The sequence below is a fragment of the Schistocerca gregaria genome, chromosome 10 (assembly GCF_023897955.1).
Source record: "Schistocerca gregaria isolate iqSchGreg1 chromosome 10, iqSchGreg1.2, whole genome shotgun sequence".
In the NCBI taxonomy this organism is placed as follows: Eukaryota; Metazoa; Arthropoda; class Insecta; order Orthoptera; family Acrididae; genus Schistocerca; species Schistocerca gregaria.
Genome location: NC_064929.1, coordinates 28,886,339 through 28,958,427, shown reverse-complemented (window position 1 = coordinate 28,958,427; position 72,089 = coordinate 28,886,339). Strand labels below are relative to the sequence as shown.

The window sequence follows — 72,089 nt, the reverse complement described above, 5'->3', positions numbered from 1 at the left end:
TGCAAAACACTGGGCCACAACAAGTTTCCGCGTCTCCATTGCACTGCGCATACTACAAAACGCTCCCCAAACTTGGCACTCACCCACGCAGCCGACTTTTCCGACTTTCCACGACGCTCACGCAACGCTCACGCTAGTGACAGCATTATTTATAGTTCGACGTCGCGCAAAAGCGAATGAGCACATTTCGCCTACGGCTTAGGCCGCCCTCCTAGAGTGGCTGCTCGGTGTCTGCAGGCAGCGAGGGTCTGCTAGCTTCCTGTGTTCGCACCTATGTCACCTGTGCTTGCTTGTCAGAGACAGACTATCGCAAAACATACAACTCACTCCATGAATTGATTGCTACGGCATCTGTTATCAGCAGTCAACAACTAGCAACACCAGTAGCAGCCGACTGCACGCAAAGAATAGGAATGTGCAGTGGGATTTACGTGAACTCGGCGCAAGGGAGATCTTTCCGACATAGGCTTGAGAATCTTACGGGAACACTTGTACTGTTTCTAAATAAAGTGTAGGCGTGGGAGGAGGGTGCTTCCCGCGTACTAATAACAGCACGCTTGCCAATTGTGGATGCTAATCATTCGCTTGTATCTTCCTAGACACATCTGCAGGCTGAGAATTATTCCACTTGCATGGCAAGGTGCGCATGTAGGTGTGTTAAAAATTCTGGAGGCACTGGGTATTGATCCCAGTACCTCACGCTTACTAAGCGAGCGCTCTACCATCTGAGCTACGCCCGCCCCCCCGAAGACTAATGGTGCTACTTACAGCCATATAGAAGACACAGACCCTTGCACTCCCATTATTCAGCAGACAAATACTACTCTCTATGTATCCGTTAGGGTGTCTTTCAGGTTTCGTGCATTCTGTATCGAATCGTAGTTGGCCACACTGAAAGTGGCACGTATAACGTCGAAAATAGAGTTCGGACACCGCTCTGAGTAAGACGAAGGTGTTGTCCACCCTCTAGACTTCAATGAGGTTAAGCCGTGATACCTAAGACAGATCTGCACTCGATGACACCTCGATTACAGCCGGTCCCCACACTTACATCTTGCTCTCCTTACGTCAGTATACATCATATCAGTTTGTGACGCTGGCTTTGCAACATCTTGCGTGCCTTTAGGTTCGCCGCGACCAACACTTACCATGCACTGACCACAAAAAATTGAGGCGCCGCGGCTTGAACCCTGCACCTTTCTCATGCGAAGCGAACGCTCTACCATCTCAGCTACGCCCCAGGCACGACCAAACTGCGCTATTCCCCATTCTTTGCGACTCTGATGCGCACGGACACGATGGTTGGTTGGTTTGTAGCGGTGAAGGGAGCAGAGTACAAAGGCGCGGACACGTTCATATACACAAAAGTTCCAAGTAGTTTCGATGCTCTGGTATTACAAATGCAAATTCCGTCTGTTTTTAACGTCTTAAATTGAAAGAGCCGTCATAAATTGCTCCGTTTTCACTCCTTGTCGACAATCATACAGCACCTGAGGTAACAAACACATCTCGAGCCCCATTGTGCACTAAATTATTCATGCCAACTCAGTGCCTCGCTCTTTACTACTGTGTACTAATCTTGTCGTCCAACTGCAAAACACTGGGCCACAACAAGTTTCCGCGTCTCCATTGCACTGCGCATACTACAAAACGCTCCCCAAACTTGGCACTCACCCACGCAGCCGACTTTTCCGACTTTCCACGACGCTCACGCTAGTGACAGCATTATTTATAGTTCGACGTCGCGCAAAAGCGAATGAGCACATTTCGCCTACGGCTTAGGCCGCCCTCCTAGAGTGGCTGCTCGGTGTCTGCAGGCAGCGAGGGTCTGCTAGCTTCCTGTGTTCGCACCTATGTCACCTGTGCTTGCTTGTCAGAGACAGACTATCGCAAAACATACAACTCACTCCATGAATTGATTGCTACGGCATCTGTTATCAGCAGTCAACAACTAGCAACACCAGTAGCAGCCGACTGCACGCAAAGAATAGGAATGTGCAGTGGGATTTACGTGAACTCGGCGCAAGGGAGATCTTTCCGACATAGGCTTGAGAATCTTACGGGAACACTTGTACTGTTTCTAAATAAAGTGTAGGCGTGGGAGGAGGGTGCTTCCCGCGTACTAATAACAGCACGCTTGCCAATTGTGGATGCTAATCATTCGCTTGTATCTTCCTAGACACATCTGCAGGCTGAGAATTATTCCACTTGCATGGCAAGGTGCGCATGTAGGTGTGTTAAAAATTCTGGAGGCACTGGGTATTGATCCCAGTACCTCACGCTTACTAAGCGAGCGCTCTACCATCTGAGCTACGCCCGCCCCCCCGAAGACTAATGGTGCTACTTACAGCCATATAGAAGACACAGACCCTTGCACTCCCATTATTCAGCAGACAAATACTACTCTCTATGTATCCGTTAGGGTGTCTTTCAGGTTTCGTGCATTCTGTATCGAATCGTAGTTGGCCACACTGAAAGTGGCACGTATAACGTCGAAAATAGAGTTCGGACACCGCTCTGAGTAAGACGAAGGTGTTGTCCACCCTCTAGACTTCAATGAGGTTAAGCCGTGATACCTAAGACAGATCTGCACTCGATGACACCTCGATTACAGCCGGTCCCCACACTTACATCTTGCTCTCCTTACGTCAGTATACATCATATCAGTTTGTGACGCTGGCTTTGCAACATCTTGCGTGCCTTTAGGTTCGCCGCGACCAACACTTACCATGCACTGACCACAAAAAATTGAGGCGCCGCGGCTTGAACCCTGCACCTTTCTCATGCGAAGCGAACGCTCTACCATCTCAGCTACGCCCCAGGCACGACCAAACTGCGCTATTCCCCATTCTTTGCGACTCTGATGCGCACGGACACGATGGTTGGTTGGTTTGTAGCGGTGAAGGGAGCAGAGTACAAAGGCGCGGACACGTTCATATACACAAAAGTTCCAAGTAGTTTCGATGCTCTGGTATTACAAATGCAAATTCCGTCTGTTTTTAACGTCTTAAATTGAAAGAGCCGTCACAAATTGCTCCGTTTTCACTCCTTGTCGACAATCATACAGCACCTGAGGTAACAAACACATCTCGAGCCCCATTGTGCACTCCATTATTCATGCCAACTCAGTGCCTCGCTCTTTACTACTGTGTACTAATCTTGTCGTCCAACTGCAAAACACTGGGCCACAACAAGTTTCCGCGTCTCCATTGCACTGCGCATACTACAAAACGCTCCCCAAACTTGGCACTCACCCACGCAGCCGACTTTTCCGACTTTCCACGACGCTCACGCTAGTGACAGCATTATTTATAGTTCGACGTCGCGCAAAAGCGAATGAGCACATTTCGCCTACGGCTTAGGCCGCCCTCCTAGTGTGGCTGCTCGGTGTCTGCAGGCAGCGAGGGTCTGCTAGCTTCCTGTGTTCGCACCTATGTCACCTGTGCTTGCTTGTCACAGACAGACTATCGCAAAACATACAACTCACTCCATGAATTGATTGCTACGGCATCTGTTATCAGCAGTCAACAACTAGCAACACCAGTAGCAGCCGACTGCACGCAAAGAATAGGAATGTGCAGTGGGATTTACGTGAACTCGGCGCAAGGGAGATCTTTCCGACATAGGCTTGAGAATCTTACGGGAACACTTGTACTGTTTCTAAATAAAGTGTAGGCGTGGGAGGAAGGTGCTTCCCGCGTACTAATAACAGCACGCTTGCCAATTGTGGATGCTAATCATTCGCTTGTATCTTCCTAGACACATCTGCAGGCTGAGAATTATTCCACTTGCATGGCAAGGTGCGCATGTAGGTGTGTTAAAAATTCTGGAGGCACTGGGTATTGATCCCAGTACCTCACGCTTACTAAGCGAGCGCTCTACCATCTGAGCTACGCCCGCCCCCCCGAAGACTAATGGGGCTACTTACAGCCATATAGAAGACACAGACCCTTGCACTCCCATTATTCAGCAGACAAACACTACTCTCTATGTATCCGTTAGGGTGTCTTTCAGGTTTCGTGCATTCTGTATCGAATCGTAGTTGGCCACACTGAAAGTGGCACGTATAACGTCGAAAATAGAGTTCGGACACCGCTCTGAGTAAGACGAAGGTGTTGTCCACCCTCTAGACTTCAATGAGGTTAAGCCGTGATACCTAAGACAGATCTGCACTCGATGACACCTCGATTACAGCCGGTCCCCACACTTACATCTTGCTCTCCTTACGTCAGTATACATCATATCAGTTTGTGACGCTGGCTTTGCAACATCTTGCGTGCCTTTAGGTTCGCCGCGACCAACACTTACAATGCACTGCCCACAAAAAATTGAGGCGCCGCGGCTTGAACCCTGCACCTTTCTCATGCGAAGCGAACGCTCTACCATCTCAGCTACGCCCCAGGCACGACCAAACTGCGCTATTCCCCATTCTTTGCGACTCTGATGCGCACGGACACGATGGTTGGTTGGTTTGTAGCGGTGAAGGGAGCAGAGTACAAAGGCGCGGACACGTTCATATACACAAAAGTTCCAAGTAGTTTCGATGCTCTGGTATTACAAATGCAAATTCCGTCTGTTTTTAACGTCTTAAATTGAAAGAGCCGTCACAAATTGCTCCGTTTTCACTCCTTGTCGACAATCATACAGCACCTGAGGTAACAAACACATCTCGAGCCCCATTGTGCACTCCATTATTCATGCCAACTCAGTGCCTCGCTCTTTACTACTGTGTACTAATCTTGTCGTCCAACTGCAAAACACTGGGCCACAACAAGTTTCCGCGTCTCCATTGCACTGCGCATACTACAAAACGCTCCCCAAACTTGGCACTCACCCACGCAGCCGACTTTTCCGACTTTCCACGACGCTCACGCAACGCTCACGCTAGTGACAGCATTATTTATAGTTCGACGTCGCGCAAAAGCGAATGAGCACATTTCGCCTACGGCTTAGGCCGCCCTCCTAGTGTGGCTGCTCGGTGTCTGCAGGCAGCGAGGGTCTGCTAGCTTCCTGTGTTCGCACCTATGTCACCTGTGCTTGCTTGTCAGAGACAGACTATCGCAAAACATACAACTCACTCCATGAATTGATTGCTACGGCATCTGTTATCAGCAGTCAACAACTAGCAACACCAGTAGCAGCCGACTGCACGCAAAGAATAGGAATGTGCAGTGGGATTTACGTGAACTCGGCGCAAGGGAGATCTTTCCGACATAGGCTTGAGAATCTTACGGGAACACTTGTACTGTTTCTAAATAAAGTGTAGGCGTGGGAGGAGGGTGCTTCCCGCGTACTAATAACAGCACGCTTGCCAATTGTGGATGCTAATCATTCGCTTGTATCTTCCTACACACATCTGCAGGCTGAGAATTATTCCACTTGCATGGCAAGGTGCGCATGTAGGTGTGTTAAAAATTCTGGAGGCACTGGGTATTGATCCCAGTACCTCACGCTTACTAAGCGAGCGCTCTACCATCTGAGCTACGCCCGCCCCCCCCGAAGACTAATGGGGCTACTTACAGCCATATAGAAGACACAGACCCTTGCACTCCCATTATTCAGCAGACAAACACTACTCTCTATGTATCCGTTAGGGTGTCTTTCAGGTTTCGTGCATTCTGTATCGAATCGTAGTTGGCCACACTGAAAGTGGCACGTATAACGTCGAAAATAGAGTTCGGACACCGCTCTGAGTAAGACGAAGGTGTTGTCCACCCTCTAGACTTCAATGAGGTTAAGCCGTGATACCTAAGACAGATCTGCACTCGATGACACCTCGATTACAGCCGGTCCCCACACTTACATCTTGCTCTCCTTACGTCAGTATACATCATATCAGTTTGTGACGCTGGCTTTGCAACATCTTGCGTGCCTTTAGGTTCGCCGCGACCAACACTTACAATGCACTGCCCACAAAAAATTGAGGCGCCGCGGCTTGAACCCTGCACCTTTCTCATGCGAAGCGAACGCTCTACCATCTCAGCTACGCCCCAGGCACGACCAAACTGCGCTATTCCCCATTCTTTGCGACTCTGATGCGCACGGACACGATGGTTGGTTGGTTTGTAGCGGTGAAGGGAGCAGAGTACAAAGGCGCGGACACGTTCATATACACAAAAGTTCCAAGTAGTTTCGATGCTCTGGTATTACAAATGCAAATTCCGTCTGTTTTTAACGTCTTAAATTGAAAGAGCCGTCACAAATTGCTCCGTTTTCACTCCTTGTCGACAATCATACAGCACCTGAGGTAACAAACACATCTCGAGCCCCATTGTGCACTCCATTATTCATGCCAACTCAGTGCCTCGCTCTTTACTACTGTGTACTAATCTTGTCGTCCAACTGCAAAACACTGGGCCACAACAAGTTTCCGCGTCTCCATTGCACTGCGCATACTACAAAACGCTCCCCAAACTTGGCACTCACCCACGCAACCGACTTTTCCGACTTTCCACGACGCTCACGCAACGCTCACGCTAGTAACAGCATTATTTATAGTTCGACGTCGCGCAAAAGCGAATGAGCATATTTCGCCTACGGCTTAGGCCGCCCTCCTAGAGTGGCTGCTCGGTGGCTGCAGGCAGCGAGGGTCTGCTAGCTTCCTGTGTTCGCACCTATGTCACCTGTGCTTGCTTGTCAGAGACAGACTATCGCAAAACATATAACTCACTCCATGAATTGATTGCTACGGCATCTGTTATCAGCAGTCACAACTAGCAACACCAGTAGCAGCCGACTGCACGCAAAGAATAGGAATGTGCAGTGGGATTTACGTGAACTCGGCGCAAGGCAGATCTTTCCGACATAGGCTTGAGAATCTTACGGGAACACTTGTACTGTTTCTAAATAAAGTGTAGGCGTGGGAGGAGGGTGCTTCCCGCGCACTAATAACAGCACGCTTGCCAATTGTGGATGCTAATCATTCGCTTGTATCTTCCTAGACACATCTGCAGGCTGAGAATTATTCCACTTGCATGGCAAGGTGCGCATGTAGGTGTGTTAAAAATTCTGGAGGCACTGGGTATTGATCCCAGTACCTCACGCTTACTAAGCGAGCGCTCTACCATCTGAGCTACGCCCGCCCCCCCGAAGACTAATGGTGCTACATACAGCCATATAGAAGACACAGACCCTTGCACTCCCATTATTCAGCAGACAAACACTACTCTCTATGTATCCGTTAGGGTGTCTTTCAGGTTTCGTGCATTCTGTATCGAATCGTAGTTGGCCACACTGAAAGTGGCACGTATAACGTCGAAAATAGAGTTCGGACACCGCTCTGAGTAAGACGAAGGTGTTGTCCACCCTCTAGACTTCAATGAGGTTAAGCCGTGATACCTAAGACAGATCTGCACTCGATGACACCTCGATTACAGCCGGTCCCCACACTTACATCTTGCTCTCCTTACGTCAGTATACATCATATCAGTTTGTGACGCTGGCTTTGCAACATCTTGCGTGCCTTTAGGTTCGCCGCGACCAACACTTACAATGCACTGCCCACAAAAAATTGAGGCGCCGCGGCTTGAACCCTGCACCTTTCACATGCGAAGCGAACGCTCTACCATCTCAGCTACGACCCAGGCACAACCAAACTGCGCTATTCCCCATTCTTTGCGACTCTGATGCGCACGGACACGATGGTTGGTTGGTTTGTAGCGGTGAAGGGAGCAGAGTACAAAGGCGCGGACACGTTCATATACACAAAAGTTCCAAGTAGTTTCGATGCTCTGGTATTACAAATGCAAATTCCGTCTGTTTTTAACGTCTTAAATTGAAAGAGCCGTCACAAATTGCTCCGTTTTCACTCCTTGTCGACAATCATACAGCACCTGAGGTAACAAACACATCTCGAGCCCCATTGTGCACTCCATTATTCATGCCAACTCAGTGCCTCGCTCTTTACTACTGTGTACTAATCTTGTCATCCAACTGCAAAACACTGGGCCACAACAAGTTTCCGCGTCTCCATTGCACTGCGCATACTACAAAACGCTCCCCAAACTTGGCACTCACCCACGCAGCCAACTTTTCCGACTTTCCACGACGCTCACGCAACGCTCACGCTAGTGACAGCATTATTTATAGTTCGACCTCGCGCCAAAGCGAATGAGCACATTTCGCCTACGGCTTAGGCAGCCCTCCTAGAGTGGCTGCTCGGTGTCTGCAGGCAGCGAGGGTCTGCTAGCTTCCTGTGTTCGCACCTATGTCACCTGTGCTTGCTTGTCAGAGACAGACTATCGCAAAACATACAACTCACTCCATGAATTGATTGCTACGGCATCTGTTATCAGCAGTCACAACTAGCAACACCAGTAGCAGCCGACTGCACGCAAAGAATAGGAATGTGCAGTGGGATTTACGTGAACTCGGCGCAAGGCAGATCTTTCCGACATAGGCTTGAGAATCTTACGGGAACACTTGTACTGTTTCTAAATAAAGTGTAGGCGTGGGAGGAGGGTGCTTCCCGCGTACTAATAACAGCACGCTTGCCAATTGTGGATGCTAATCATTCGCTTGTATCTTCCTAGACACATCTGCAGGCTGAGAATTATTCCACTTGCATGGCAAGGTGCGCATGTAGGTGTGTTAAAAATTCTGGAGGCACTGGGTATTGATCCCAGTATCTCACGCTTACTAAGCGAGCGCTCTACCATCTGAGCTACGCCCGCCCCCCCGAACACTAATGGTGCTACATACAGCCATATAGAAGACACAGACCCTTGCACTCCCATTATTCAGCAGACAAACACTACTCTCTATGTATCCGTTAGGGTGTCTTTCAGGTTTCGTGCATTCTGTATCGAATCGTAGTTGGCCACACTGAAAGTGGCACGTATAACGTCGAAAATAGAGTTCGGACACCGCTCTGAGTAAGACGAAGGTGTTGTCCACCCTCTAGACTTCAATGAGGTTAAGCCGTGATACCTAAGACAGATCTGCACTCGATGACACCTCGATTACAGCCGGTCCCCACACTTACATCTTGCTCTCCTTACGTCAGTATACATCATATCAGTTTGTGACGCTGGCTTTGCAACATCTTGCGTGCCTTTAGGTTCGCCGCGACCAACACTTACAATGCACTGCCCACAAAAAATTGACGCGCCGCGGCTTGAACCCTGCACCTTTCTCATGCGAAGCGAACGCTCTACCATCTCAGCTACGCCCCAGGCACGACCAAACCGCGCTATTCCCCATTCTTTGCGACTCTGATGCGCACGGACACGATGGTTGGTTGGTTTGTAGCGGTGAAGGGAGCAGAGTACAAAGGCGCGGACACGTTCATATACACAAAAGTTCCAAGTAGTTTCAATGCTCTGGTATTACAAATGCAAATTCCGTCTGTTTTTAACGTCTTACATTGAAAGAGCCGTCACAAATTGCTCCGTTTTCACTCCTTGTCGACAATCATACAGCACCTGAGGTAACAAACACATCTCGAGCCCCATTGTGCACTCCATTATTCATGCCAACTCAGTGCCTCGCTCTTTACTACTGTGTACTAATCTTGTCGTCCAACTGCAAAACACTGGGCCACAACAAGTTTCCGCGTCTCCATTGCACTGCGCATACTACAAAACGCTCCCCAAACTTGGCACTCACCCACGCAGCCGACTTTTCCGACTTTCCACGACGCTCACGCAACGCTCACGCTAGTGACAGCATTATTTATAGTTCGACGTCGCGCCAAAGCGAATGAGCACATTTCGCCTACGGCTTAGGCAGCCCTCCTAGAGTGGCTGCTCGGTGTCTGCAGGCAGCGAGGGTCTGCTAGCTTCCTGTGTTCGCACCTATGTCACCTGTGCTTGCTTGTCAGAGACAGACTATCGCAAAACATACAACTCACTCCATGAATTGATTGCTACGGCATCTGTTATCAGCAGTCACAACTAGCAACACCAGTAGCAGCCGACTGCACGCAAAGAATAGGAATGTGCAGTGGGATTTACGTGAACTCGGCGCAAGGCAGATCTTTCCGACATAAGCTTGAGAATCTTACGGGAACACTTGTACTGTTTCTAAATAAAGTGTAGGCGTGGGAGGAGGGTGCTTCCCGCGTACTAATAACAGCACGCTTGCCAATTGTGGATGCTAATCATTCGCTTGTATCTTCCTAGACACATCTGCAGGCTGAGAATTATTCCACTTGCATGGCAAGGTGCGCATGTAGGTGTGTTAAAAATTCTGGAGGCACTGGGTATTGATCCCAGTACCTCACGCTTACTAAGCGAGCGCTCTACCATCTGAGCTACGCCCGCCCCCCCGAACACTAATGGTGCTACATACAGCCATATAGAAGACACAGACCCTTGCACTCCCATTATTCAGCAGACAAACACTACTCTCTATGTATCCGTTAGGGTGTCTTTCAGGTTTCGTGCATTCTGTATCGAATCGTAGTTGGCCACACTGAAAGTGGCACGTATAACGTCGAAAATAGAGTTCGGACACCGCTCTGAGTAAGACGAAGGTGTTGTCCACCCTCTAGACTTCAATGAGGTTAAGCCGTGATACCTAAGACAGATCTGCACTCGATGACACCTCGATTACAGCCGGTCCCCACACTTACATCTTGCTCTCCTTACGTCAGTATACATCATATCAGTTTGTGACGCTGGCTTTGCAACATCTTGCGTGCCTTTAGGTTCGCCGCGACCAACACTTACAATGCACTGCCCACAAAAAATTGAGGCGCCGCGGCTTGAACCCTGCACCTTTCTCATGCGAAGCGAACGCTCTACCATCTCAGCTACGCCCCAGGCACGACCAAACCGCGCTATTCCCCATTCTTTGCGACTCTGATGCGCACGGACACGATGGTTGGTTGGTTTGTAGCGGTGAAGGGAGCAGAGTACAAAGGCGCGGACACGTTCATATACACAAAAGTTCCAAGTAGTTTCGATGCTCTGGTATTACAAATGCAAATTCCGTCTGTTTTTAACGTCTTAAATTGAAAGAGCCGTCACAAATTGCTCCGTTTTCACTCCTTGTCGACAATCATACAGCACCTGAGGTAACAAACACATCTCGAGCCCCATTGTGCACTCCATTATTCATGCCAACTCAGTGCCTCGCTCTTTACTACTGTGTACTAATCTTGTCGTCCAACTGCAAAACACTGGGCCACAACAAGTTTCCGCGTCTCCATTGCACTGCGCATACTACAAAACGCTCCCCAAACTTGGCACTCACCCACGCAGCCAACTTTTCCGACTTTCCACGACGCTCACGCAACGCTCACGCTAGTGACAGCATTATTTATAGTTCGACGTCGCGCCAAAGCGAATGAGCACATTTCGCCTACGGCTTAGGCAGCCCTCCTAGTGTGGCTGCTCGGTGTCTGCAGGCAGCGAGGGTCTGCTAGCTTCCTGTGTTCGCACCTATGTCACCTGTGCTTGCTTGTCAGAGACAGACTATCGCAAAACATACAACTCACTCCATGAATTGATTGCTACGGCATCTGTTATCAGCAGTCACAACTAGCAACACCAGTAGCAGCCGACTGCACGCAAAGAATAGGAATGTGCAGTGGGATTTACGTGAACTCGGCGCAAGGCAGATCTTTCCGACATAAGCTTGAGAATCTTACGGGAACACTTGTACTGTTTCTAAATAAAGTGGTGGCGTGGGAGGAGGGTGCTTCCCGCGCACTAATAACAGCACGCTTGCCAATTGTGGATGCTAATCGTTCGCTTGTATCTTCCTAGACACATCTGCAGGCTGAGAATTATTCCACTTGCATGGCAAGGTGCGCATGTAGGTGTGTTAAAAATTCTGGAGGCACTGGGTATTGATCCCAGTACCTCACGCTTACTAAGCGAGCGCTCTACCATCTGAGCTACGCCCGCCCCCCCGAAGACTCATGGTGCTACATACAGCCATATAGAAGACACAGACCCTTGCACTCCCATTATTCAGCAGACAAACACTACTCTCTATGTATCCGTTAGGGTGTCTTTCAGGTTTCGTGCATTCTGTATCGAATCGTAGTTGGCCACACTGAAAGTGGCACGTATAACGTCGAAAATAGAGTTCGGACACCGCTCTGAGTAAGACGAAGGTGTTGTCCACCCTCTAGACTTCAATGAGGTTAAGCCGTGATACCTAAGACAGATCTGCACTCGATGACACCTCGATTACAGCCGGTCCCCACACTTACATCTTGCTCTCCTTACGTCAGTATACATCATATCAGTTTGTGACGCTGGCTTTGCAACATCTTGCGTGCCTTTAGGTTCGCCGCGACCAACACTTACAATGCACTGCCCACAAAAAATTGAGGCGCCGCGGCTTGAACCCTGCACCTTTCTCATGCGAAGCGAACGCTCTACCATCTCAGCTACGCCCCAGGCACGACCAAACCGCGCTATTCCCCATTCTTTGCGACTCTGATGCGCACGGACACGATGGTTGGTTGGTTTGTAGCGGTGAAGGGAGCAGAGTACAAAGGCGCGGACACGTTCATATACACAAAAGTTCCAAGTAGTTTCGATGCTCTGGTATTACAAATGCAAATTCCGTCTGTTTTTAACGTCTTAAATTGAAAGAGCCGTCACAAATTGCTCCGTTTTCACTCCTTGTCGACAATCATACAGCACCTGAGGTAACAAACACATCTCGAGCCCCATTGTGCACTCCATTATTCATGCCAACTCAGTGCCTCGCTCTTTACTACTGTGTACTAATCTTGTCGTCCAACTGCAAAACACTGGGCCACAACAAGTTTCCGCGTCTCCATTGCACTGCGCATACTACAAAACGCTCCCCAAACTTGGCACTCACCCACGCAGCCAACTTTTCCGACTTTCCACGACGCTCACGCAACGCTCACGCTAGTGACAGCATTATTTATAGTTCGACGTCGCGCCAAAGCGAATGAGCACATTTCGCCTACGGCTTAGGCAGCCCTCCTAGTGTGGCTGCTCGGTGTCTGCAGGCAGCGAGGGTCTGCTAGCTTCCTGTGTTCGCACCTATGTCACCTGTGCTTGCTTGTCAGAGACAGACTATCGCAAAACATACAACTCACTCCATGAATTGATTGCTACGGCATCTGTTATCAGCAGTCACAACTAGCAACACCAGTAGCAGCCGACTGCACGCAAAGAATAGGAATGTGCAGTGGGATTTACGTGAACTCGGCGCAAGGCAGATCTTTCCGACATAAGCTTGAGAATCTTACGGGAACACTTGTACTGTTTCTAAATAAAGTGGTGGCGTGGGAGGAGGGTGCTTCCCGCGCACTAATAACAGCACGCTTGCCAATTGTGGATGCTAATCGTTCGCTTGTATCTTCCTAGACACATCTGCAGGCTGAGAATTATTCCACTTGCATGGCAAGGTGCGCATGTAGGTGTGTTAAAAATTCTGGAGGCACTGGGTATTGATCCCAGTACCTCACGCTTACTAAGCGAGCGCTCTACCATCTGAGCTACGCCCGCCCCCCCGAAGACTCATGGTGCTACATACAGCCATATAGAAGACACAGACCCTTGCACTCCCATTATTCAGCAGACAAACACTACTCTCTATGTATCCGTTAGGGTGTCTTTCAGGTTTCGTGCATTCTGTATCGAATCGTAGTTGGCCACACTGAAAGTGGCACGTATAACGTCGAAAATAGAGTTCGGACACCGCTCTGAGTAAGACGAAGGTGTTGTCCACCCTCTAGACTTCAATGAGGTTAAGCCGTGATACCTAAGACAGATCTGCACTCGATGACACCTCGATTACAGCCGGTCCCCACACTTACATCTTGCTCTCCTTACGTCAGTATACATCATATCAGTTTGTGACGCTGGCTTTGCAACATCTTGCGTGCCTTTAGGTTCGCCGCGACCAACACTTACAATGCACTGCCCACAAAAAATTGAGGCGCCGCGGCTTGAACCCTGCACCTTTCTCATGCGAAGCGAACGCTCTACCATCTCAGCTACGCCCCAGGCACGACCAAACCGCGCTATTCCCCATTCTTTGCGACTCTGATGCGCACGGACACGATGGTTGGTTGGTTTGTAGCGGTGAAGGGAGCAGAGTACAAAGGCGCGGACACGTTCATATACACAAAAGTTCCAAGTAGTTTCGATGCTCTGGTATTACAAATGCAAATTCCGTCTGTTTTTAACGTCTTAAATTGAAAGAGCCGTCACAAATTGCTCCGTTTTCACTCCTTGTCGACAATCATACAGCACCTGAGGTAACAAACACATCTCGAGCCCCATTGTGCACTCCATTATTCATGCCAACTCAGTGCCTCGCTCTTTACTACTGTGTACTAATCTTGTCGTCCAACTGCAAAACACTGGGCCACAACAAGTTTCCGCGTCTCCATTGCACTGCGCATACTACAAAACGCTCCCCAAACTTGGCACTCACCCACGCAGCCAACTTTTCCGACTTTCCACGACGCTCACGCAACGCTCACGCTAGTGACAGCATTATTTATAGTTCGACGTCGCGCCAAAGCGAATGAGCACATTTCGCCTACGGCTTAGGCAGCCCTCCTAGTGTGGCTGCTCGGTGTCTGCAGGCAGCGAGGGTCTGCTAGCTTCCTGTGTTCGCACCTATGTCACCTGTGCTTGCTTGTCAGAGACAGACTATCGCAAAACATACAACTCACTCCATGAATTGATTGCTACGGCATCTGTTATCAGCAGTCACAACTAGCAACACCAGTAGCAGCCGACTGCACGCAAAGAATAGGAATGTGCAGTGGGATTTACGTGAACTCGGCGCAAGGCAGATCTTTCCGACATAAGCTTGAGAATCTTACGGGAACACTTGTACTGTTTCTAAATAAAGTGGTGGCGTGGGAGGAGGGTGCTTCCCGCGCACTAATAACAGCACGCTTGCCAATTGTGGATGCTAATCGTTCGCTTGTATCTTCCTAGACACATCTGCAGGCTGAGAATTATTCCACTTGCATGGCAAGGTGCGCATGTAGGTGTGTTAAAAATTCTGGAGGCACTGGGTATTGATCCCAGTACCTCACGCTTACTAAGCGAGCGCTCTACCATCTGAGCTACGCCCGCCCCCCCGAAGACTCATGGTGCTACATACAGCCATATAGAAGACACAGACCCTTGCACTCCCATTATTCAGCAGACAAACACTACTCTCTATGTATCCGTTAGGGTGTCTTTCAGGTTTCGTGCATTCTGTATCGAATCGTAGTTGGCCACACTGAAAGTGGCACGTATAACGTCGAAAATAGAGTTCGGACACCGCTCTGAGTAAGACGAAGGTGTTGTCCACCCTCTAGACTTCAATGAGGTTAAGCCGTGATACCTAAGACAGATCTGCACTCGATGACACCTCGATTACAGCCGGTCCCCACACTTACATCTTGCTCTCCTTACGTCAGTATACATCATATCAGTTTGTGACGCTGGCTTTGCAACATCTTGCGTGCCTTTAGGTTCGCCGCGACCAACACTTACAATGCACTGCCCACAAAAAATTGAGGCGCCGCGGCTTGAACCCTGCACCTTTCTCATGCGAAGCGAACGCTCTACCATCTGAGCTACGCCCCAGGCATGACCAAACTGCGCTATTCCCCATTCTTTGCGACTCTGATGCGCACGGACACGATGGTTGGTTGGTTTGTAGCGGTGAAGGGAGCAGAGTACAAAGGCGCGGACACGTTCATATACACAAAAGTTCCAAGTAGTTTCGATGCTCTGGTATTACAAATGCAAATTCCGTCTGATTTTAACGTCTTAAATTGAAAGAGCCGTCACAAATTGCTCCGATTTCACTCCTTGTCGACAATCATACAGCACCTGAGGTAACAAACACATCTCGAGCCCCATTGTGCACTCCATTATTCATGCCAACTCAGTGCCTCGCTCTTTACTACTGTGTACTAATCTTGTCGTCCAACTGCAAAACACTGGGCCACAACAAGTTTCCGCGTCTCCATTGCACTGCGCATACTACAAAACGCTCCCCAAACTTGGCACTCACCCACGCAGCCAACTTTTCCGACTTTCCACGACGCTCACGCAACGCTCACGCTAGTGACAGCATTATTTATAGTTCGACGTCGCGCCAAAGCGAATGAGCACATTTCGCCTACGGCTTAGGCAGCCCTCCTAGTGTGGCTGCTCGGTGTCTGCAGGCAGCGAGGGTCTGCTAGCTTCCTGTGTTCGCACCTATGTCACCTGTGCTTGCTTGTCAGAGACAGACTATCGCAAAACATACAACTCACTCCATGAATTGATTGCTACGGCATCTGTTATCAGCAGTCACAACTAGCAACACCAGTAGCAGCCGACTGCACGCAAAGAATAGGAATGTGCAGTGGGATTTACGTGAACTCGGCGCAAGGCAGATCTTTCCGACATAAGCTTGAGAATCTTACGGGAACACTTGTACTGTTTCTAAATAAAGTGGTGGCGTGGGAGGAGGGTGCTTCCCGCGCACTAATAACAGCACGCTTGCCAATTGTGGATGCTAATCGTTCGCTTGTATCTTCCTAGACACATCTGCAGGCTGAGAATTATTCCACTTGCATGGCAAGGTGCGCATGTAGGTGTGTTAAAAATTCTGGAGGCACTGGGTATTGATCCCAGTACCTCACGCTTACTAAGCGAGCCCTCTACCATCTGAGCTACGCCCGCCCCCCCGAAGACTAATGGTGCTACATACAGCCATATAGAAGACACAGACCCTTGCACTCCCATTATTCAGCAGACAAACACTACTCTCTATGTATCCGTTAGGGTGTCTTTCAGGTTTCGTGCATTCTGTATCGAATCGTAGTTGGCCACACTGAAAGTGGCACGTATAACGTCGAAAATAGAGTTCGGACACCGCTCTGAGTAAGACGAAGGTGTTGTCCACCCTCTAGACTTCAATGAGGTTAAGCCGTGATACCTAAGACAGATCTGCACTCGATGACACCTCGATTACAGCCGGTCCCCACACTTACATCTTGCTCTCCTTACGTCAGTATACATCATATCAGTTTGTGACGCTGGCTTTGCAACATCTTGCGTGCCTTTAGGTTCGCCGCGACCAACACTTACAATGCACTGCCCACAAAAAATTGAGTCGCCGCGGCTTGAACCCTGCACCTTTCTCATGCGAAGCGAACGCTCTACCATCTCAGTTACGCCCCAGGCACGACCAAACTGCGCTATTCCCCATTCTTTGCGACTCTGATGCGCACGGACACGATGGTTGGTTGGTTTGTAGCGGTGAAGGGAGCAGAGTACAAAGGCGCGGACACGTTCATATACACAAAAGTTCCAAGTAGTTTCGATGCTCTGGTATTACAAATGCAAATTCCGTCTGTTTGTAACGTCTTAAATTGAAAGAGCCGTCACAAATTGCTCCGTTTTCACTCCTTGTCGACAATCATACAGCACCTGAGGTAACAAACACATCTCGAGCCCCATTGTGCACTCCATTATTCATGCCAACTCAGTGCCTCGCTCTTTACTACTGTGTACTAATCTTGTCGTCCAACTGCAAAACACTGGGCCACAACAAGTTTCCGCGTCTCCATTGCACTGCGCATACTACAAAACGCTCCCCAAACTTGGCACTCACCCACGCAGCCAACTTTTCCGACTTTCCACGACGCTCACGCTAGTGACAGCATTATTTATAGTTCGACGTCGCGCCAAAGCGAATGAGCACATTTCGCCTACGGCTTAGGCAGCCCTCCTAGAGTGGCTGCTCGGTGTCTGCAGGCAGCGAGGGTCTGCTAGCTTCCTGTGTTCGCACCTATGTCACCTGTGCTTGCTTGTCAGAGACAGACTATCGCAAAACATACAACTCACTCCATGAATTGATTGCTACGGCATCTGTTATCAGCAGTCACAACTAGCAACACCAGTAGCAGCCGACTGCACGCAAATAATAGGAATGTGCAGTGGGATTTACGTGAACTCGGCGCAAGGCAGATCTTTCCGACATAGGCTTGAGAATCTTACGGGAACACTTGTACTGTTTCTAAATAAAGTGTAGGCGTGGGAGGAGGGTGCTTCCCGCGTACTAATAACAGCACGCATGCCAATTGTGGATGCTAATCATTCGCTTGTATCTTCCTAGACACATCTGCAGGCTGAGAATTATTCCACTTGCATGGCAAGGTGCGCATGTAGGTGTGTTAAAAATTCTGGAGGCACTGGGTATTGATCCCAGTACCTCACGCATACTAAGCGAGCGCTCTACCATCTGAGCTACGCCCGCCCCCCCCCCCCCCGAAGACTCATGGTGCTACATACAGCCATATAGAAGACACAGACCCTTGCACTCCCATTATTCAGCAGACAAACACTACTCTCTATGTATCCGTTAGGGTGTCTTTCAGGTTTCGTGCATTCTGTATCGAATCGTAGTTGGCCACACTGAAAGTGGCACGTATAACGTCGAAAATAGAGTTCGGACACCGCTCTGAGTAAGACGAAGGTGTTGTCCACCCTCTAGACTTCAATGAGGTTAAGCCGTGATACCTAAGACAGATCTGCACTCGATGACACCTCGATTACAGCCGGTCCCCACACTTACATCTTGCTCTCCTTACGTCAGTATACATCATATCAGTTTGTGACGCTGGCTTTGCAACATCTTGCGTGCCTTTAGGTTCGCCGCGACCAACACTTACAATGCACTGCCCACAAAAAATTGAGGCGCCGCGGCTTGAACCCTGCACCTTTCTCATGCGAAGCGAACGCTCTACCATCTGAGCTACGCCCCAGGCACGACCAAACTGCGCTATTCCCCATTCTTTGCGACTCTGATGCGCACGGACACGATGGTTGGTTGGTTTGTAGCGGTGAAGGGAGCAGAGTACAAAGGCGCGGACACGTTCATATACACAAAAGTTCCAAGTAGTTTCGATGCTCTGGTATTACAAATGCAAATTCCGTCTGTTTTTAACGTCTTAAATTGAAAGAGCCGTCACAAATTGCTCCGTTTTCACTCCTTGTCGACAATCATACAGCACCTGAGGTAACAAACACATCTCGAGCCCCATTGTGCACTCCATTATTCATGCCAACTCAGTGCCTCGCTCTTTACTACTGTGTACTAATCTTGTCGTCCAACTGCAAAACACTGGGCCACAACAAGTTTCCGCGTCTCCATTGCACTGCGCATACTACAAAACGCTCCCCAAACTTGGCACTCACCCACGCAGCCGACTTTTCCGACTTTCCACGACGCTCACGCTAGTGACAGCATTATTTATAGTTCGACGTCGCGCCAAAGCGAATGAGCACATTTCGCCTACGGCTTAGGCCGCCCTCCTAGAGTGGCTGCTCGGTGTCTGCAGGCAGCGAGGGTCTGCTAGCTTCCTGTGTTCGCACCTATGTCACCTGTGCTTGCTTGTCAGAGACAGACTATCGCAAAACATACAACTCACTCCATGAATTGATTGCTACGGCATCTGTTATCAGCAGTCACAACTAGCAACACCAGTAGCAGCCGACTGCACGCAAAGAATAGGAATGTGCAGTGGGATTTACGTGAACTCGGCGCAAGGCAGATCTTTCCGACATAGGCTTGAGAATCTTACGGGAACACTTGTACTGTTTCTAAATAAAGTGTAGGCGTGGGAGGAGGGTGCTTCCCGCGCACTAATAACAGCACGCTTGCCAATTGTGGATGCTAATCATTCGCTTGTATCTTCCTAGACACATCTGCAGGCTGAGAATTATTCCACTTGCATGGCAAGGTGCGCATGTAGGTGTGTTAAAAATTCTGGAGGCACTGGGTATTGATCCCAGTACCTCACGCTTACTAAGCGAGCGCTCTACCATCTGAGCTGCGCCCGCCCCCCCGAAGACTCATGGTGCTACATACAGCCATATAGAAGACACAGACCCTTGCACTCCCATTATTCAGCAGACAAACACTACTCTCTATGTATCCGTTAGGGTGTCTTTCAGGTTTCGTGCATTCTGTATCGAATCGTAGTTGGCCACACTGAAAGTGGCACGTATAACGTCGAAAATAGAGTTCGGACACCGCTCTGAGTAAGACGAAGGTGTTGTCCACCCTCTAGACTTCAATGAGGTTAAGCCGTGATACCAAAGACAGATCTGCACTCGATGACACCTCGATTACAGCCGGTCCCCACACTTACATCTTGCTCTCCTTACGTCAGTATACATCATATCAGTTTGTGACGCTGGCTTTGCAACATCTTGCGTGCCTTTAGGTTCGCCGCGACCAACACTTACAATGCACTGCCCACAAAAAATTGAGGCGCCGCGGCTTGAACCCTGCACCTTTCTCATGCGAAGCGAACGCTCTACCATCTCAGCTACGCCCCAGGCACGACCAAACCGCGCTATTCCCCATTCTTTGCGATTCTGATGCGCACGGACACGATGGTTGGTTGGTTTGTAGCGGTGAAGGGAGCAGAGTACAAAGGCGCGGACACGTTCATATACACAAAAGTTCCAAGTAGTTTCGATGCTCTGGTATTACAAATGCAAATTCCGTCTGTTTTTAACGTCTTAAATTGAAAGAGCCGTCACAAATTGCTCCGTTTTCACTCCTTGTCGACAATCATACAGCACCTGAGGTAACAAACACATCTCGAGCCCCATTGTGCACTCCATTATTCATGCCAACTCAGTGCCTCGCTCTTTACTACTGTGTACTAATCTTGTCGTCCAACTGCAAAACACTGGGCCACAACAAGTTTCCGCGTCTCCATTGCACTGCGCATACTACAAAACGCTCCCCAAACTTGGCACTCACCCACGCAGCCGACTTTTCCGACTTTCCACGACGCTCACGCTAGTGACAGCATTATTTATAGTTCGACGTCGCGCCAAAGCGAATGAGCACATTTCGCCTACGGCTTAGGCCGCCCTCCTAGAGTGGCTGCTCGGTGTCTGCAGGCAGCGAGGGTCTGCTAGCTTCCTGTGTTCGCACCTATGTCACCTGTGCTTGCTTGTCAGAGACAGACTATCGCAAAACATACAACTCACTCCATGAATTGATTGCTACGGCATCTGTTATCAGCAGTCACAACTAGCAACACCAGTAGCAGCCGACTGCACGCAAAGAATAGGAATGTGCAGTGGGATTTACGTGAACTCGGCGCAAGGCAGATCTTTCCGACATAAGCTTGAGAATCTTACGGGAACACTTGTACTGTTTCTAAATAAAGTGTAGGCGTGGGAGGAGGGTGCTTCCCGCGCACTAATAACAGCACGCTTGCAAATTGTGGATGCTAATCGTTCGCTTGTATCTTCCTAGACACATCTGCAGGCTGAGAATTATTCCACTTGCATGGCAAGGTGCGCATGTAGGTGTGTTAAAAATTCTGGAGGCACTGGGTATTGATACAATACCTCACGCTTACTAAGCGAGCCCTCTACCATCTGAGCTACGCCCGCCCCCCCGAAGACTAATGGTGCTACATACAGCCATATAGAAGACACAGACCCTTGCACTCCCATTATTCAGCAGACAAACACTACTCTCTATGTATCCGTTAGGGTGTCTTTCAGGTTTCGTGCATTCTGTATCGAATCGTAGTTGGCCACACTGAAAGTGGCACGTATAACGTCGAAAATAGAGTTCGGACACCGCTCTGAGTAAGACGAACGTGTTGTCCACCCTCTAGACTTCAATGAGGTTAAGCCGTGATACCTAAGACAGATCTGCACTCGATGACACCTCGATTACAGCCGGTCCCCACACTTACATCTTGCTCTCCTTACGTCAGTATACATCATATCAGTTTGTGACGCTGGCTTTGCAACATCTTGCGTGCCTTTAGGTTCGCCGCGACCAACACTTACAATGCACTGCCCACAAAAAATTGAGGCGCCGCGGCTTGAACCCTGCACCTTTCTCATGCGAAGCGAACGCTCTACCATCTCAGCTACGCCCCAGGCACGACCAAACCGCGCTATTCCCCATTCTTTGCGACTCTGATGCGCACGGACACGATGGTTGGTTGGTTTGTAGCGGTGAAGGGAGCAGAGTACAAAGGCGCGGACACGTTCATATACACAAAAGTTCCAAGTAGTTTCGATGCTCTGGTATTACAAATGCAAATTCCGTCTGTTTTTAACGTCTTAAATTGAAAGAGCCGTCAGAAATTGCTCCGTTTTCACTCCTTGTCGACAATCATACAGCACCTGAGGTAACAAACACATCTCGAGCCCCATTGTGCACTCCATTATTCATGCCAACTCAGTGCCTCGCTCTTTACTACTGTGTACTAATCTTGTCGTCCAACTGCAAAACACTGGGCCACAACAAGTTTCCGCGTCTCCATTGCACTGCGCATACTACAAAACGCTCCCCAAACTTGGCACTCACCCACGCAGCCAACTTTTCCGACTTTCCACGACGCTCACGCAACGCTCACGCTAGTGACAGCATTATTTATAGTTCGACGTCGCGCCAAAGCGAATGAGCACATTTCGCCTACGGATTAGGCAGCCCTCCTAGTGTGGCTGCTCGGTGTCTGCAGGCAGCGAGGGTCTGCTAGCTTCCTGTGTTCGCACCTATGTCACCTGTGCTTGCTTGTCAGAGACAGACTATCGCAAAACATACGACTCACTCCATGAATTGATTGCTAAGGCATCTGTTATCAGCAGTCACAACTAGCAACACCAGTAGCAGCCGACTGCACGCAAAGAATAGGAATGTGCAGTGGGATTTACGTGAACTCGGCGCAAGGCAGATCTTTCCGACATAAGCTTGAGAATCTTACGGGAACACTTGTACTGTTTCTAAATAAAGTGGTGGCGTGGGAGGAGGGTGCTTCCCGCGCACTAATAACAGCACGCTTGCAAATTGTGGATGCTAATCGTTCGCTTGTATCTTCCTAGACACATCTGCAGGCTGAGAATTATTCCACTTGCATGGCAAGGTGCGCATGTAGGTGTGTTAAAAATTCTGGAGGCACTGGGTATTGATACAATACCTCACGCTTACTAAGCGAGCCCTCTACCATCTGAGCTACGCCCGCCCCCCCGAAGACTAATGGTGCTACATACAGCCATATAGAAGACACAGACCCTTGCACTCCCATTATTCAGCAGACAAACACTACTCTCTATGTATCCGTTAGGGTGTCTTTCAGGTTTCGTGCATTCTGTATCGAATCGTAGTTGGCCACACTGAAAGTGGCACGTATAACGTCGAAAATAGAGTTCGGACACCGCTCTGGGTAAGACGAAGGTGTTGTCCACCCTCTAGACTTCAATGAGGTTAAGCCGTGATACCTAAGACAGATCTGCACTCGATGACACCTCGATTACAGCCGGTCCCCACACTTACATCTTGCTCTCCTTACGTCAGTATACATCATATCAGTTTGTGACGCTGGCTTTGCAACATCTTGCGTGCCTTTAGGTTCGCCGCGACCAACACTTACAATGCACTGCCCACAAAAAATTGAGGCGCCGCGGCTTGAACCCTGCACCTTTCTCATGCGAAGCGAACGCTCTACCATCTCAGCTACGCCCCAGGCACGACCAAACCGCGCTATTCCCCACTCTTTGCGACTCTGATGCGCACGGACACGATGGTTGGTTGGTTTGTAGCGGTGAAGGGAGCAGAGTACAAAGGCGCGGACACGTTCATATACACAAAAGTTCCAAGTAGTTTCGATGCTCTGGTATTACAAATGCAAATTCCGTCTGTTTTTAACGTCTTAAATTGAAAGAGCCGTCACAAATTGCTCCGTTTTCACTCCTTGTCGACAATCATACAGCACCTGAGGTAACAAACACATCTCGAGCCCCATTGTGCACTCCATTATTCATGCCAACTCAGTGCCTCGCTCTTTACTACTGTGTACTAATCTTGTCGTCCAACTGCAAAACACTGGGCCACAACAAGTTTCCGCGTCTCCATTGCACTGCGCATACTACAAAACGCTCCCCAAACTTGGCACTCACCCACGCAGCCAACTTTTCCGACTTTCCACGACGCTCACGCTAGTGACAGCATTATTTATAGTTCGACGTCGCGCCAAAGCGAATGAGCACATTTCGCCTACGGATTAGGCAGCCCTCCTAGTGTGGCTGCTCGGTGTCTGCAGGCAGCGAGGGTCTGCTAGCTTCCTGTGTTCGCACCTATGTCACCTGTGCTTGCTTGTCAGAGACAGACTATCGCAAAACATACAACTCACTCCATGAATTGATTGCTACGGCATCTGTTATCAGCAGTCACAACTAGCAACACCAGTAGCAGCCGACTGCACGCAAAGAATAGGAATGTGCAGTGGGATTTACGTGAACTCGGCGCAAGGCAGATCTTTCCGACATAAGCTTGAGAATCTTACGGGAACACTTGTACTGTTTCTAAATAAAGTGGTGGCGTGGGAGGAGGGTGCTTCCCGCGCACTAATAACAGCACGCTTGCCAATTGTGGATGCTAATCGTTCGCTTGTATCTTCCTAGACACATCTGCAGGCTGAGAATTATTCCACTTGCATGGCAAGGTGCGCATGTAGGTGTGTTAAAAATTCTGGAGGCACTGGGTATTGATCCCAGTACCTCACACTTACTAAGCGAGCCCTCTAACATCTGAGCTACGCCCGCCCCCCCGAAGACTAATGGTGCTACATACAGCCATATAGAAGACACAGACCCTTGCACTCCCATTATTCAGCAGACAAACACTACTCTCTATGTATCCGTTAGGGTGTCTTTCAGGTTTCGTACATTCTGTATCGAATCGTAGTTGGCCACACTGAAAGTGGCACGTATAACGTCGAAAATAGAGTTCGGACACCGCTCTGAGTAAGACGAAGGTGTTGTCCACCCTCTAGACTTCAATGAGGTTAAGCCGTGATACCTAAGACAGATCTGCACTCGATGACACCTCGATTACAGCCGGTCCCCACACTTACATCTTGCTCTCCTTACGTCAGTATACATCATATCAGTTTGTGACGCTGGCTTTGCAACATCTTGCGTGCCTTTAGGTTCGCCGCGACCCACACTTACAATGCACTGCCCACAAAAAATTGAGGCGCCGCGGCTTGAACCCTGCACCTTTCTCATGCGAAGCGAACGCTCTACCATCTCAGTTACGCCCCAGGCACGACCAAACTGCGCTATTCCCCATTCTTTGCGACTCTGATGCGCACGGACACGATGGTTGGTTGGTTTGTAGCGGTGAAGGGAGCAGAGTACAAAGGCGCGGACACGTTCATATACACAAAAGTTCAAAGTAGTTTCGATGCTCTGGTATTACAAATGCAAATTCCGTCTGTTTTTAACGTCTTAAATTGAAAGAGCCGTCACAAATTGCTCCGTTTTCACTCCTTGTCGACAATCATACAGCACCTGAGGTAACAAACACATCTCGAGCCCCATTGTGCACTCCATTATTCATGCCAACTCAGTGCCTCGCTCTTTACTACTGTGTACTAATCTTGTCGTCCAACTGCAAAACACTGGGCCACAACAAGTTTCCGCGTCTCCATTGCACTGCGCATACTACAAAACGCTCCCCAAACTTGGCACTCACCCACGCAGCCGACTTTTCCGACTTTCCACGACGCTCACGCTAGTGACAGCATTATTTATAGTTCGACGTCGCGCAAAAGCGAATGAGCACATTTCGCCTACGGCTTAGGCCGCCCTCCTAGAGTGGCTGCTCGGTGTCTGCAGGCAGCGAGGGTCTGCTAGCTTCCTGTGTTCGCACCTATGTCACCTGTGCTTGCTTGTCAGAGACAGACTATCGCAAAACATACAACTCACTCCATGAATTGATTGCTACGGCATCTGTTATCAGCAGTCACAACTAGCAACACCAGTAGCAGCCGACTGCACGCAAAGAATAGGAATGTGCAGTGGGATTTACGTGAACTCGGCGCAAGGCAGATCTTTCCGACATAGGCTTGAGAATCTTACGGGAACACTTGTACTGTTTCTAAATAAAGTGTAGGCGTGGGAGGAGGGTGCTTCCCGCGCACTAATAACAGCACGCTTGCCAATTGTGGATGCTAATCATTCGCTTGTATCTTCCTAGACACATCTGCAGGCTGAGAATTATTCCACTTGCATGGCAAGGTGCGCATGTAGGTGTGTTAAAAATTCTGGAGGCACTGGGTATTGATCCCAGTACCTCACGCTTACTAAGCGAGCGCTCTACCATCTGAGCTACGCCCGCCACCCCGAAGACTCATGGTGCTACATACAGCCATATAGAAGACACAGACCCTTGCACTCCCATTATTCAGCAGACAAACACTACTCTCTATGTATCCGTTAGGGTGTCTTTCAGGTTTCGTGCATTCTGTATCGAATCGTAGTTGGCCACACTGAAAGTGGCACGTATAACGTCGAAAATAGAGTTCGGACACCGCTCTGAGTAAGACGAAGGTGTTGTCCACCCTCTAGACTTCAATGAGGTTAAGCCGTGATACCTAAGACAGATCTGCACTCGATGACACCTCGATTACAGCCGGTCTCCACACTTACATCTTGCTCTCCTTACGTCAGTATACATCATATCAGTTTGTGACGCTGGCTTTGCAACATCTTGCGTGCCTTTAGGTTCGCCGCGACCAACACTTACAATGCACTGCCCACAAAAAATTGAGGCGCCGCGGCTTGAACCCTGCACCTTTCTCATGCGAAGCGAACGCTCTACCATCTCAGCTACGCCCCAGGCACGACCAAACTGCGCTATTCCCCATTCTTTGCGACTCTGATGCGCACGGACACGATGGTTGGTTGGTTTGTAGCGGTGAAGGGAGCAGAGTACAAAGGCGCGGACACGTTCATATACACAAAAGTTCCAAGTAGTTTCGATGCTCTGGTATTACAAATGCAAATTCCGTCTGTTTTTAACGTCTTAAATTGAAAGAGCCGTCACAAATTGCTCCGTTTTCACTCCTTGTCGACAATCATACAGCACCTGAGGTAACAAACACATCTCGAGCCCCATTGTGCACTCCATTATTCATGCCAACTCAGTGCCTCGCTCTTTACTACTGTGTACTAATCTTGTCGTCCAACTGCAAAACACTGGGCCACAACAAGTTTCCGCATCTCCATTGCACTGCGCATACTACAAAACGCTCCCCAAACTTGGCACTCACCCACGCAGCCGACTTTTCCGACTTTCCACGACGCTCACGCTAGTGACAGCATTATTTATAGTTCGACGTCGCGCAAAACCGAATGAGCACATTTCGCCTACGGCTTAGGCCGCCCTCCTAGAGTGGCTGCTCGGTGTCTGCAGGCAGCGAGGGTCTGCTAGCTTCCTGTGTTCGCACCTATGTCACCTGTGCTTGCTTGTCAGAGACAGACTATCGCAAAACATACAACTCACTCCATGAATTGATTGCTACGGCATCTGTTATCAGCAGTCACAACTAGCAACACCAGTAGCAGCCGACTGCACGCAAAGAATAGGAATGTGCAGTGGGATTTACGTGAACTCGGCGCAAGGCAGATCTTTCCGACATAGGCTTGAGAATCTTACGGGAACACTTGTACTGTTTCTAAATAATGTGTAGGCGTGGGAGGAGGGTGCTTCCCGCGCACTAATAACAGCACGCTTGCCAATTGTGGATGCTAATCATTCGCTTGTATCTTCCTAGACACATCTGCAGGCTGAGAATTATTGCACTTGCATGGCAAGGTGCGCATGTAGGTGTGTTAAAAATTCTGGAGGCACTGGGTATTGATCCCAGTACCTCACGCTTACTAAGCGAGCGCTGTACCATCTGAGGTACGCCCGCCCCCCCGAAGACTAATGGTGCTACATACAGCCATATAGAAGACACAGACCCTTGCACTCCCATTATTCAGCAGACAAACACTACTCTCTATGTATCCGTTAGGGTGTCTTTCAGGTTTCGAGCATTCTGTATCGAATCGTAGTTGGCCACACTGAAAGTGGCACGTATAACGTCGAAAATAGAGTTCGGACACCGCTCTGAGTAAGACGAAGGTGTTGTCCACCCTCTAGACTTCAATGAGGTTAAGCCGTGATACCTAAGACAGATCTGCACTCGATGACACCTCGATTACAGCCGGTCCCCACACTTACATCTTGCTCTCCTTACGTCAGTATACATCATATCAGTTTGTGACGCTGGCTTTGCAACATCTTGCGTGCCTTTAGGTTCGCCGCGACCAACACTTACAATGCACTGCCCACAAAAAATTGAGGCGCCGCGGCTTGAACCCTGCACCTTTCTCATGCGAAGCGAACGCTCTACCATCTCAGCTACGCCCCAGGCACGACCAAACTGCGCTATTCCCCATTCTTTGCGACTCTGATGCGCACGGACACGATGGTTGGTTGGTTTGTAGCGGTGAAGGGAGCAGAGTACAAAGGCGCGGACACGTTCATATACACAAAAGTTCCAAGTAGTTTCGATGCTCTGGTATTACAAATGCAAATTCCGTCTGTTTTTAACGTCTTAAATTGAAAGAGCCGTCACAAATTGCTCCGTTTTCACTCCTTGTCGACAATCATACAGCACCTGAGGTAACAAACACATCTCGAGCCCCATTGTGCACTCCATTATTCATGCCAACTCAGTGCCTCGCTCTTTACTACTGTGTACTAATCTTGTCGTCCAACTGCAAAACACTGGGCCACAACAAGTTTCCGCATCTCCATTGCACTGCGCATACTACAAAACGCTCCCCAAACTTGGCACTCACCCACGCAGCCGACTTTTCCGACTTTCCACGACGCTCACGCTAGTGACAGCATTATTTATAGTTCGACGTCGCGCAAAACCGAATGAGCACATTTCGCCTACGGCTTAGGCCGCCCTCCTAGAGTGGCTGCTCGGTGTCTGCAGGCAGCGAGGGTCTGCTAGCTTCCTGTGTTCGCACCTATGTCACCTGTGCTTGCTTGTCAGAGACAGACTATCGCAAAACATACAACTCACTCCATGAATTGATTGCTACGGCATCTGTTATCAGCAGTCACAACTAGCAACACCAGTAGCAGCCGACTGCACGCAAAGAATAGGAATGTGCAGTGGGATTTACGTGAACTCGGCGCAAGGCAGATCTTTCCGACATAGGCTTGAGAATCTTACGGGAACACTTGTACTGTTTCTAAATAAAGTGTAGGCGTGGGAGGAGGGTGCTTCCCGCGCACTAATAACAGCACGCTTGCCAATTGTGGATGCTAATCATTCGCTTGTATCTTCCTAGACACATCTGCAGGCTGAGAATTATTCCACTTGCATGGCAAGGTGCGCATGTAGGTGTGTTAAAAATTCTGGAGGCACTGGGTATTGATCCCAGTACCTCACGCTTACTAAGCGAGCGCTCTACCATCTGAGCTACGCCCGCCACCCCGAAGACTAATGGTGCTACATACAGCCATATAGAAGACACAGACCCTTGCACTCCCATTATTCAGCAGACAAACACTACTCTCTATGTATCCGTTAGGGTGTCTTTCAGGTTTCGTGCATTCTGTATCGAATCGTAGTTGGCCACACTGAAAGTGGCACGTATAACGTCGAAAATAGAGTTCGGACACCGCTCTGAGTAAGACGAAGGTGTTGTCCACCCTCTAGACTTCAATGAGGTTAAGCCGTGATACCTAAGACAGATCTGCACTCGATGACACCTCGATTACAGCCGGTCCCCACACTTACATCTTGCTCTCCTTACGTCAGTATACATCATATCAGTTTGTGACGCTGGCTTTGCAACATCTTGCGTGCCTTTAGGTTCGCCGCGACCAACACTTACAATGCACTGCCCACAAAAAATTGAGGCGCCGCGGCTTGAACCCTGCACCTCTCTCGTGCGAAGCGAACGCTCTACCATCTGAGCTACGCCCCAGGCACGACCAAACTGCGCTATTCCCCATTCTTTGCGACTCTGATGCGCACGGACACGATGGTTGGTTGGTTTGTAGCGGTGAAGGGAGCAGAGTACAAAGGCGCGGACACGTTCATATACACAAAAGTTCCAAGTAGTTTCGATGCTCTGGTATTACAAATGCAAATTCCGTCTGTTTTTAACGTCTTAAATTGAAAGAGCCGTCACAAATTGCTCCGTTTTCACTCCTTGTCGACAATCATACAGCACCTGAGGTAACAAACACATCTCGAGCCCCATTGTGCACTCCATTATTCATGCCAACTCAGTGCCTCGCTCTTTACTACTGTGTACTAATCTTGTCGTCCAACTGCAAAACACTGGGCCACAACAAGTTTCCGCGTCTCCATTGCACTGCGCATACTACAAAACGCTCCCCAAACTTGGCACTCACCCACGCAGCCGACTTTTCCGACTTTCCACGACGCTCACGCAACGCTCACGCTAGTGACAGCATTATTTATAGTTCGACGTCGCGCAAAAGCGAATAAGCACATTTCGCCTACGGCTTAGGCCGCCCTCCTAGAGTGGCTGCTCGGTGTCTGCAGGCAGCGAGGGTCTGCTAGCTTCCTGTGTTCGCACCTATGTCACCTGTGCTTGCTTGTCAGAGACAGACTATCGCAAAACATACAACTCACTCCATGAATTGATTGCTACGGCATCTGTTATCAGCAGTCACAACTAGCAACACCAGTAGCAGCCGACTGCACGCAAAGAATAGGAATGTGCAGTGGGATTTACGTGAACTCGGCGCAAGGCAGATCTTTCCGACATAGGCTTGAGAATCTTACGGGAACACTTGTACTGTTTCTAAATAAAGTGTAAGCGTGGGAGGAGGGTGCTTCCCGCGCTCTAATAACAGCACGCTTGCCAATTGTGGATGCTAATCATTCGCTTGTATCTTCCTAGACACATCTGCAGGCTGAGAATTATTCCACTTGCATGGCAAGGTTCGCATGTAGGTGTGTTAAAAATTCTGGAGGCACTGGGTATTGATCCCAGTACCTCACGCTTACTAAGCGAGCGCTCTACCATCTGAGCTACGCCCGCCCCCCCGAAGACTCATGGTGCTACATACAGCCATATAGAAGACACAGACCCTTGCACTCCCATTATTCAGCAGACAAACACTACTCTCTATGTATCCGTTAGGGTGTCTTTCAGGTTTCGTGCATTCTGTATCGAATCGTAGTTGGCCACACTGAAAGTGGCACGTATAACGTCGAAAATAGAGTTCGGACACCGCTCTGAGTAAGACGAAGGTGTTGTCCACCCTCTAGACTTCAATGAGGTTAAGCCGTGATACCTAAGACAGATCTGCACTCGATGACACCTCGATTACAGCCGGTCCCCACACTTACATCTTGCTCTCCTTACGTCAGTATACATCATATCAGCGACCAACACTTACAATGCACTGCCCACAAAAAATTGAGGCGCCGCGGCTTGAACCCTGCACCTTTCTCATGCGAAGCGAACGCTCTACCATCTCAGCTACGCCCCAGGCACGACCAAACTGCGCTATTCCCCATTCTTTGCGACTCTGATGCGCACGGACACGATGGTTGGTTGGTTTGTAGCGGTGAAGGGAGCAGAGTACAAAGGCGCGGACACGTTCATATACACAAAAGTTCCAAGTAGTTTCGATGCTCTGGTATTACAAATGCAAATTCCGTCTGTTTTTAACGTCTTAAATTGAAAGAGCCGTCACAAATTGCTCCGTTTTCACTCCTTGTCGACAATCATACAGCACCTGAGGTAACAAACACATCTCGAGCCCCATTGTGCACTCCATTATTCATGCCAACTCAGTGCCTCGCTCTTTACTACTGTGTACTAATCTTGTCGTCCAACTGCAAAACACTGGGCCACAACAAGTTTCCGCGTCTCCATTGCACTGCGCATACTACAAAACGCTCCCCAAACTTGGCACTCACCCACGCAGCCGACTTTTCCGACTTTCCACGACGCTCACGCTAGTGACAGCATTATTTATAGTTCGACGTCGCGCAAAAGCGAATGAGCACATTTCGCCTACGGCTTAGGCCGCCCTCCTAGAGTGGCTGCTCGGTGTCTGCAGGCAGCGAGGGTCTGCTAGCTTCCTGTGTTCGCACCTATGTCACCTGTGCTTGCTTGTCAGAGACAGACTATCGCAAAACATACAACTCACTCCATGAATTGATTGCTACGGCATCTGTTATCAGCAGTCACAACTAGCAACACCAGTAGCAGCCGACTGCACGCAAAGAATAGGAATGTGCAGTGGGATTTACGTGAACTCGGCGCAAGGCAGATCTTTCCGACATAGGCTTGAGAATCTTACGGGAACACTTGTACTGTTTCTAAATAAAGTGTAGGCGTGGGAGGAGGGTGCTTCCCGCGCACTAATAACAGCACGCTTGCCAATTGTGGATGCTAATCATTCGCTTGTATCTTCCTAGACACATCTGCAGGCTGAGAATTATTCCACTTGCATGGCAAGGTTCGCATGTAGGTGTGTTAAAAATTCTGGAGGCACTGGGTATTGATCCCAGTACCTCACGCTTACTAAGCGAGCGCTCTACCATCTGAGCTACGCCCGCCCCCCCGAAGACTCATGGTGCTACATACAGCCATATAGAAGACACAGACCCTTGCACTCCCATTATTCAGCAGACAAACACTACTCTCTATGTATCCGTTAGGGTGTCTTTCAGGTTTCGTGCATTCTGTATCGAATCGTAGTTGGCCACACTGAAAGTGGCACGTATAACGTCGAAAATAGAGTTCGGACACCGCTCTGAGTAAGACGAAGGTGTTGTCCACCCTCTAGACTTCAATGAGGTTAAGCCGTGATACCTAAGACAGATCTGCACTCGATGACACCTCGATTACAGCCGGTCCCCACACTTACATCTTGCTCTCCTTACGTCAGTATACATCATATCAGTTTGTGACGCTGGCTTTGCAACATCTTGCGTGCCTTTAGGTTCGCCGCGACCAACACTTACAATGCACTGCCCACAAAAAATTGAGGCGCCGCGGATTGTACCCTGCACCTTTCTCATGCGAAGCGAACGCTCTACCATCTCAGCTACGCCCCAGGCACGACCAAACTGCGCTATTCCCCATTCTTTGCGACTCTGATGCGCACGGACACGATGGTTGGTTGGTTTGTAGCGGTGAAGGGAGCAGAGTACAAAGGCGCGGACACGTTCATATACACAAAAGTTCCAAGTAGTTTCGATGCTCTGGTATTACAAATGCAAATTCCGTCTGTTTTTAACGTCTTAAATTGAAAGAGCCGTCACAAATTGCTCCGTTTTCACTCCTTGTCGACAATCATACAGCACCTGAGGTAACAAACACATCTCGAGCCCCATTGTGCACTCCATTATTCATGCCAACTCAGTGCCTCGCTCTTTACTACTGTGTACTAATCTTGTCGTCCAACTGCAAAACACTGGGCCACAACAAGTTTCCGCGTCTCCATTGCACTGCGCATACTACAAAACGCTCCCCAAACTTGGCACTCACCCACGCAGCCGACTTTTCCGACTTTCCACGACGCTCACGCAACGCTCACGCTAGTGACAGCATTATTTGTAGTTCGACGTCGCGCCAAAGCGAATGAGCACATTTCGCCTACGGCTTAGGCAGCCCTCCTAGTGTGGCTGCTCGGTGTCTGCAGGCAGCGAGGATCTGCTAGCTTCCTGTGTTCGCACCTATGTCACCTGTGCTTGCTTGTCAGAGACAGACTATCGCAAAACATACAACTCACTCCATGAATTGATTGCTACGGCATCTGTTATCAGCAGTCACAACTAGCAACACCAGTAGCAGCCGACTGCACGCAAAGAATAGGAATGTGCAGTGGGATTTACGTGAACTCGGCGCAAGGCAGATCTTTCCGACATAAGCTTGAGAATCTTACGGGAACACTTGTACTGTTTCTAAATAAAGTGGTGGCGTGGGAGGAGGGTGCTTCCCGCGCACTAATAACAGCACGCTTGCCAATTGTGGATGCTAATCATTCGCTTGTATCTTCCTAGACACATCTGCAGGCTGAGAATTATTCCACTTGCATGGCAAGGTGCGCATGTAGGTGTGTTAAAAATTCTGGAGGCACTGGGTATTGATCCCAGTACCTCACGCTTACTAAGCGAGCCCTCTACCATCTGAGCTACGCCCGCCCCCCCGAAGACTAATGGTGCTACATACAGCCATATAGAAGACACAGACCCTTGCACTCCCATTATTCAGCAGACAAACACTACTCTCTATGTATCCGTTAGGGTGTCTTTCAGGTTTCGTGCATTCTGTATCGAATCGTAGTTGGCCACACTGAAAGTGGCACGTATAACGTCGAAAATAGAGTTCGGACACCGCTCTGAGTAAGACGAACGTGTTGTCCACCCTCTAGACTTCAATGAGGTTAAGCCGTGATACCTAAGACAGATCTGCACTCGATGACACCTCGATTACAGCCGGTCCCCACACTTACATCTTGCTCTCCTTACGTCAGTATACATCATATCAATTTGTGACGCTTACTTTGCATCATCTTGCGTGCCTTTAGGTTCGCCGCGACCAACACTTACAATGCACTGCCCACAAAAAATTGAGGCGCCGCGGCTTGAACCCTGCACCTTTCTCATGCGAAGCGAACGCTCTACCATCTCAGCTACGCCCCAGGCACGACCAAACTGCGCTATTCCCCATTCTTTGCGACTCTGATGCGCACGGACACGATGGTTGGTTGGTTTGTAGCGGTGAAGGGAGCAGAGTACAAAGGCGCGGACACGTTCATATACACAAAAGTTCCAAGTAGTTTCGATGCTCTGGTATTACAAATGCAAATTCCGTCTGTTTTTAACGTCTTAAATTGAAAGAGCCGTCACAAATTGCTCCGTTTTCACTCCTTGTCGACAATCATACAGCACCTGAGGTAACAAATACATCTCGAGCCCCATTGTGCACTCCATTATTCATGCCAACTCAGTGCCTCGCTCTTTACTACTGTGTACTAATCTTGTCGTCCAACTGCAAAACACTGGGCCACAACAAGTTTCCGCGTCTCCATTGCACTGCGCATACTACAAAACGCTCCCCAAACTTGGCACTCACCCACGCAGCCGACTTTTCCGACTTTCCACGACGCTCACGCTAGTGACAGCATTATTTATAGTTCGACGTCGCGCAAAAGCGAATGAGCACATTTCGCCTACGGCTTAGGCAGCCCTCCTAGTGTGGCTGCTCGGTGTCTGCAATCAGCGAGGATCTGCTAGCTTCCTGTGTTCGCACCTATGTCACCTGTGCTTGCTTGTCAGAGACAGACTATCGCAAAACATACAACTCACTCCATGAATTGATTGCTACGGCATCTGTTATCAGCAGTCACAACTAGCAACACCAGTAGCAGCCGACTGCACGCAAAGAATAGGAATGTGCAGTGGGATTTACGTGAACTCGGCGCAAGGCAGATCTTTCCGACATAAGCTTGAGAATCTTACGGGAACACTTGTACTGTTTCTAAATAAAGTGGTGGCGTGGGAGGAGGGTGCTTCCCGCGCACTAATAACAGCACGCTTGCCAATTGTGGATGCTAATCATTCGCTTGTATCTTCCTAGACACATCTGCAGGCTGAGAATTATTCCACTTGCATGGCAAGGTGCGCATGTAGGTGTGTTAAAAATTCTGGAGGCACTGGGTATTGATCCCAGTACCTCACGCTTACTAAGCGAGCCCTCTACCATCTGAGCTACGCCCGCCCCCCCCGATACTAATGGTGCTACATACAGCCATATAGAAGACACAGACCCTTGCACTCCCATTATTCAGCAGACAAACACTACTCTCTATGTATCCGTTAGGGTGTCTTTCAGGTTTCGTGCATTCTGTATCGAATCGTAGTTGGCCACACTGAAAGTGGCACGTATAACGTCGAAAATAGAGTTCGGACACCGCTCTGAGTAAGACGAACGTGTTGTCCACCCTCTAGACTTCAATGAGGTTAAGCCGTGATACCTAAGACAGATCTGCACTCGATGACACCTCGATTACAGCCGGTCCCCACACTTACATCTTGCTCTCCTTACGTCAGTATACATCATATCAATTTGTGACGCTTACTTTGCAACATCTTGCGTGCCTTTAGGTTCGCCGCGACCAACACTTACAATGCACTGCCCACAAAAAATTGAGGCGCCGCGGCTTGAACCCTGCACCTTTCTCATGCGAAGCGAACGCTCTACCATCTCAGCTACGCCCCAGGCGCTATTCCCCATTCTTTGCGACTCTGATGCGCACGGACACGATGGTTGGTTGGTTTGTAGCGGTGAAGGGAGCAGAGTACAAAGGCGCGGACACGTTCATATACACAAAAGTTCCAAGTAGTTTCGATGCTCTGGTATTACAAATGCAAATTCCGTCTGTTTTTAACGTCTTAAATTGAAAGAGCCGTCACAAATTGCTCCGTTTTCACTCCTTGTCGACAATCATACAGCACCTGAGGTAACAAATACATCTCGAGCCCCATTGTGCACTCCATTATTCATGCCAACTCAGTGCCTCGCTCTTTACTACTGTGTACTAATCTTGTCGTCCAACTGCAAAACACTGGGCCACAACAAGTTTCCGCGTCTCCATTGCACTGCGCATACTACAAAACGCTCCCCAAACTTGGCACTCACCCACGCAGCCGACTTTTCCGACTTTCCACGACGCTCACGCTAGTGACAGCATTATTTATAGTTCGACGTCGCGCCAAAGCGAATGAGCACATTTCGCCTACGGCTTAGGCAGCCCTCCTAGTGTGGCTGCTCGGTGTCTGCAGGCAGCGAGGATCTGCTAGCTTCCTGTGTTCGCACCTATGTCACCTGTGCTTGCTTGTCAGAGACAGACTATCGCAAAACATACAACTCACTCCATGAATTGATTGCTACGGCATCTGTTATCAGCAGTCACAACTAGCAACACCAGTAGCAGCCGACTGCACGCAAAGAATAGGAATGTGCAGTGGGATTTACGTGAACTCGGCGCAAGGCAGATCTTTCCGACATAAGCTTGAGAATCTTACGGGAACACTTGTACTGTTTCTAAATAAAGTGGTGGCGTGGGAGGAGTGTGCTTCCCGCGCACTAATAACAGCACGCTTGCCAATTGTGGATGCTAATCATTCGCTTGTATCTTCCTAGACACATCTGCAGGCTGAGAATTATTCCACTTGCATGGCAAGGTGCGCATGTAGGTGTGTTAAAAATTCTGGAGGCACTGGGTATTGATCCCAGTACCTCACGCTTACTAAGCGAGCCCTCTACCATCTGAGCTACGCCCGCCCCCCCGAAGACTAATGGTGCTACATACAGCCATATAGAAGACACAGACCCTTGCACTCCCATTATTCAGCAGACAAACACTACTCTCTATGTATCCGTTAGGGTGTCTTTCAGGTTTCGTGCATTCTGTATCGAATCGTAGTTGGCCACACTGAAAGTGTCACGTATAACGTCGAAAATAGAGTTCGGACACCGCTCTGAGTAAGACGAAGGTGTTGTCCACCCTCTAGACTTCAATGAGGTTAAGCCGTGATACCTAAGACAGATCTGCACTCGATGACACCTCGATTACAGCCGGTCCCCACACTTACATCTTGCTCTCCTTACGTCAGTATACATCATATCAGTTTGTGACGCTGGCTTTGCAACATCTTGCGTGCCTTTAGGTTCGCCGCGACCAACACTTACAATGCACTGCCCACAAAAAATTGAGGCGCCGCGGCTTGAACCCTGCACCTTCCTCATGCGAAGCGAACGCTGTACCATCTCAGCTACGCCCCAGGCACGACCAAACTGCGCTATTCCCCATTCTTTGCGACTCTGATGCGCACGGACACGACGGTTGGTTGGTTTGTAGCGGTGAAGGGAGCAGAGTACAAAGGCGCGGACACGTTCATATACACAAAAGTTCCAAGTAGTTTCGATGCTCTGGTATTACAAATGCAAATTCCGTCTGTTTTTAACGTCTTAAATTGAAAGAGCCGTCACAAATTGCTCCGTTTTCACTCCTTGTCGACAATCATACAGCACCTGAGGTAACAAACACATCTCGAGCCCCATTGTGCACTCCATTATTCATGCCAACTCAGTGCCTCGCTCTTTACTACTGTGTACTAATCTTGTCGTCCAACTGCAAAACACTGGGCCACAACAAGTTTCCGCGTCTCCATTGCACTGCGCATACTACAAAACGCTCCCCAAACTTGGCACTCACCCACGCAGCCGACTTTTCCGACTTTCCACGACGCTCACGTTAGTGACAGCATTATTTATAGTTCGACGTCGCGCCAAAGCGAATGAGCACATTTCGCCTACGGCTTAGGCCGCCCTCCTAGAGTGGCTGCTCGGTGTCTGCAGGCAGCGAGGGTCTGCTAGCTTCCTGTGTTCGCACCTATGTCACCTGTGCTTGCTTGTCAGAGACAGACTATCGCAAAACATACAACTCACTCCATGAATTGATTGCTACGGCATCTGTTATCAGCAGTCACAACTAGCAACACCAGTAGCAGCCGACTGCACGCAAAGAATAGGAATGTGCAGTGGGATTTACGTGAACTCGGCGCAAGGCAGATCTTTCCGACATAGGCTTGAGAATCTTACGGGAACACTTGTACTGTTTCTAAATAAAGTGTAGGCGTGGGAGGAGGGTGCTTCCCGCGCACTAATAACAGCACGCTTGCCAATTGTGGATGCTAATCATTCGCTTGTATCTTCCTAGACACATCTGCAGGCTGAGAATTATTCCACTTGCATGGCAAGGTGCGCATGTAGGTGTGTTAAAAATTCTGGAGGCACTGGGTATTGATCCCAGTACCTCACGCTTACTAAGCGAGCGCTCTACCATCTGAGCTACGCCCGCCCCCCCGAAGATTAATGGTGCTACATACAGCCATATAGAAGACACAGACCCTTGCACTCCCATTATTCAGCAGACAAACACTACTCTCTATGTATCCGTTAGGGTGTCTTTCAGGTTTCGTGCATTCTGTATCGAATCGTAGTTGGCCACACTGAAAGTGGCACGTATAACGTCGAAAATAGAGTTCGGACACCGCTCTGAGTAAGACGAACGTGTTGTCCACCCTCTAGACTTCAATGAGGTTAAGCCGTGATACCTAAGACAGATCTGCACTCGATGACACCTCGATTACAGCCGGTCCCCACACTTACATCTTGCTCTCCTTACGTCAGTATACATCATATCAGTTTGTGACGCTGGCTTTGCAACATCTTGCGTGCCTTTAGGTTCGCCGCGACCAACACTTACAATGCACTGCCCACAAAAAATTGAGGCGCCGCGGCTTGAACCCTGCACCTTTCTCGTGCGAATCGCACGCTCTACCATCTGAGCTACGCCCCAGGCACGACCAAACTGCGCTATTCCCCATTCTTTGCGACTCTGATGCGCACGGACACGATGGTTGGTTGGTTTGTAGCGGTGAAGGGAGCAGAGTACAAAGGCGCGGACACGTTCATATACACAAAAGTTCCAAGTAGTTTCGATGCTCTGGTATTACAAATGCAAATTCCGTCTGTTTTTAACGTCTTAAATTGAAAGAGCCGTCACAAATTGCTCCGTTTTCACTCCTTGTCGACAATCATACAGCACCTGAGGTAACAAACACATCTCGAGCCCAATTGTGCACTCCATTATTCATGCCAACTCAGTGCCTCGCTCTTTACTACTGTGTACTAATCTTGTCGTCCAACTGCAAAACACTGGGCCACAACAAGTTTCCGCGTCTCCATTGCACTGCGCATACTACAAAACGCTCCCCAAACTTGGCACTCACCCACGCAGCCGACTTTTCGACTTTCCACGACGCTCACGCAACGCTCACGCTAGTGACAGCATTATTTATAGTTCGACGTCGCGCCAAAGCGAATGAGCACATTTCGCCTACGGCTTAGGCAGCCCTCCTAGTGTGGCTGCTCGGTGTCTGCAGGCAGCGAGGATCTGCTAGCTTCCTGTGTTCGCACCTATGTCACCTGTGCTTGCTTGTCAGAGACAGACTATCGCAAAACATACAACTCACTCCATGAATTGATTGCTACGGCATCTGTTATCAGCAGTCACAACTAGCAACACCAGTAGCAGCCGACTGCACGCAAAGAATAGGAATGTGCAGTGGGATTTACGTGAACTCGGCGCAAGGCAGATCTTTCCGACATAAGCTTGAGAATCTTACGGGAACACTTGTACTGTTTCTAAATAAAGTGGTGGCGTGGGAGCAGGGTGCTTCCCGCGCACTAATAACAGCACGCTTGCCAATTGTGGATGCTAATCATTCGCTTGTATCTTCCTAGACACATCTGCAGGCTGAGAATTATTCCACTTGCATGGCAAGGTGCGCATGTAGGTGTGTTAAAAATTCTGGAGGCACTGGGTATTGATCCCAGTACCTCACGCTTACTAACCGAGCCCTCTACCATCTGAGCTACGCCCGCCCCCGAAGACTGATGGTGCTACATACAGCCATATAGAAGACACAGACCCTTGCACTCCCATTATTCAGCAGACAAACACTACTCTCTATGTATCCGTTAGGGTGTCTTTCAGGTTTCGTGCATTCTGTATCGAATCGTAGTTGGCCACACTGAAAGTGGCACGTATAACGTCGAAAATAGAGTTCGGACACCGCTCTGAGTAAGACGAACGTGTTGTCCACCCTCTAGACTTCAATGAGGTTAAGCCGTGATACCTAAGACAGATCTGCACTCGATGACACCTCGATTACAGCCGGTCCCCACACTTACATCTTGCTCTCCTTACGTCAGTATACATCATATCAGTTTGTGACGCTGGCTTTGCAACATCTTGCGTGCCTTTAGGTTCGCCGCGACCAACACTTACAATGCACTGCCCACAAAAAATTGAGGCGCCGCGGCTTGAACCCTGCACCTTTCTCATGCGAAGCGAACGCTCTACCATCTCAGCTACGCCCCAGGCGCGACCAAACTGCGCTATTCCCCATTCTTTGCGACTCTGATGCGCACGGACACGATGGTTGGTTGGTTTGTAGCGGTGAAGGGAGCAGAGTACAAAGGCGCGGACACGTTCATATACACAAAAGTTCCAAGTAGTTTCGATGCTCTGGTATTACAAATGCAAATTCCGTCTGTTTTTAACGTCTTAAATTGAAAGAGCCGTCACAAATTGATCCGTTTTCACTCCTTGTCGACAATCATACAGCACCTGAGGTAACAAACACATCTCGAGCCCCATTGTGCACTCCATTATTCATGCCAACTCAGTGCCTCGCACTTTACTACTGTGTACTAATCTTGTCGTCCAACTGCAAAACACTGGGCCACAACAAGTTTCCGCGTCTCCATTGCACTGCGCATACTACAAAACGCTCCCCAAACTTGGCACTCACCCACGCAGCCGACTTTTCCGACTTTCCACGACGCTCACGCTAGTGACAGCATTATTTATAGTTCGACGTCGCGCAAAAGCGAATGAGCACATTTCGCCTACGGCTTAGGCCGCCCTCCTAGAGTGGCTGCTCGGTGTCTGCAGGCAGCGAGGGTCTGCTAGCTTCCTGTGTTCGCACCTATGTCACCTGTGCTTGCTTGTCAGAGACAGACTATCGCAAAACATACAACTCACTCCATGAATTGATTGCTACGGCATCTGTTATCAGCAGTCACAACTAGCAACACCAGTAGCAGCCGACTGCACGCAAAGAATAGGAATGTGCAGTGGGATTTACGTGAACTCGGCGCAAGGCAGATCTTTCCGACATAGGCTTGAGAATCTTACGGGAACACTTGTACTGTTTCTAAATAAAGTGTAGGCGTGGGAGGAGGGTGCTCCCCGCGCACTAATAACAGCACGCTTGCCAATTGTGGATGCTAATCATTCGCTTGTATCTTCCTAGACACATCTGCAGGCTGAGAATTATTCCACTTGCATGGCAAGGTGCGCATGTAGGTGTGTTAAAAATTCTGGAGGCACTGGGTATTGATCCCTGTACCTCACGCTTACTAAGCGAGCCCTCTACCATCTGAGCTACGCCCGCCCCCCCGAAGACTAATGGTGCTACATACAGCCATATAGAAGACACAGACCCTTGCACTCCCATTATTCAGCAGACAAACACTACTCTCTATGTATCCGTTAGGGTGTCTTTCAGGTTTCGTGCATTCTGTATCGAATCGTAGTTGGCCACACTGAAAGTGGCACGTATAACGTCGAAAATAGAGTTCGGACACCGCTCTGAGTAAGACGAAGGTGTTGTCCACCCTCTAGACTTCAATGAGGTTAAGCCGTGATACCTAAGACAGATCTGCACTCGATGACACCTCGATTACAGCCGGTCCCCACACTTACATCTTGCTCTCCTTACGTCAGTATACATCATATCAGTTTGTGACGCTGGCTTTGCAACATCTTGCGTGCCTTTAGGTTCGCCGCGACCAACACTTACAATGCACTGCCCACAAAAAATTGAGGCGCCGCGGCTTGAACCCTGCACCTTTCTCGTGCGAAGCGAACGCTCTACTATCTGAGCACGCTTGCCAATTGTGGATGCTAATCATTCGCTTGTATCTTCCTAGACACATCTGCAGGCTGAGAATTATTCCACTTGCATGGCAAGGTGCGCATGTAGGTGTGTTAAAAATTCTGGAGGCACTGGGTATTGATCCCAGTACCTCACGCTTACTAAGCGAGCCCTCTACCATCTGAGCTACGCCCGCCCCCGAAGACTAATGGTGCTACATACAGCCATATAGAAGACACAGACCCTTGCACTCCCATTATTCAGCTGACAAACACTACTCTCTATGTATCCGTTAGGGTGTCTTTCAGGTTTCGTGCATTCTGTATCGAATCGTAGTTGGCCACACTGAAAGTGGCACGTATAACGTCGAAAATAGAGTTCGAACACCGCTCTGAGTAAGACGAACGTGTTGTCCACCCTCTAGACTTCAATGAGGTTAAGCCGTGATACCTAAGACAGATCTGCACTCGATGACACCTCGATTACAGCCGGTCCCCACACTTACATCTTGCTCTCCTTACGTCAGTATACATCATATCAGTTTGTGACGCTGGCTTTGCAACATCTTGCGTGCCTTTAGGTTCGCCGCGACCAACACTTACAATGCACTGCCCACAAAAAATTGAGGCGCCGCGGCTTGAACCCTGCACCTTTCTCATGCGAAGCGAACGCTCTACCATCTCAGCTACGCCCCAGGCGCGACCAAACTGCGCTATTCCCCATTCTTTGCGACTCTGATGCGCACGGACACGATGGTTGGTTGGTTTGTAGCGGTGAAGGGAGCAGAGTACAAAGGCGCGGACACGTTCATATACACAAAAGTTCCAAGTAGTTTCGATGCTCTGGTATTACAAATGCAAATTCCGTCTGTTTTTAACGTCTTAAATTGAAAGAGCCGTCACAAATTGATCCGTTTTCACTCCTTGTCGACAATCATACAGCACCTGAGGTAACAAACACATCTCGAGCCCCATTGTGCACTCCATTATTCATGCCAACTCAGTGCCTCGCACTTTACTACTGTGTACTAATCTTGTCGTCCAACTGCAAAACACTGGGCCACAACAAGTTTCCGCGTCTCCATTGCACTGCGCATACTACAAAACGCTCCCCAAACTTGGCACTCACCCACGCAGCCGACTTTTCCGACTTTCCACGACGCTCACGCTAGTGACAGCATTATTTATAGTTCGACGTCGCGCAAAAGCGAATGAGCACATTTCGCCTACGGCTTAGGCCGCCCTCCTAGAGTGGCTGCTCGGTGTCTGCAGGCAGCGAGGGTCTGCTAGCTTCCTGTGTTCGCACCTATGTCACCTGTGCTTGCTTGTCAGAGACAGACTATCGCAAAACATACAACTCACTCCATGAATTGATTGCTACGGCATCTGTTATCAGCAGTCACAACTAGCAACACCAGTAGCAGCCGACTGCACGCAAAGAATAGGAATGTGCAGTGGGATTTACGTGAACTCGGCGCAAGGCAGATCTTTCCGACATAGGCTTGAGAATCTTACGGGAACACTTGTACTGTTTCTAAATAAAGTGTAGGCGTGGGAGGAGGGTGCTCCCCGCGCACTAATAACAGCACGCTTGCCAATTGTGGATGCTAATCATTCGCTTGTATCTTCCTAGACACATCTGCAGGCTGAGAATTATTCCACTTGCATGGCAAGGTGCGCATGTAGGTGTGTTAAAAATTCTGGAGGCACTGGGTATTGATCCCTGTACCTCACGCTTACTAAGCGAGCCCTCTACCATCTGAGCTACGCCCGCCCCCCCGAAGACTAATGGTGCTACATACAGCCATATAGAAGACACAGACCCTTGCACTCCCATTATTCAGCAGACAAACACTACTCTCTATGTATCCGTTAGGGTGTCTTTCAGGTTTCGTGCATTCTGTATCGAATCGTAGTTGGCCACACTGAAAGTGGCACGTATAACGTCGAAAATAGAGTTCGGACACCGCTCTGAGTAAGACGAAGGTGTTGTCCACCCTCTAGACTTCAATGAGGTTAAGCCGTGATACCTAAGACAGATCTGCACTCGATGACACCTCGATTACAGCCGGTCCCCACACTTACATCTTGCTCTCCTTACGTCAGTATACATCATATCAGTTTGTGACGCTGGCTTTGCAACATCTTGCGTGCCTTTAGGTTCGCCGCGACCAACACTTACAATGCACTGCCCACAAAAAATTGAGGCGCCGCGGCTTGAACCCTGCACCTTTCTCGTGCGAAGCGAACGCTCTACTATCTGAGCTACGCCCCAGGCACGACCAAACTGCGCTATTCCCCATTCTTTGCGACTCTGATGCGCACGGACACGATGGTTGGTTGGTTTGTAGCGGTGAAGGGAGCAGAGTACAAAGGCGCGGACACGTTCATATACACAAAAGTTCCAAGTAGTTTCGATGCTCTGGTATTACAAATGCAAATTCCGTCTGTTTTTAACGTCTTAAATTGAAAGAGCCGTCACAAATTGCTCCGTTTTCACTCCTTGTCGACAATCATACAGCACCTGAGGTAACAAACACATCTCGAGCCCCATTGTGCACTCCATTATTCATGCCAACTCAGTGCCTCGCTCTTTACTACTGTGTACTAATCTTGTCGTCCAACTGCAAAACACTGGGCCACAACAAGTTTCCGCGTCTCCATTGCACTGCGCATACTACAAAACGCTCCCAAAACTTGGCACTCACCCACGCAGCCGACTTTTCCGACTTTCCACGACGCTCACGCTAGTGACAGCATTATTTATAGTTCGACGTCGCGCCAAAGCGAATGAGCACATTTCGCCTACGGCTTAGGCAGCCCTCCTAGTGTGGCTGCTCGGTGTCTGCAGGCAGCGAGGATCTGCTAGCTTCCTGTGTTCGCACCTATGTCACCTGTGCTTGCTTGTCAGAGACAGACTATCGCAAAACATACAACTCACTCCATGAATTGATTGCTACGGCATCTGTTATCAGCAGTCACAACTAGCAACACCAGTAGCAGCCGACTGCACGCAAAGAATAGGAATGTGCAGTGGGATTTACGTGAACTCGGCGCAAGGCAGATCTTTCCGACATAAGCTTGAGAATCTTACGGGAACACTTGTACTGTTTCTAAATAAAGTGGTGGCGTGGGAGGAGGGTGCTTCCCGCGCACTAATAACAGCACGCTTGCCAATTGTGGATGCTAATCATTCGCTTGTATCTTCCTAGACACATCTGCAGGCTGAGAATTATTCCACTTGCATGGCAAGGTGCGCATGTAGGTGTGTTAAAAATTCTGGAGGCACTGGGTATTGATCCCAGTACCTCTCGCATACTAAGCGAGCGCTCTACCATCTGAGCTACGCCCGCCCCCCCGAAGACTAATGGTGCTACATACAGCCATATAGACGACACAGACCCTTGCACTCCCATTATTCAGCAGACAAACACTACTCTCTATGTATCCGTTAGGGTGTATTTCAGGTTTCGTGCATTCTGTATCGAATCGTAGTTGGCCACAATGAAAGTGGCACGTATAACGTTGAAAATAGAGTTCGGACACCGCTCTGAATAAGACGAACGTGTTGTCCACCCTCTAGACTTCAATGAGGTTAAGCCGTGATACCTAAGACAGATCTGCACTCGATGACACCTCGATAACAGCCGGTCCCCACACTTACATCTTGCTCTCCTTACGTCAGTATACATCATATCAGTCTGTGACGCTGGCTTTGCAACATCTTGCGTGCCTTTAGGTTCGCCGCGACCAACACTTACAATGCACTGACCACAAAAAATGGAGGCGCCGCGTCTCGAACCCTGCACCTTTCTAATGCGAAGCGAACGCTCTACCAACTGAGCTACGCCCCAGGCACGACCAAAATGCGCTATTCCCCATTCTTTGCGACTCTGATGCGCACGGACACGATGGTTGGTTGGTTTGTAGCGGTGAAGGGAGCAGAGTACAAAGGCGCGGACACGTTCATATACACAAAAGTTCCAAGTAGTTTCGATGCTCTGGTATTACAAATGCAAATTCCGTCTGTTTTTAACGTCTTAAATTGAAAGAGCCGTCACAAATTGCTCCGTTTTCACTCCTTGTCGACAATCATACAGCACCTGAGGTAACAAACACATCTCGAGCCCCATTGTGCACTCCATTATTCATGCCAACTCAGTGCCTCGCTCTTTACTACTGTGTACTAATCTTGTCGTCCAACTGCAAAACACTGGGCCACAACAAGTTTCCGCGTCTCCATTGCACTGCGCATACTACAAAACGCTCCCCAAACTTGGCACTCACCCACGCAGCCGACTTTTCCGACTTTCCACGACGCCCACGCAACGATCACGCTAGTGACAGCATTATTTATAGTTCGTCGTCGCGCCAAAGCGAATGAGTACATTTCGGCTACGGCTTAGGCCGCCCTCCCAGAGTGGCTGCTCGGTGTCTGCAGGCAGCGAGGGTCTGCTAGCTTCCTGTGTTCGCACCTATGTCACCTGTGCTTGCTTGTCAGAGACAGACTATCGCAAAACATACAACTCACTCCATGAATTGATTGCTACGGCATCTGTTATCAGCAGTCACAACTAGCAACACCAGCAGCAGCCGACTGCACGCAAAGAATAGGAATGTGCAGTGGGATTTACGTGAACTCGGCGCAAGGCAGATCTTTCCGACATAGGCTTGAGAATCTTACGGGAACACTTGTACTGTTTCTAAATAAAGTGGTGGCGTGGGTGGAGGGTGCTCCCCGCGCACTAATAACAGCACGCTTGCCAATTGTGGATGCTAACCATTCGCTTGTATCTTCCTAGACACATCTGCAGGCTGAGAATTATTCCACTTGCATGGCAAGGTGCGCATGTAGGTGTGTTAAAAATTCTGGAGGCACTGGGTATTGATCCCAGTAGCTCTACCATCTGAGCTACGCCCGCTCCCCCGAAGACCCATGGTGCTACATAAAGCCATATAGAAGACACAGACCCTTGCACTCCCATTATTCAGCAGACAAACACTACTCTCTATGTATCCGTTAGGGTGTCTTTCAGGTTTCGTGCATTCTGTATCGAATCGTAGTTGGCCACACTGAAAGTGGCACGTATAACGTCGAAAATAGAGTTCGGACACCGCTCTGAGTAAGACGAACGTGTTGTCCACCCTCTAGACTTCAATGAGGTTAAGCCGTGATACCTAAGACAGATCTGCACTCGATGACACCTCGATTACAGCCGGTCCCCACACTTACATCTTGCTCTCCTTACGTCAGTATACATCATATCAGTTTGTGACGCTGGCTTTGCAACATCTTGCGTGCCTTTAGGTTCGCCGCGACCAACACTTACAATGCACTGCCCACAAAAAATTGAGGCGCCGCGGCTTGAACCCTGCACCTTTCTCATGCGAAGCGAACGCTCTACCATCTGGGCTACGCCCCAGGCACGACCAAACTGCGCTATTCCCCATTCTTTGCGACTCTGATGCGCACGGACACGATGGTTGGTTGGTTTGTAGCGGTGAAGGGAGCAGAGTACAAAGGCGCGGACACGTTCATATACACAAAAGTTCCAAGTAGTTTCGATGCTCTGGTATTACAAATGCAAATTCCGTCTGTTTTTAACGTCTTAAATTGAAAGAGCCGTCACAAATTGCTCCGTTTTCACTCCTTGTCGACAATCATACAGCACCTGAGGTAACAAACACATCTCGAGCCAAATTGTGCACTCCATTATTCATGCCAACTCAATGCCTCGCTCTTTACTACTGTGTACTAATCTTGTCGTCCAACTGCAAAACACTGGGCCACAACAAGTTTCAAAAAAATGGTTCAAATGGCTCCGAGCACTATGGGACTCAACTGCTGTGGTCATTAGTCCCCTAGAACTTAGAACTACTTAAACCTAACTAACCTAAGGACATCACACACATCCACGCCCGAGGCAGGATTCGAACCTGCGACCGTAGCAGTCGCACGGTTCCGGACTGCGCGCCTAGAACCGCGAGACCACCGCGGCCGGCAACAAGTTTCCGCGTCTCCATTGCACTGCGCATACTACAAAACGCTCCCCAAACTTGGCACTCACCCACGCAGCCGACTTTTCCGACTTTCCACGAAGCTCACGCTAGTGACAGCATTATTTATAGTTCGACGTCGCGCCAAAGCGAATGAGCACATTTCGCCTACGGCTTAGGCAGCCCTCCTAGTGTGGCTGCTCGGTGTCTGCAGGCAGCGAGGGTCTGCTAGCTTCCTGTGTTCGCACCTATGTCACCTGTGCTTGCTTGTCAGAGACAGACTATCGCAAAACATACAACTCACTCCATGAATTGATTGCTACGGCATCTGTTATCAGCAGTCACAACTAGCAACACCAGTAGCAGCGGACTGCACGCAAAGAATAGGAATGTGCAGTGGGATTTACGTGAACTCGGCGCAAGGCAGATCTTTCCGACATAGGCTTGAGAATCTTACGGGAACACTTGTACTGTTTCTAAATAAAGTGGTGGCGTGGGAGGAGGGTGCTTCCCGCGCACTAATAACAGCACGCTTGCCAATTGTGGATGCTAATCATTCGCTTGTATCTTCCTAGACACATCTGCAGGCTGAGAATTATTCCACTTGCATGGCAAGGTGCGCATGTAGGTGTGTTAAAAATTCTGGAGGCACTGGGTATTGATCCCAGTACCTCTCGCATACGAAGCGAGCGCTCTACCATCTGAGCTACGCCCGCCCCCCACGAAGACTAATGGTGCTACATACAGCCATATAGACGACACAGACCCTTGCACTCCCATTATTCAGCAGACAAACACTACTCTCTATGTATCCATTAGGGTGTACTTCAGGTTTCGTGCATTCTGTATCGAATCGTAGTTGGCCACAATGAAAGTGGCACGTATAACGTAGAAAATAGAGTTCGGACACCGCTCTGAGTAAGTCGAACGTGTTGTCCACCCTCTAGACTTCAATGAGGTTAAGCCGTGATACCTAAGACAGATCTGCACTCGATGACACCTCGTAACAGCCGGTCCCCACACTTACATCTTGCTCTCCTTACGTCAGTATACATCATATCAGTCTGTGACGCTGGCTTTGCAACATCTTGCGTGCCTTTAGGTTCGCCGCGACCAACACTTACAATCCACTGACCACAAAAAATTGAGGCGCCGCGGCTTGAACCCTGCACCTTTTACATGCGAAGCGAACGCTCTACCAACTGAGCTACGCCCCAGGCACGACCAAACTGCGCTATTCCCCATTCTTTACGACTCTGATGCGCACGGACACGATGGTTGGTTGGTTTGTAGCGGTGAAGGGAGCAGAGTACAAAGGCGCGGACACGTTCATATACACAAAAGTTCCAAGTAGTTTCGATGCTCTGGTATTACAAATGCAAATTCCGTCTGTTTTTAACGTCTTAAATTGAAAGAGCCGTCACAAATTGCTCCGTTTTCACTCCTTGTCGACAATCATACAGCACCTGAGGTAACAAACACATCTCGAGCCCCATTGTGCACTCCATTATTCATGCCAACTCAGTGCCTCGCTCTTTACTACTGTGTACTAATCTTGTCGTCCAACTGCAAAACACTGGGCCACAACAAGTTTCCGCGTCTCCATTGCACTGCGCATACTACAAAACGCTCCCCAAACTTGGCACTCACCCACGCAGCCGACTTTTCCGACTTTCCACGACGCTCACGCTAGTGACAGCATTATTTATAGTTCGACGTCGCGCCACAGCGAATGAGCACATTTCGCCTACGGCTTGGGCCGCCCTCCTAGTGTGGCTGCTCGGTGTCTGCAGGCAGCGAGGGTTTGCAAGCTTCCTGTGTTCGCACCTATGTCACCTGTGCTTGCTTGTCAGAGACAGACTATCGCAAAACATACAACTCACACCATGAATTGATTGCTACGGCATCTGTTATCAGCAGTCACAACTAGCAACACCAGTAGCAGCCGACTGCACGCAAAGAATAGGAATGTGCAGTGGGATTATGTGAACTCGGCGCAAGGCAGATCTTTCCGACATAGGCTTGACAATCTAACGGGAACACTTGTACTGTTTCTAAATAAAGTGTAGGCGTGGGAGGAGGGTGCTTCCGGCTCACTAATAACAGCACGCTTGCCAATTGTGGATGCTAATCATTCGCTTGTATCTTCTTAGACACATCTGCAGGCTGAGAATTATTCCACTTGCATGGCAAGGTGCGCATGTAGGTGTGTTAAAAATTCTGGAGGCACTGGGTATTGATCCCAGTACCTGTCGCATACTAAGCGAGCGCTCTACCATCTGAGCTACGCCCGCCCCCCACGAAGACTAATGGTGCTACATACAGCCATATAGACGACACAGACCCTTGCACTCCCATTATTCAGCAGACAAACACTACTCTCTATGTATCCATTAGGGTGTACTTCAGGTTTAGTGCATTCTGTATCGAATCGTAGTTGGCCACAATGAAAGTGGCACGTATAACGTAGAAAATAGAGTTCGGACACCGCTCTGAGTAAGACGAACGTGTTGTCCACCCTCTAGACTTCAATGATGTTAAGCCGTGATATCTAAGACAGATCTGCACTCGATGACACCTCGTAACAGCCGGTCCCCACACTTACATCTTGCTCTCCTTACGTCAGTATACATCATATCAGTCTGTGACGCTGGCTTTGCAACATCTTGCGTGCCTTTAGGTTCGCCGCGACCAACACTTACAATGCACTGACCACAAAAAATTGAGGCGCCGCGGCTTGAACCCTGCACCTTTCACATGCGAAGCGAACGCTCTACCAACTGAGCTACGCCCCAGGCACGACCAAACTGCGCTATTCCCCATTCTTTGCGACTCTGATGCGCACGTTCACGATGGTTGGTTGGTTTGTAGCGGTGAAGGGAGCAGAGTACAAAGGCGCGGACACGTTCATATACACAAAAGTTCCAAGTAGTTTCGATTCTCTGGTATTACAAATGCAAATTCCGTCTGTTTTTAACGTCTTAAATTGAAAGAGCCGTCACAAATTGCTCCGTTTTCACTCCTTGTCGACAATCATACAGCACCTGAGGTAACAAACACATCTCGAGCCACATTGTGCACTCCATTATTCATGCCAACTCAGTGCCTCGCTCTTTACTACTGTGTACTAATCTTGTCGTCCAACTGCAAAACACTGGGCCACAACAAGTTTCCGCGTCTCCATTGCACTGCCCATACTACAAAACGCTCCCCAAACTTGGCACTCACCCACGCAGCCGACTTTTCCGACTTTCCACGACGCTCACGCTAGTGACAGCATTATTTATAGTTCGACGTCGCGCCACAGCGAATGAGCACATTTCGCCTACGGCTTAGGCCGCCCTCCTAGTGTGGCTGCTCGGTGTCTGCAGGCAGCGAGGTTTTGCAAGCTTCCTGTGTTCGCACCTATGTCACCTGTGCTTGCTTGTCAGAGACAGACTATCGCAAAACATACAACTCACTCCATGAATTGATTGCTACGGCATCTGTTATCAGCAGTCACAACTAGCAACACCAGTAGCAGCCGACTGCTCGCAAAGAATAGGAATGTGCAGTGGGATTTACGTGAACTCGGCGCAAGGCAGATCTTTCCGACATAGGCTTGAGAATCTTACGGGAACACTTGTACTGTTTCTAAATAAAGTGGTGGCGTGGGAGGAGGGTGCTTCCCGCGCACTAATAACAGCACGCTTGCCAATTGTGGATGCTAATCATTCGCTTGTATCTTCCTAGACACATCTGCAGGCTGAGAATTATTCCACTTGCATGGCAAGGTGCGCATGTAGGTGTGTTAAAAATTCTGGAGGCACTGGGTATTGATCCCAGTACCTCTCGCATACTAAGCGAGCGCTCTACCATCTGAGCTACGCCCGCCTCCCACGAACACTAATGGTGCTACATACAGCCATGTAGACGACACAGACCCTTGCACTCCCATTATTCAGCAGACAAACACTACTCTCTATGTATCCATTAGGGTGTACTTCAGGTTTCGTGCATTCTGTATCGAATCGTAGTTGGCCACAATGAAAGTGGCACGTATAACATTGAAAATAGAGTTCGGACACCGCTCTGAGTAAGACGAACGTGTTGTCCACCCTCTAGACTTCAATGAGGTTAAGCCGTGATACCTAAGACAGATCTGCACTCGATGACACCTCGATAACAGCCGGTCCCCACACTTACATCTTGCTCTCCTTACGTCAGTATACATCATATCAGTCTGTGACGCTGTCTTTGCAACATCTTGCGTGCCTTTAGGTTCGCCGCGACCAACACTTACAATGCACTGACCACAAAAAATTGAGGCGCCGCGGCTTGAACCCTGCACCTTTCACATGCGAAGCGAACGCTCTACCAACTGAGCTACGCCCCAGGCACGACCAAACTGTGCTATTCCCCATTCTTTGCGACTCTGATGCGCACGGACACGATGGTTGGTTGGTTTGTAGCGGTGAAGGGAGCAGAGTACAAAGGCGCGGACACGTTCATATACACAAAAGTTCCAAGTAGTTTCGATGCTCTGGTATTACAAATGCAAATTCCGTCTGTTTTTAACGTCTTAAATTGAAAGAGCCGTCACAAATTGCTCCGTTTTCACTCCTTGTCGACAATCATACAGCACCTGAGGTAACAAACACATCTCGAGCCCCATTGTGCACTCCATTATTCATGCCAACTCAGTGCCTCGCTCTTTACTACTGTGTACTAATCTTGTCGTCCAACTGCAAAACACTGGGCCACAACAAGTTTCCGCGTCTCCATTGCACTGCGCATACTACAAAACGCTCCCCAAACTTGGCACTCACCCACGCAGCCGACTTTTCCGACTTTCCACGACGCTCACGCAACGCTCACGCTAGTGACAACATTATTTATAGTTCGACGTCGCGCCACAGCGAATGAGCACATTTCGCCTACGGCTTAGGCCGCCCTCCTAGTGTGGCTGCTCGGTGTCTGCAGGCAGCGAGGGTTTGCAAGCTTCCTGTGTTCGCACCTATGTCACCTGTGCTTGCTTGTCAGAGACAGACTATCGCAAAACATACAACTCACTCCATGAATTGATTGCTACGGCATCTGTTATCAGCAGTCACAACTAGCAACACCAGTAGCAGCCGACTGCTCGCAAAGAATAGGAATGTGCAGTGGGATTTACGTGAACTCGGCGCAAGGCAGATCTTTCCGACATGGGCTTGAGAATCTTACGGGAACACTTGTACTGATTCTAAATAAAGTGGTGGCGATGGGGGAGGGTGCTCCCCGCGCACTAATAACAGCACGCTTGCCAATTGTGGATGCTAATCATTCGCTTGTATCTTCCTAGACACATCTGCAGGCTGAGAATTATTCCACTTGCATGGCAAGGTGTGCATGTAGGTGTGTTAAAAATTCTGGAGGCACTGGGTATTGATCCCAGTACCTCTCGCATACTAAGCGAGCGCTCTACCATCTGAGCTACGCCCGCCCCCCACGAAGACTATTGGTGCTACATACAGCCATATAGACGACACAGACCCTTGCACTCCCATTATTCAGCAGACAAACACTACTCTCTATGTATCCATTAGGGTGTACTTCAGGTTTCGTACATTCTGTATCGAATCGTAGTTGGCCACAATGAAAGTGGCACGTATAACGTTGAAAATAGAGTTCGGACACCGCTCTGAGTAAGACGAACGTGTTGTCCACCCTCTAGACTTCAATGAGGTTAAGCCGTGATACCTAAGACAGATCTGCACTCGATGACACCTCGATAACAGCCGGTCCCCACACTTACATCTTGCTCTCCTTACGTCAGTATACATCATATCAGTCTGTGACGCTGGCTTTGCAACATCTTGCGTGACTTTAGGTTCGCCGCGACCAACACTTACAATGCAATGACCACAAAAAATTGAGGCGCCGCGGCTTGAACCCTGCACCTTTCACATGAGAAGCGAACGCTCTACCAACTGAGCTACGCCCCAGGCACGACCAAACTGCGCTATTCCCCATTCTTTGCGACTCTGATGCGCACGGACACGATGGTTGGTTGGTTTGTAGCGGTGAAGGGAGCAGAGTACAAAGGCGCGGACACGTTCATATACACAAAAGTTCCAAGTAGTTTCGATGCTCTGGTATTACAAATGCAAATTCCGTCTGTTTTTAACGTCTTAAATTGAAAGAGCCGTCACAAATTGCTCCGTTTTCACTCCTTGTCGACAATCATACAGCACCTGAGGTAACAAACACATCTCGAGCCCCATTGTGCTCTCCATTATTCATGCCAACTCAGTGCCTCGCTCTTTACTACTGTGTACTAATCTTGTCGTCCAACTGCAAAACACTGGGCCACAAGTTTCCGCGTCTCCATTGCACTGCGCATACTACAAAACGCTCCCTAAACTTGGCACTCACCCACGCGGCCGACTTTTCCGACTTTCCACGACGCCCACGCAACGCTCACGCTAGTGACAGCATTATTTATAGTTCGACGTCGCGCCAAAGCGAATGAGCACATTTCGCCTACGGCTTAGGCCGCCCTCCTACTACGGCTGCTCGGTGTCTGCAGGCAGCGAGGGTCTGCTAGCGTCCTGTGTTCGCACCTATGTCACCTGTGCTTGCTTGTCAGAGACAGACTATCGCAAAACATACAACTCACTCCATGAATTGATTGCTACGGCATCTGTTATCAGCAGTCACAACTAGCAACACCAGTAGCAGCCGACTGCACGCAAAGAATAGGAATGTGCAGTGGGATTTACGTGAACTCGGCGCAAGGCAGATCTTTCCGACATAGGCTTGAGAATCTTACGGGAACACTTGTACTGTTTCTAAATAAAGTGGTGGCGTGGGAGGAGGGTGCTTCCCGCGCACTAATAACAGCACGCTTGCCAATTGTGGATGCTAATCATTCGCTTGTATCTTCCTAGACACATCTGCAGGCTGAGAATTATTCCACTTGCATGGCAAGGTGCGCATGTAGGTGTGTTACAAATTCTGGAGGCACTGGGTATTGATCCCAGTACCTCTCGCACACTAAGCGAGCGCTCTGCCATCTGAGCTACGCCCGCCCCCCACGCTACATACAGCCATATAGACGACACAGACCCTTGCACTCCCATTATTCAGCAGACAAACACTACTCTCTATGTATCCATTAGGGTGTACTTCAGGTTTCGTGCATTCTGTATCGAATCGTAGTTGGCCACAATGAAAGTGGCACGTATAACGTTGAAAATAGAGTTCGGACACCGCTCTGAGTAAGACGAACGTGTTGTCCACCCTCTAGACTTCAATGAGGTTAAGCCGTGATACCTAAGACAGATCTGCACTCGATGACACCTCGATAACAGCCCGTCCCCACACTTACATCTTGCTCTCCTTACGTCAGTATACATCATATCAGTCTGTGACGCTGGCTTTGCAACATCTTGCGTGCCTTTAGGTTCGCCGCGACCAACACTTACAATGCACTGACCACAAAAATTGGAGGCGCCGCGGCTTGAACCCTGCACCTTACAAATGCGAAGCGAACGCTCTACCAACTGAGCTACGCCCCAGGCACGACCAAACTGCGCTATTCCCCATTCTTTGCGACTCTGATGCGCACGGACACGATGGTTGGTTGGTTTGTAGCGGTGAAGGGAGCAGAGTACAAAGGCGCGGACACGTTCATATACACAAATGTTCCAAGTAGTTTCGATGCTCTGGTATTACAAATGCAAATTCCGTCTGTTTTTAACGTCTTATATTGAAGGAGCCGTCACAAATTGCTCCGTTTTCACTCCTTGTCGACAATCATACAGCACCTGAGGTAACAAACACATCTCGAGCCCCATTGTGCACTCCATTATTCATGCCAACTCAGTGCCTCGCTCTTTACTACTGTGTACTAATCTTGTCGTCCAACTGCAAAACACTGGGCCACAACAAGTTTCCGCGTCTCCATTGCACTGCGCATACTACAAAACGCTCCCCAAACTTGGCACTCACCCACGCAGCCGACTTTTCCGACTTTCCACGAAGCTCACGCAACGCTCACGCTAGTGACAGCATTATTTATAGTTCGACGTCGCGCGAAAGCGAATGAGCACATTTCGCCTACGGCTTAGGCCGCCCTCCTAGAGTGGATGCTCGGTGTCTGCAGTCAGCGAGGGTCTGCTAGCTTCCTGTGTTCGCACCTATGTCACCTGTGCTTGCTTGTCAGAGACAGACTATCGCAAAACATTCAACTCACTCCATGAATTGATTGCTACGGCATCTGTTATCAGCAGTCACAACTAGCAACACCAGTAGCAGCCGACTGCACGCAAAGAATAGGAATGTGCAGTGGGATTTACGTGAACTCGGCGCAAGACAGATCTTTCCGACATAGGCTTGAGAATCTTACGGGAACACTTGTACTGATTCTAAATAAAGTGGTGGCGATGGAGGAGGGTGCTCCCCGCGCACTAATAACAGCACGCTTGCCAATTGTGGATGCTAATCATTCGCTTGTATCTTCCTAGACACATCTGCAGGCTGAGAATTATTCCACTTGCATGGCAAGGTGTGCATGTAGGTGTGTTAAAAATTCTGGAGGCACTGGGTATTGATACCAGTACCTCTCGCATACTAAGCGAGCGCTCTACCATCTGAGCTACGCCCGCCCCCCACGAAGACTAAAGGTGCTACATACAGCCATATAGACGACACAGACCCTTGCACTCCCATTATTCAGCAGACAAACACTACTCTCTATGTATCCATTAGAGTGTACTTCAGGTTTCGTGCATTCTGTATCGAATCGTAGTTGGCCACAATGAAAGTGGCACGTATAACGTTGAAAATAGAGTTCGGACACCGCTCTGAGTAAGACGAACGTGTTGTCCACCCTCTAGACTTCAATGAGGTTAAGCCGTGATACCTAAGACAGATCTGCACTCGATGACACCTCGATAACAGCCGGTCCCCACACTTACATCTTGCTCTCCTTACGCCAGTATACATCATATCAGTCTGTGACGCTGGCTTTGCAACATCTTGCGTGCCTTTAGGTTCGCCGCGACCAACACTTACCTTGCACTGACCACAAAAAATGGAGGCGCCGCGGCTTGAACCCTGCACCTTTCACATGCGAAGCGAACGCTCTACCAACTGAGCTACGCCCCAGGCACGACCAAACTACGCTATTCCCCATTCTTTGCGACTCTGATGCGCACGGACACGATGGTTGGTTGGATTGTAGCGGTGAAGGGAGCAGAGTACAAAGGCGCGGACACGTTCATATACACAAAAGTTCCAAGTAGTTTCGATGCTCTGGTATTACAAATGCAAATTCCGTCTGTTTTTAACGTCTTAAATTGAAAGAGCCGTCACAAATTGCTCCGTTTTCACTCCTTGTCGACAATCATACAGCACCTGAGGTAACAAACACATCTCGGGCCCCATTGTGCACTCCATTATTCATGCCAACTCAGTGCCTCGCTCTTTACTACTGTGTACTAATCTTGTCGTCCAACTGCAAAACTCTGGGCCACAACAAGTTTCCGCGTCTCCATTGCACTGCGCATACTACAAAACGCTCCCCAAACTTGGCACTCACCCACGCAGCCGACTTTTCCGACTTTCCACGACGCTCAAGCCAGTGACAGCATTATTTATAGATCGACGTCGCGCCAAAGCGAATGAGCACATTTCGCCTACGGCTTGGACCGCCCTCCTAGTGTGGCTGCTCGGTGTCTGCAGGCAGCGAGGGTCTGCTAGCTTCCTGTGTTCGCACCTATGTCACCTGTGCTTGCTTGTCAGACACAGACTATCGCAAAACATACAACTCACTCCATGAATTGATTGCTACGGCATCTGCTATCAGCAGTCACAACTAGCAACACCAGTAGCAGCCGACTGCACGCAAAGAATAGGAATGTGCAGTGGGATTTACGTGAACTCGGCGCAAGGCAGATCTTTCCGACATAGGCTTGAGAATCTTACTGGAACACTTGTACTGTTTCTAAATGAAGTGTAGGCGTGGGAGGAGGGTGCTAACCGCGCACTAATAACAGCACGCTTGCCAATTGTGGATGCTAATCATTCGCTTGTATCTTCCTAGACACATCTGCAGGCTGAGAATTATTCTACTTGCATGGCAAGGTGCGCATGTAGGTGTGTTAAAAATTCTGGAGGCACTGGGTATTGACCCAGTACCCCTCGCATACTAAGCGAGCGCTCTACCATCTGAGCTACGCCCGTCCCCCACGAAGACTAATGGTGCTACATACAGCCATATAGACGACACAGACCCTTACACTCCCATTATTCAGCAGACAAACACTACTCTCTATGTATCCGTTAGGGTGTACTTCAGGTTTCGTGCATTCTGTATCGAATCGTAGTTGGCCACAATGAAAGTGGCACGTATAACGTCGAAAATAGAGTTCGGACACCGCTCTGAGTAAGACGAACGTGTTGTCCACCCTCTAGACTTCAATGAGGTTAAGCCGTGATACCTAAGACAGATCTGCACTCGATGACACCTCGATAACAGCCGGTCCCCACACTTACATCTTGCTCTCCTTACGCCAGTATACATCATATCAGTCTGTGACGCTGGCTTTGCAACATCTTGCGTGCCTTTAGGTTCGCCGCGACCAACACTTACCTTGCACTGACCACAAAAAATTGAGGCGCCGCGGCTTGAACCCTGCACCTTTCACATGCGAAGCGAACGCTCTACCAACTGAGCTACGCCCCAGGCACGACCAAACTGCTTTATTCCCCATTCTTTGCGACTCTGATGCGCACGGACACGATGGTTGGTTGGTTTGTAGCGGTGAAGGGAGCAGAGTACAAAGGCGCGGACACGTTCATATACACAAAAGTTCCAAGTAGTTTCGATGCTCTGGTATTACACATGCAAATTCCGTCTGTTTTTAACGTTTTAAATTGAAAGAGCCGTCACAAATTGCTCCGTTTTCACTCCTTGTCGACAATCATACAGCACCTGAGGTAACAAACACATCTCGAGCCCCATTGTGCACTCCATTATTCATGCCAGCTCAGTGCCTCGCTCTTTACTACTGTGTACTAATCTTGTCGTCCAACTGCAAAACACTGGGCCACAACAAGTTTCCGCGTCTCCATTGCACTGCGCATACTACAAAACGCTCCCCAAACTTGGCACTCACCCACGCAGCCAACTTTTCCGACTTTCCACGACGCTCACGCTAGTGACAGCATTATTTATAGTTCGACGTCGCGCCACAGCGAATGAGCACATTTCGCCTACGGCTTAGGCCGCCCTCCTAGTGTGGCTGCTCGGTGTCTGCAGGCAGCGAGGGTCTGCAAGCTTCCTGTGTTCGCACCTATGTCACCTGTGCTTGCTTGTCAGAGACAGACTATCGCAAAACATACAACTCACTCCATGAATTGATTGCTACGGCATCTGTTATCAGCAGTCACAACTAGCAACACCAGTAGCAGCCGACTGCACGCAAAGAATAGGAATGTGCAGTGGGATTTACGTGAACTCGGCGCAAGGCAGATCTTTCCGACATAGGCTTGAGAATCTTACGGGAACACTTGTACTGTTTCTAAATTAAGTGTAGGCGTGGGAGGAGGGTGCTTCCCGCTCACTAATAACAGCACGCTTGCCAATTGTGGATGCTAATCATTCGCTTGTATCTTCCTAGACACATCTGCTGGCTGTGAATTATTCCACTTGCATGGCAAGGTGCGCATGTAGGTGTGTTAAAAATTCTGGAGGCACTGGGTATTGATCCCAGTACCTCTCGCATACTAAGCGAGCGCTCTACCATCTGAGCTTCGCCCGGCCCCCGAAGAATAATGTTGCTACATACAGCCATATAGACGACACAGACCCTTGCACTCCCATTATTCAGCAGACAAACACTATTCTCTATGTATCCGTTAGGGTGTCTTTCAGGTTTCGTGCATTCTGTATCGAATCGTAGTTGGCCACAATGAAAGTGGCACGTATAACGTAGAAAATAGACTTCGGACACCGCTCTGAGTAAGACGAACGTGTTGTCCACCCTCTAGACTTCAATGAGGTTAAGCCGTGATACCTAAGACAGATCTGCACTCGATGACACCTCGATAACAGCCGGTCCCCACACTTACATCTTGCTCTCCTTACGTCAGTATACATCATATCAGTCTGTGACGCTGGCTTTGCAACATCTTGCGTGCCTTTAGGTTCGCCGCGACCACAAAAAATGGAGGGGCCGCGGCTTGAGGCCTGGACCTTTCACATGCGAAGCGAACGCTCTACCAACTGAGCTACGCCACATGCACGACGAAACTGCGCTATTCCCCATTCTTTGCGACTCTGATGCGCACTGACACGATGGTTGGTTGGTTTGTAGCGGTGAAGGGAGCAGAGTACAAAGGCGCGGACACGTTCATATACACAAAAGTTCCAAGTAGTTTCGATGCTCTGGTATTACAAATGCAAATTCCGTCTGTTTTTAACGTCTTAAATTGAAAGAGCCGTTACAAATTGCTCCGTTTTCACTCCTTGTCGACAATCTACATCTACATCTACATCTACATCCGTACTCCGCAAGCCACCTGACGGTGTGTGGCGGAGGGTACCCTGAGTACCTCTATCGGTTCTCCCTTCTATTCCAGTCTCGTATTGTACGTGGAAAGAAGGACTGTCGGTATGCTTCTGTGTGGGCTCTAATCTCTCTGATTTTATCCTCATGGTCTCTTCGCGAGATATACGTAGGAGGGAGCAATATACTGCTTGACTCTTCGGTGAAGGTATGTTCTCGAAACTTCAACAAAAGCCCGTACCGAGCTACTGAGCGTCTTTCCTGCAGAGTCTTCCACTGGAGTTTATCTATCATCTCCGTAACGCTTTCGCAATTACTAAATGATCCTGTAACGAAGCGCGCTGCTCTCCGTTGGATCTTCTCTATCTCTTCTATCAACCCTACCTGGTGCGGATCCCACACTGCTGAGCAGTATTCAAGCATTGGGCGAACAAGCGTACTGTAACCTACTTCCTTTGTTGTCGGATTGCATTTCCTTAGGATTCTTCCAATGAATCTCAGTCTGTCATCTGCTTTACCGACGATCAACTTTATATGATCATTCCATTTTAAATCACTCCTAATGCGTACTCCCAGATAATTTATGGAATTAACTGCTTCCAGTTGCTGACCTGCTATTTTGTAGCTAAATGATAAGGGACCTATCTTTCTATGTATTCGCATCACAGTACACTTCGCTACATTGAGATTCAATTGCCATTCCGTGCACCATGCGTCAATTCGCTGCAGATCCTCCTGCATTTCAGTACAATTTTCCATTGTTGCAACCTCTCGATACACCACAGCATCATCTGCAAAAAGCCTCAGTGAACTTCCGATGTCATCCACCAGGTCATTTATGTATATTGTGAATAGCAACGGTCCTATGACACTCTCCTGCGGCACACCTGAAATCACTCTTACTTCGGAAGACTTCTCTCCATTGAGAATGACGTGCTGCGTTCTGTTATCTAGGAACTCCTCAATCCAATCACACAATTGATCTGATAGTCCGTATGCTCTTACTTTGTTCATTAAACGACTATGGGGAACTGTGTCAAACGCCTTGCGGAAGTCAAGAAACACGGCATCTACCTGTGAACCCGTGTCTAAGGCCCTCTGAGTCTCGTGGACGAATAGCGCGAGCTGGGTTTCACACGATCGTCTTTTTCGAAACCCATGCTGATTCCTACAGAGTAGATTTCTAGTCTCCAGAAAAGACATTATACTCGAACATAATACGTGTTCCAAAATTCTACAACTGATCGACGTTAGAGATATAGGTCTATAGTTCTGCACATCTGTTCGACGTCCCTTCTTGAGAACGGGGATGACCTGTGCCCTTTTCCAATCCTTTGGAACGCTTCGCTCTTCTAGAGACCTACGGTACACCGCTGCAAGAAGGGGGGCAAGTTCCTTCGCGTACTCTGTGTAAAATCGAACTGGTATCCCATCAGGACCAGCGGCCTTTCCTCTTCTGAGCGATTTTACTTGTTTCTCTATCCCTCTGTCGTCTACTTCGATATCTACCATTTTGTCAACTGTGCGACAATCTAGAGAAGGAAGCACAGTGCAGTCTTCCTCTGTGAAACAGCTTCGGAAGAAGACATTTAGTAATTCGGCCTTTAGTCTGTCATCCTCTGTTTCAGTACCATTTTGGTCACAGAGTGTCTGGACATTTTGTTTTGATCCACCTACCGCTTTGACATAGGACCAAAATTTCTTAGGATTTTCTGCCAAGTCAGTACATAGAACGTTACTTTCGAATTCATTGAAAGCCTCTCGCATAGCCCTCCTCACACTACATTTCGCTTCGCGTAATTTTTGTTTGTCTGCAAGGCTTTGGCTATGTTTATGTTTGCTGTGAAGTTCCCTTTGCTTCCGCAGCAGTTTTCTAACTCGGTTGTTGTACCACGATGGCTCTTTTCCATCTCTTACGATCTTGCTTGGCACATACTCATCTAACGCATATTGTACCATGGTTTTGAACTTTGTCCACTGATCCTCAACACTATCTGCACTTGAGACAAAACTTTTGTGTTGAGCCGTCAGGTACTCTGTAATCTGCTTTTTGTCACTTTTGCTAAACAGAAAAATCTTCCTACCTTTTTTAATATTTCTATTTACGGCTGAAATCATCGACGCAGTAACCGCTTTATGATCGCTGATTCCCTGTTCTGCATTAACTGATTCAAATAGTTCGGGTCTGTTTGTCACCAGAAGGTCTAATATATTATCGCCACGAGTCGGTTTTCTGTTTAACTGCTCAAGGTAGTTTTCAGATAAAGCACTTAAAAATATTTCACTGGATTCTTTGTCCCTGCCACCCGTTATGAACGTTTGAGTCTCCCAGTCTATATCCGGCAAATTAAAATCTCCACCCAGAACTATAACATGGTGGGGAAATCTACTCGAAATATTTTCCAAATTATTCTTCAGGTGCTGAGCCACAACAGCTGCTGAGCCCGGGGGCCTATAGAGACATCCAATTATCATGTCTGAGCCAGCTTTAACCGTGACCTTCACCCAAATCATTTCACAATTCGAATCTCCGTCAATTTCCTTCGATACTATTGCACTTCTTATCGCTATAAACACGCCTCCCCCTTCACTGTCCAGCCTATCTCTGCGGTATACATTCCAATCAGAGTTTAGGATTTCATTACTGTTTACGTCTGGTTTCAGCCAACTTTCTGTTCCTAGTACTATATGGGCGTTGTGACCGTTTATTAATGAGAGCAGTTCTGGGACCTTTCTATAGACGCTTCTGCAGTTTACTATTAGCACATTAATATTGTTATTCCTTGTTGCATTTTGCCTACTCCTGCCTTGCCGCGTCTCAGGAGGCACCTGAGGTAACAAACACATCTCGAGCCCCATTGTGCACTCCCTTATTCATGCCAACTCAGTGCCTCGCTCTTTACCACTGTGTACCAATCTTGTCGTCCAACTGCAAAACACTGGGCCACAAGAAGTTTCCGCGACTCCATTGCACTGCGCATACTACGAAACGCTCCCCAAACTTGGCACTCACCCACGCAGCCGACTTTTCTTACTTTCCACGACGCTCACGCTAGTGACAGCATTATTTATAGTTCGACGTCGCGCCAAAGCGAATGAGCACATTTCGCCTACGGCTTAGGCCGCCCTCCTAGTGTGGCTGCTCGGTGTCTGCAGGCAGCGAGGGTCTGCAAGCTTCCTGTGTTCGCACCTATGTCACCTGTGCTTGCTTGTCAGAGACAGACTATCGCAAAACATACAACTCACTCCATGAATTGATTGCTACGGCATCTGTTATCAGCAGTCACAACTAGCAACACCAGTAGCAGCCGACTGCACGCAAAGAATAGGAATGTGCAGTGGGATTTACGTGAACTCGGCGCAAGGCAGATTTTTCCGACATAGGCTTGAGAATCTTACGGGAACACTTGTACTGTTTCTAAATTAAGTGTAGGCGTGGGAGGAGGGTCTTCCCGCGCACTAATAACAGCACGCTTGCCAATTGTGGTTGCCAATCATTCGCTTGCATCTTCCTAGACTCGTCTGCTGGCTGTGAATTATTCCACTTGCAATGCAAGGTGCGCATGTAGGTGTGTTAAAAATTCTGGGGGCACTAAGTATTGATCCCAGTACCTCTCGCACACTAAGCGAGCGCTCTACCATCTGAGCTACGCCTGCCCCCCCCCCCCCCCCCCGAAGACTAATGGTACTACATACAGCCATATAGACGACACAGACCCTTGCACTCCCATTATTCAGCAGACAAACACTACTCTCTATGTATCCGTTAGGGTGTCTTTCAGGTATCGTGCATTCTGTATCGAATCGTAGTTGGCCACAATGAAAGTGGCACGTATAACGTCGAAAATAGAGTTCGGACACCGCTCTGAGTAAGACGAACGTGTTGTCCACCCTCTAGACTTCAATGAGGTTAAGCCGTGATACCTAAGACAGATCTGCACTCGATGACACCTCGATAACAGCCGGTCCCCACACTTACATCTTGCTCTCCTTACGTCAGTATACATCATATCAGTCTGTGACGCTGGCTTTGCAACATCTTGCGTGCCTTTAGGTTCGCCGCGACCAACACTTACCTTGCACTGACCACAAAAAATGGAGGCGCCGCGGCTTGAACCCCGGACCTTTCACATTCTAAGCGAACGCTCTACCAACTGAGCAACGCCCCACGCACGAACTAACTGCGCTATTGCCCATTCTTTGCGACTCTGATGCGCACGGACACGATGGTTTGTTGGTTTGTAGCGGTGAAGGGAGCAGAGTACAAATGCGCGGACACGTTCATATACACAAAAGTTCCAAGTAGTTTCGATGCTCTGGTATTACAAATGCAAATTCCGTCTGTTTTTAACTTCTTAAATTGAAAGAGCCGTCACAAATTGCTCCGTTTTCACTCCTTGTCGACAATCATACAGCACCTGAGGTAACAAACACATCTCGAGCCCCATTGTGCACTCCATTATTCATGCCAACTCAGTGCCTCGCTCTTTACCACTGTGTACCAATCTTGTCGTCCAACTGCAAAACACTGGGCCACAACAAGTTTCCGCGTCTCCATTGCACTGCGCATACTACGAAACGCTCCCCAAACTTGGCACTCACCCACGCAGCCGACTTTTCCGACTTTCCACGACGCTCACGCAACGCTCACGCTAGTGACAGCATTATTTATAGTTCGACGTCGCGCCAAAGTGAATGAGCACATTTCGCCTACGGCTTAGGCCGCCCTCCTAGTGTGGCTGCTCGGTGTCTGCAGGCAGCGAGGGTCTGCAAGCTTCCTGTGTTCGCACCTATGTCACCTGTGCTTGCTTGTCGAGACAGACTATCGCAAAACATACAACTCACTCCATGAATTGATTGCTACGGCATCTGTTATCAGCAGTCACAACTAGCGACACCAGTAGCAGCCGTCTGCACGCAAAGAATAGGAATGTGCAGTGGGATTTACGTGAACTCGGCGCAAGGAAGATCTTTCCGACATAGCCTTGAGAATCTTACGGGAACACTTGTACTGTTTCTAAATTAAGTGTAGGCGTGGGAGGAGGGTGCTTCCCGCGCACTAATAACAGCACGCTTGCCAATTGTGGATGCTAATCATTCGCTTGTATCTTCCTAGACACATCTGCTGGCTGTGAATTATTCCACTTGCATGGCAAGGTGCGCATGTAGGTGTGTTAAAATTTATGGAGGCACTGGGTATTGATCCCAGTACCTCTCGCATACTAAGCGAGCGCTCTACCATCTGAGCTACGCCCGCCCCCCACGAAGACTAATGGTGCTACATACAGCCATATAGACGACACAGACTCTTGCACTCCCATTATTCAGCAGACAAACACTACTCTCTATGTATCCGTTAGGGTGTCTTTCAGGTTTCGTGCATTCTGTACCGAATCGTAGTTGGCCACAATGAAAGTGGCACGTATAACGTCGAAAATAGAGTTCGGACACCGCTCTGAGTAAGACGAACGTGTTGCCCACCCTCTAGACTTCAATGAGGTTAAGCCGTGATACCTAAGACAGATCTGCACTCGATGACACCTCGATAACAGCCGGTCCCCACACTTACATCCTGCTCTCCTTACGTCAGAATACATCATATCAGTCTGTGACGCTGGCTTTGCAACATCTTGCGTGCCTTTAGGTTCGCCGCGACCAACACTTACCTTGCACTGACCAAAGAAAATGGAGGCGCCGCGGTTTGAACCCCGGACCTTTTACATTCTAAGCGAACGCTCTACCAACTGAGCAACGCCCCATGCACGAACTATCTGCGCTATTCCCCATTCTTTGCGACTCTGATGCGCACGGACACGATGGTTGGTTGGTTTGTAGCGGTGAAGGGAGCAGAGTACAAACGCGGACACGTTCATATACACAAAGGTTCCAAGTAGTTTCGATGCTCTGGTATTACAAATGCAAATTCCGTCTGTTTTTAACGTCTTAAATTGAAAGAGCCGTCACAAATGGCTTCGTTTTCACTCCTTGTCGACAATCATACAGCACCTGAGGTAACAAACACATCTCTAGCCCCATTGTGCACTCCATTATTCATGCCAACTCAGTGCCTCGCCCTTTACCACTGTGTACCAATCTTGTCGTCCAACTGCAAAACACTGGGCCACAACAAGTTTCCGCGTCTCCATTGCACTGCGCATACTACGAAACGCTCCCCAAACTTGGCACTCACCCACGCAGCCAACTTTTCCGACTTTCCACGACGCTCACGCTAGTGACAGCATTATTTATAGTTCGACGTCGTGCCAAAGCGAATGAGCACATTTCGCCTACTACTTAGGCCGCCCTCCTAGTGTGGCTGCTCGGTGTCTGCAGGCAGCGAGGGTCTGCAAGCTTCCTGTGTTCGCACCTATGTCACCTGTGCTTGCTTGTCAGAGACAGACTATCACAAAACATACAATTCACTCCATGAATTGATTGCTACGGCATCTGTTATCAGCAGTCACAACTAGCAACACCTTTAGCAGCCGACTGCACGCAAAGAATAGGAATGTGCAGTGGGATTTACGTGAACTCGGCGCAAGGCAGATCTTTCCGACATAGGCTTGAGAATCTTACGGGAACACTTGTACTGTTTCTAAATTAAGTGTAGGCGTGAGAGGAGGGTCTTCCCGCGCACTAATAACAGCACGCTTGCCAATTGTGGTTGCCAATCATTCGCTTGCATCTTCCTAGACTCGTCTGCTGGCTGTGAATTATTCCACTTGCATGGCAAGGTGCGCATGTAGGTGTGTTAAAAATTCTGTAGGCACTGGGTATTGATCCCAGAACCTCTCGCATACTAAGCGAGCGCTCTACCATCTGAGCTACGCCCGCCCCCCCGAAGACTAATGGTGCCACATACAGCCATGTAGACGACACAGACCCTCGCACTCCCATTATTCAGCAGACAAACACTACTCTCTATGTATCTATGTCTTTCAGGTTTCGTGCATTCTGTATCGAATCGTAGTTGGCCACAATGAAAGTGGCACGTATAACGTCGAAAATAGAGTTCGGACTCCACTCTGAGTAAAACGAACGTGTTGTCCACCCTCTAGACTTCAATGAGGTTAAGCCGTGATACCTAAGACAGATCTGCACTCGATGACACCTCGATAACAGCCGGTCCCCACACTTACATCTTGCTCTCCTTACGTCAGTATACATCATATCAGTCTGTGACGCTGGCTTTGCAACATCTTGCGTGCCTTTAGGTTCGCCGCGACCAACACTTACCATGCACTGACCACAAAAAATGGAGGCACCGTGGATTGAACCCTTGACCTTTCACATGCGAAGCGAACGCTCTACCAAGTGAGCTACGCCCAATGCACGACCAAATTCCGCTATTCCCCATTCTTAGTGACTCTGATGTGCACGGACACGAAGGTTGGTTGGTTTGTAGCGGTGAAGGGAGCAGAGGACAAAGGCGCGGACACGTTCATATACACAAAATTTCCAAGTAGTTTCGATGCTCTGGTATTACAAATGCAAATTCCGTCTGTTTTTAACATCATATCAGTCTGTGACGCTGGATTTGCAACATCTTGCGTGCCCTTAGGTTCGCCGCGACCAACACTTACCATGCACTGACCACAAGAAATGGAGGCGCCGCGGCTTGAACCCTCGACCTTTCACATGCGAAGCGAACGCTGTACCAACTGAGCTACGCCAGATGCTCAACTAAACTGCGCTATTCCCCATTCTTTGCGACTCTGATGCGCACGGACACGATGATTGGTTGGTTTGTAGCGCTGAAGGGAGCAGAGTACAAAGGCGCGGACACGTTCATATACACAAAAGTTCCAAGTAGTTTCGATGCTCTGTTATTACAAATGCAAATTCCGTCGGTTTTTAACGTCTTAAATTGAAAGAGCCGTCACAAATTGCTCCGTTTTCACTCCTTGTCGACAGTCATACAGCACCTGAGGTAACAAACACATCTCGAGCCCCATTGTGCACTCCATTATTCATGCCAACTCAGTGCCTCGCCCTTTACTACTGTGTACCAATCTTGTCGTCCAGCTGCCAAACACTGGGCCACAACCAGTTTCCGCGTCTCCATTGCACTGCGCATACTACGAAACGCTCCCCAAACTTGGCACTCACCAACGCAGCCGACTTTTCCGACTTTCCACGACGCTCACGCAATGCTCACGCTAGTGACAGCATTATTTATAGTTCGACGTCGCGCCAAAGCGAATGAGCACATTTCGCCTACGGCTTAGGCCGTTCTCATAGTGTGGCTGCTCGGTGTCTGCATGCAGTGAGGGTCTGCAAGCTTCCTGTGTTCGCACCTATGTCACCTGTGCTTGCTTGTCAGAGACAGACTATCGCAAAACATACAACTCACTCCATGAATTGATTGCTACGGCATCTGTTATCAGCAGTCACAACTAGCAACACCAGTAGCAGCCGACTGCACGCAAAGAATAGGAATGTGCAGTGGGATTTACGTGAACTCGGCGCAAGGCAGATCTTTCCGACATAGGATTGAGAATCTTACGGGAACACTTGTACTGTTTCTAAATGAAGTGTAGGCGTGGGAGGAGGGTGCTTCCCGCGCACTAATACCAGCTCGCTTGCCAATTGTGGATGCTAATCATTCGCTTGTATCTTCCTAGACACATCTGCTGGCTGTGAATTATTCCACTTGCATGGCAAGGTGCGCATGTAGGTGTGTTAAAAATTCTGGAGGCACTGGGTATTGATCGCATACTAAGCGAGCGCTCTACCATCTGAGCTACGCCCGCCCCCCCCCCCCCCACCCCGAAGACTAATGGAGCTACATAGAGCCATATAGACGACACAGACCCTTGCACTCCCATTATTCAGCAGACAAACACTACTCTCTATGTATCCGTTAGAGTGTCTTTCAGGTTTCGTGCATTCTGTATCGAATCGTAGTTGGCCACAATGAAAGTGGCACGTATAACGTCGAAAATAGAGTTCGGACACCGCTCTGAGTAAGGCGAACGTGTTGTCCACCCTCTAGACTTCAATGAGGTTAAGCCGTGATACCTAAGACAGATCTGCACTCGATGACACCTCGATAACAGCCGGTCCCCACACTTACATCTTGCTCTCCTTACGTCAGTATACATCATTTAGTCTGTGACTCTGGCTTTGCAACATCTTGCGTGCCCTTAGGTTCTCATGCGACCAACACTTACCATGCACTGACCACAAAAAATGGAGGCGTCGCGGCTTGAACCCTGGACCTTTCACATGCGAAGCGAACGCTCTACCAAGTGAGCTACGCCCCATGCACGACCAAACTGCACTATTCCCCATTCTTTGCGACTCTGATGCGCACGGACACGATGGTTGGTAGGTTTGTAGCGGTGAAATGAGCAGAGTACAAAGGCGCGGACACGTTCATATACACAAAAGTTCCAAGTAGTTTCGATGCTCTGGTATTACAAATGCAAATTCCATCTGTTTTTAACGTCTTAAATTGAAAGAGCCGTCACAAATTGCTCCGTTTTCACTCCTTGTCGACAATCATACAGCACCTGAGGTAACAAACACATCTCGAGCCCCATTGTGCACTCCATTATTCATCCCAACTCAGTGCCTCCCTCTTATTACTGTGTACCAATCTTGTCGTCCAACTGCAAAACACTGGGCCACAACAAGTTTCCGTGTCTCCATTGCACTGCGCATACTACGAAACGCTCCCCAAACTTGGCACTCACCCACGCAGCCGGCTTTTACGACTTTCCACGACGCTCACGCTAGTGACAGCATTATTTGTAGTTCGACGTCGCGCCAAAGCGAATGAGCACATTTCGCCTACGGCTTAGGCCGCCCTCCTTGTGTGGCTGCTGGGTGTATGCAGGCAGCGAGGGTCAGCAAGCTTCCTGTGTTCGCACCTATGTCACCTGTGCTTGCTTGTCAGAGACAGACTATCGCAAAACATACAACTCACTCCATGAATTGATTGCTACGGCATCTGTTATCAGCAGTCACAACTAGCAACACCAGCAGCAGCCGACTGCACGCAAAGAATAGGAATGTGCAGTGGGATTTACGTGAACTCGGCGCAAGGCAGATATTTCCGACATAGGCTTGAGAATCTTACGGGAACACTTGTACTGTTTCTAAATTAAGTGTAGGCGTGGGAGGAGGGTGCTTCCCGCGCACTAATAACAGCACGCTTGCCAATTGTGGATGCTGATCATTCGCTTGTATCTTCCTAGACACATCTGCTGGCTGTGAATTATTCCACTTGCATGGCAAGGTGCGCATGTAGGTGTGTTAAAAATTCTGTAGGCACTGGGTATTGATGCCAATACCTCTCGCATACTAAGCGAGCGCTCTACCATCTGAGCTACGTCCGCCCCCCGAACACTAATGGTGCTACATACAGCCATATAGACGACACAGACCCTTGCACTTCCATTATTCTGCAGACAAACACTACTCTCTATGTATCCGTTAGGGTGTCTTTCAGGTTGCATGCATTCTGTATCGAATCGTAGTTGGCCACAATGAAAGTGGCACGTATAACGTCGAAAATAGAGTTCGGACACCGCTCTGAGTAAGACGAACGTGTTGTCCACCCTCTAGACTTCAATGAGGTTAAGCCGTGATACCTAAGACAGATCTGCACTCGATGACACCTCGATAACAGCCGATCCCCACACTTACATCTTGCTCTCCTTACGTCAGTATACATCATATCAGTCTGTGACGCTGGCTTTGCAACATCTTGCGTGCCTTTAGGTTCGCCGCGACCAACACTTACCATGCACTGACCACAAAAAATGGAGGCGCCGCACCTTGAACCCTGGACCTTTCAAATGCGAAGCGAACGCTGTACCAACTTTTTTTTTATTTTTTATTTTTATATTTTTTTATTTTTTATTGATCGACGCAGAAGAAGTAAATTAAAATTTGTGCCACGGCCGGGACTCGAAACCGGGTCATCTTGCTTACTTTTTTTTTTTTTTAAATTTCTAATAAGACGCTACCCTTTTTTTTATCTGGACAGGAAAGGAAAAACTACAAAAAAAATGTCTATTTGCCTCCGCCACTTGTATTCTAACAAAAAAATTAAATTAAATGCACCTCTTCAGGCGTTGGCACCTATCTACACCTATTCCAAAACAACTAACCTATTACTGCAAAGGTGTAGGAAAGGAAGAAAGTAGGGGGGAAGAAACATAGAGAGTAGCGATAAAAAAATGAAATTTGTTG

General features: G+C 49.0%; 5 non-coding genes across 5 annotated transcripts; all 5 read right to left on the bottom strand.

The window, feature by feature from the left end:
* Positions 1-51,073: 51,073 nt before the first annotated feature.
* On the bottom strand, positions 51,074-51,146 carry Trnaa-cgc (transfer RNA alanine (anticodon CGC)). Its single transcript has one exon. It is a non-coding gene; the product is annotated as a tRNA-Ala (tRNA).
* Positions 51,147-52,653: 1,507 nt separating this feature from the next.
* Trnaa-cgc (transfer RNA alanine (anticodon CGC)) lies at positions 52,654-52,726 on the bottom strand. Its single transcript has one exon. It is a non-coding gene; the product is annotated as a tRNA-Ala (tRNA).
* Positions 52,727-54,244: 1,518 nt separating this feature from the next.
* Positions 54,245-54,317, bottom strand: Trnae-cuc (transfer RNA glutamic acid (anticodon CUC)). The gene has a single exon. It is a non-coding gene; the product is annotated as a tRNA-Glu (tRNA).
* Positions 54,318-58,989: 4,672 nt separating this feature from the next.
* On the bottom strand, positions 58,990-59,062 carry Trnaa-cgc (transfer RNA alanine (anticodon CGC)). The gene has a single exon. It is a non-coding gene; the product is annotated as a tRNA-Ala (tRNA).
* An 8,586-nt stretch (positions 59,063-67,648) lies between these two features.
* On the bottom strand, positions 67,649-67,721 carry Trnat-agu (transfer RNA threonine (anticodon AGU)). The gene has a single exon. It is a non-coding gene; the product is annotated as a tRNA-Thr (tRNA).
* Positions 67,722-72,089: the final 4,368 nt, after the last annotated feature.